At 37.4% G+C, this 72,089-nt stretch overlaps 1 protein-coding gene across 2 annotated transcripts; it reads left to right on the top strand.

Moving 5' to 3' along the window:
- Positions 1 to 12,385: 12,385 nt before the first annotated feature.
- Positions 12,386 to 60,532, top strand: rbm39a (RNA binding motif protein 39a). Of its 2 annotated transcripts, none has more exons than XM_039734592.1 (17): positions 12,386 to 12,683; positions 14,550 to 14,613; positions 16,937 to 16,986; positions 29,088 to 29,285; positions 30,578 to 30,643; positions 30,732 to 30,785; positions 30,869 to 30,986; positions 38,910 to 39,062; positions 46,374 to 46,511; positions 48,033 to 48,098; positions 48,173 to 48,377; positions 49,135 to 49,221; positions 55,363 to 55,395; positions 56,843 to 56,957; positions 57,152 to 57,257; positions 57,336 to 57,414; positions 60,085 to 60,532. In XM_039734592.1, exons 2-17 carry the CDS (start codon positions 14,563 to 14,565, stop codon positions 60,183 to 60,185), a joined length of 1,620 nt encoding a protein of 539 aa, XP_039590526.1. In that variant the 5' UTR covers positions 12,386 to 12,683; positions 14,550 to 14,562; the 3' UTR covers positions 60,186 to 60,532. The 2 variants fall into 2 exon arrangements, with proteins under 2 accessions (XP_039590526.1, XP_039590527.1); XM_039734593.1 differs by having other exon boundaries at positions 12,387 to 12,683; positions 30,735 to 30,785.
- The last annotated feature ends 11,557 nt before the right edge of the window (positions 60,533 to 72,089 follow it).

The raw sequence follows: 72,089 nt of genomic DNA on the forward strand, positions 1-72,089 counted from the left end.
CAGGAAAGGTCTAGTGTGACAATAAAGGTTCCGCTCCATGCTCCCATCCATCTTCTGGGAGCTCTGAACCCAACACTGTCAGTAATGTCACCAATGAGCTGGACAGTCAGGCACAACAATGAAGCAAGGGGATGGTGCAAAAAGTGCAAAGTGCTTTTATTGAAAACAACAAAAATAAAAGTGTCCAAATAAATAGTGCAGTGTCTCAAATCTTGAAATAAATAATCCCATAAAAACAAGTGAAAGGTGGAGATTAAAATCCAATAGAAAAAAAAATCCTTTTAAAACCAAGGTTAAAACAATGGGTAGTAGAATTTCTTTAAAAACAGATCCCGGTACCTTTCTACTGGTGACTCCCCTGCTTCTCTTGTCCAGGCTATGCACCAGGGTAGCCACCCTACCTGGAGCTGACCTTCTCTCTGCTTCCTTCTGCTGGTCTGTTTGCTGACCCCTGGCTCCGTTGGGCATCATCAGACCGTGACTTGGGTTCCCCAGCGACCAGGGCGTTCACGCTGGGGCTTTCACTTCCCAAGTCCCGAATCCTGCTTCCTTCTCGGCCTTATGTGGCGAGCCATCTTCCGTCCGGTCACACTCGCTCCACACTAATGCTCAGCCAGAGCGATCACTACCGACTGCCCCCGGGTGCCGGCCAAAGACCCCACAAGGGCTCACTGTCCAGCTGCCATCCACTCTATACAGTGAGCAAGCATTCACTCAATCACACACCGGCTTTCTCCTCTCTGTCTTCTTCTTCTTCTTCTTCTGTAACCTTCATTCATCTTCTTCTCTTTTCTGTTCCCCCATTAATCTGTCTTGCGCTTCTATTTATTATGCGGTTGTGGGTCAAGTGTGGTAATTAGCAGCTCCCGGCATCAATTACGGATGCGGACGACTCCTCACCTGTGCACTTAAGTGAGGACCACCCGCATCATGAATTCACCTGGGAAACTGCTCCGGCCACACTACCATGCCCCCTCTTTAAGCTGTGAGTGCAGCGACTATTTATTTAAGAAGTGGCCTTTTTGACTTGAGCTGTGACCCGCTATACCACACCTAGGCTTTTAAGATGAAAGATGGGCCAAGGATTACCAATTTTCCAACAAACACATGAGAAAGACATTCAAAAGTTTAAAAACAAGGTTTCTCAAAGACAGATCTGAAGGGATTGGGGTATTTCATCCTCACCAGTGCATCATACAATTAGATGATTCATGGAATCTGGAGAAATTCGAGTGCATAAAAGCACAAGCCCCAGCTGACTGCCTATGATCTCCAATCCCTCAGATGGCACTGCATCAAGAACCATCATTCAACAAGTGATAAAAACCACATGGGCTGAGGAATATTTTGTCAAATGTTTATCAAGTAACACAATATTTAGTTATAGCCACGATCCCGGTTATAACTTCACTTTGCAAAAAGAAAACCGTATGTTAAAAGCATCTAGAAGTGCTGTCAGTTTCTCTGGGCGAAAGGCATCTGAGCGGGACCATCACACAGTGGAAATGTATATTATAGTAAATATTACAGGTCTTTTTTGGAAAAAATGCATGTTGTATCCTCCAGACCAAAGAAGAAAAGGACCATCCAGACTGTTAACAACTACAAGTCCAGAAGCAAGCGTCTGTGATGGTATGAGGTTATGTCATTGCCATGTGCAAGGAAAACTTGCATTTCTGTGAGGGTGCAATTAATGCTAAAACATTCATACAGATTTTGGAGGAACATATGTTGCCTTCAAGAAAACATCTTTTCTATCGACTCCAATGAATATTTCAGAAAGACAATGCAAAACCACATTTTGGGCACATTATAAAGGTATAGCTGCATAGGAAGAGGGTGCAGGTGCTCTGCTGGCCTGCTTGCAGCTCTGATCAGTCTCCAATTCAGAAAACATGTCGTGTTTTGAAACACAAAATGCAATAATGAAGCCCCTTACTGTAGCATGCTTTAAGGCTTGTTTGAAAGAAGAATGAAACAAAATTACACCTGAAACACTCAATAAATGAATTCAGTATCTTAATGGTTCTTAAGTATTGTGAGAAGGAAAGGCAATGTTGCAAAAGTGGTAAAATCTCTACTGTCCAAACTATTTTTTCTGGAATATGTTGAAGGAATCAAAATCAAAATGAGTGTTTATTTTAAAGAAACAATAACATTCATTAGTTGTAACACCATATAATGGACTCATATTGTTTTCAGGTTTGCAGATCATTTAATATCATTTACTAGTCACTGCTTTCTAATTTAATATGCATTTTACATATTGTCCCAATTTTTTCCAAGTTGGGGTTGTGGTATCAGTGTATCATTTCTGACAAACCACAGTCAAAATCTGTCACAAGGGCTTTAATTTTCTAATTTTCTGATGAAATCACCTTGGCAGCTTGTGTCATTAAACATGTAACATCTCTTGTATCTCACTCGCAGAAAAACGTCTCGCCTCTGCCCTGATGCCCTGAGACTAGGAGACTGGATTTATTGACAGTAATACAGCCAGATATGTGGTTCATTTGCGAGACGGGGTATACTATTCAAGAGTGAGACAAAGAGTTACAGGCTAAGCTGGGATTTCATATCATCTACACCAAGTGTTATTGGAGAGGCTATACTGAATTAACTCATCAGTTTTCTTGTACTCCCCTATCTAATTGAGCCAGACATTAACATGGCAGTAATAAGCCCAATGAAGAACTCTATAATACTGTACTAGATATCTGTCCATTACAGAAGAAAAAGTACACAGTCACTTACTGTAAAAATGAGCAATATAAATCAACCTATGAGCATCTATTTGAACTATAGAATAAAGCAAAGATCCCAAATGAAACACAAACAAACAAACAGAAATTAGAGAAAAATGCATCCTATAATTATTACTTTGAGTAAGATTTGTCAAATTATAAACCAAGAATGTAGAATCTTTGAAAAAAACAATAAAACAATTTCATTTATTTTACAAACCAAAGAGAACTATGTCTGAATATATTGCAGCAGTATGGGAAAATGTATTGAACTGCAAGGTAAAAGTCGACCTGGTACAGAATTACATCTTATTGAAAGATTATACTGGAGTTGTTTTTTTTTTTCAAAAGGTTTTAGGGCATAACTAGACAAGTGGTGTGGAAACATGGGGAAGGAGTACATTAGGTAAGCTAAATTGCATTTTCTGTATTAAATATATTGGAGATCTACATTTAAATTCATTCTTGTTCATCGTGGCACCAGAGTTCAAAGAAATGGCTAGGCATGCAAGTAAGAATTTCACTGAACTCTGTATATGTTACTCACACTCATCTTACTGGGTACAGCCATGACTTAACCTAAGAAAGGAACCAATAATATGCGGAAAAACACTTGGTCACAAGAAGAAACTTCCAAAAACATTTCAGGCTGTCACTAGGCCATGAAGTGAGTTCAGTTTTCACCAGCTATGAGACAGCAGTGAAAACTTGTACTCTGCTGGGACGCTCATAATAACAGCATTGGACTCCTTAATTATCCTGAAATAACCCTAAACAGTTTTACAGTTTGTGAAATGTACAAGCAAGCGTAGGTTACACAATATTAGCTACAAATAATCAGGATGCCACATCATGTGCAACTATTTCTTTATATTGTTCACTGCATTTTAAGAAAAAATAGATTTCAAAGAGAAAGAGTGGAGTTAAGCAGCAGTACTAAAGTAACAGAATATAATCCTTAGTAACATATTTTATTTATGCAAGAATCGTTGGATTATTTTCAAACTAAAAATATAACTGTCCTATTATTGAGCATTTTAATTAGACTATGCACCTGGCCTACTTAAATACTTGGTTTTAACTTGCAGCAACAGACACTGAGATAGACACATCTTGTTTAAGTTAGTCCCCAGTTCCCCGAGGAAAATACAATATTATGTGATTCTCATATATACAGAGACCAAGTGATAGTTTACTTTGTCTGGGCAGGCTGCCATAAGCACTTCTAGGATAGATGACAAAATGAGAGCATTTACATCATGAACAGAAATTAGAACATAATCTAAAGTCACTGGGAAGTGAACAGAAGCACAGAGAAAATAAATAAGCATCTATCGATTTACAGACGGCAAAATGACAGTAAACATCAATATAATTGAACAGTACAGCCACAGACCCCAAACCACTAGGCACTGATGCTAAATGAATTGACAGCTCCTAGCTTTCAATGCCTTCATTCTGTCACAGGCAGTAATAAAAAGACATGAAGATCTGCAAATGATGCACAGTGATCAAGACCCTCAGACAGCTTTACAATCCTTAATTCCTCCACTAAATGCTTTTGATTAGTAAAGATCGTCTCTTCCAAAATCCACAAGACAAAAAGATGGAGGGTTCATTTACTTGTTCCTTTTAGAGAACTTAAAACACTGTTTTGTTTTCTGATTTTGCTTTTTCCACTTAAAAGGGTCAAATGGAGTTGGAGCTTATCATAACAACATCTGGGATCAAGTGGGACACAGCCCTTTGATGGGCTCACAATTTCACAATTAACTGATTTAGGGTCAGCAAGCTACCTACTCTGCACTAATCTGGGATGATTTAAGAAAACTGAAGTACAGTTTAAAAAAGCAAGGCAGTCATGGAGAGAATTTTCAATGCCCACTCTGACTGAGATTCAAACTGGGTCTCAGGAGCTGTGAGGACAAGCAGTTAGCTACAGACCCATTTAAATGGATTTTTTAAAATTTTATTCAAGAAAGAATTAAAGACCATGTCATCCTGCAAATGAAAGACAGAGGCTGTTTTCTGTTTTGCAAGTAAAGGAAAACATAACTTTATACTAAAGGAAAGTGGGTAAAATGGTGTACAGTAGCATGCAGTCACGGTAACCTGAAAAACAAAACTATCTAGTGTTTTAAAATGTTCACTCCATGAAAAACAAAAACATGTAAAAATAAAAATTAAAACAAGCCAGCCACCAAAAAACTAGTGTGGTGCTGAGGTATCACCCATTGCATGGCTGCACTCGGGTCCTAATCTGGATCCTGAGTTGGTTTGTGGTGGGTGCGGCAATGCACTGTATCAGTGCGTGCTCCTAACTTCCTCCTCCTCAAACAATTACTCCATATGATTAAAATGGGTTTGGATAAATAAAACATACCAGGAATAGATTAATCCTAGCTATGTTATATGGGTTGGAGACAATGGCACTGACCAGAAAGCAGGAGACAGAGTTGGAGGTGGCAGAGTTAAAGATGCTTAGATTTGCATTGGGTGTGACGAGGATGGATAGGATTAGAAATGAGGACATTACAGGGTGAGCTCAAGTTGGACGGTTGGGAGACAAAGTCAGTGAGGCAAGATTGTGTTGGTTTGGACATGTGCAGAGGAGAGATGGTGGGTATATTGGGAAAAAGATTATAAGGATAGAGCTGCCAGGTAAGAGGAGAAGATGAAGGCCTAAGAGAAGGTTTATGGATGTGGTGAGAGAGGACATGCAGGTGGTGGGTGTAACAGAACAAGATGCAGAGGACAGAAAGATATGGAAGAAGATGATCCGCTGTGGCAACCCCTTACGAGAGCAGCTGAAAGAAGAAGAAGGAATAGATTAATCCAGTAGGCTAGTGTGCCTGAAACTGAGTAGTCCATTATTGTGCATGGATATTGTCCTTTCTGACTATAAAACATAAAAATAATTAAATTGTGAATTTAGGTACTTTATGTAAAGCTTTTTCCAAGTAATAGAATACATTAACATATTTGGTATAGACTTTGTTTCTCCTAGGTTATGATGAATGAATCCTGCGATTTTTCAAGTAAGGAAGACAAAATTTTTAAAGTATAGCACATGCAAGTAAGAATTTCACTATACTCTGTACAGTAACAACAATGACCCTATAAACCTATAATATTTAGAAATAAAAAAATACCAAAAATAAAAAATTAATTACAACAAATATACAAAAAATCTCCAAATGACATAATCCAATTCGAGGATGTAATGGTCAGAGTATAATCCAGCAGCACCTGCTCAAGGAGGGAAAATGGCCTTGAATAGGGCAGGCAATCCCTGGGCCCACTCTCACACACACTCACACTCACTGAACGTGGGGCCAATTTAGAATGTCCAATAAACCTAAACTGTAGCTGTTCTGAGATATACGATGAAGACTGGTATACCCTTGAGGGAAACCCATCAAAACATACAAAGAAATTTAAATTTGTTTTCTGGTTGAATTACATCATGATACATCCCTAAGCTCACATTTTGCACTGTGGTAACTGCTGGTTGTCACCCACAAACCCATGATGCCTGGATTACAAAGCTTCTCAGAAGCAGTTTCTCTACAGTAAAAGCAATAGAAGAACTGCCAGTGGTCAGCCATAAACCTGCGACATCTGAATTACAAAGCCCCTCAGAATCAGTTTCTCTGCAGTGAGAGCAGTAGGAGAACTCCCATTCTCAGGCACACAAAGACTGGATGGAAGCACTGTGCCCACCACACCTTTAAGGACAACACTGCCACTACAAAACTTGCAGACAACAGGCAGGTGTGAAATTTTAACCCAGGATGTTCAATCCATGAGCCCATACTCTCAAAAATTATTTAAATTTAAGGTAAAATGTATTAAACACACTTATGTACACATTCACAAAAAGCCAATTTTTAGTCACCATTCAACACCAATGAACATTTTCAGAAGAGGCAAGAAGCTGCAGCCCACTGAGAAAAACCCATAAACTATTGGGAGAACATACAATCTCCATATAGACAGTGACTGGGCTGGGGATGTATATTCTTTTTACTGTAGCTATGACTTCTTCAGCCACATGCTTATAACATGACAACAAAATATGCAAAACAAGAATTTTTGCTTGCTTATTGTCTTAAATTAAAATAATTCATTTTGCACATTACTATTATAAAAGATGAATGTAAAACCTTACTTCTAACTACCTTAACAGTGTACCTGCAAGAAAGAAAGACAAACAGCTTACTGCATTTTCATGAACATGTTTCCCAGTTTTCTTTGTAGAGTTGAATTATACTGAAGCAGCATCCCTCTGGTGGAAATTCTTGGATAATGCATCAGTGAACAGACACAACCAGACAACATTTCTTTCAAAATACTACTACAGAGCCATTGTTCTGTGTTTGTGATAATAAAAAACACAGACATTCACCACTAAAATCATGTGTGTATATTTTTACATCAACATGAAACTGACCTCAATGTTCTAGATTCCTGAATGTCATAATCTGAGTTGCAATATTCATTAACAGGTGTACCAGGAGTTGACTACCATGTAAATTGTGACTGTTAGGTGGCTTGAATACATCATTAAAAAATGATCCAATTTAATGTAATGACATCCATAAAACAAGAATAATACAATAAAATAAGCAGGGCTTAAAAAATACCTTGTTTTTAACAGTAAATTCAAATGATCCACACCCAACAACCACCCCCCCAATTGTTTGCATTTAAAATATTCTAAGTGGCTCCTATAAATATTGGAACAGTCCCAGAACCAGAACAAAAACTTCAAGATCCAGGAGTAGAACAGTGCTGACAGATTAGAGAGATGAGGAGGTGGGTATTATTACATGTATAGATTACTTCTTGGATCTTGCTAAGAGGAATTTTAATAATTATATTGAAATATCATTGGTTAAACTGTATTCTTTGTAGCAACACTGTATACAGTGCTATACCTTGTTTTACTTCAAAAGTATTTAATGAACCTCTTTCTAAGTAGCATAACATTTTCCTGCCTGCTTAGTACAATTCACTGCATGCCGGTCCTGGCAAGATCAGGCACAAAGCCAGGGCTTTACATAGACGGGGCATCTGTCCACCACAAGGCCAATGTAGAATTGCCAATTAGCCTAACTGGCACATCTTTTGGTCGAGTTCCACAGAGGCAGTATGTGCAAGATCAAAGTCAAAATCACTAGATCGTTGAGGCTAATCTCTGTTCCAATGTGTCATCACAGAATAAGATTTTATTTTCAGTTACTTACATGCTTGGTGTTAAATCCATTAAAAAGTTTTCACTGCAGGGAAAGACTTGACTGAACTTATTTCTGCCTAAACAGGTTCATACTACATGCTTAAATTAAATGTAATGGTATCAGAGTAGTTCTTCAGAGCATTGCCACAGGGGAACATTTTTTTTTACTTAAAGGCTGATCCACATGAAGGTTCCAGAAAAAATCTTTATTTATTTACTGTATATACATAAACGGCTCCATACTGAAAATAACCATGATAATTAATCATAATAGATGGTAACAGATTTGTGAAATACCAATGGCACATGATTTTAAAAGTTATTTTGCTGTATACAATAACATAGGATAAGTCTGTTTTCTTAATATGTTAATGTCATGCTAGGTAGCCTAACATAAAATAAAAGTGTTCAGTTTCTTTCCACATATTATGACATTTTTCAAAGCACAAAGTGCCAACTTTATTTGTAAAGAATCCTTCCCAGAATGAAATGGTGCTTGGTCAAGTAATAGTTCTATGATTAACCATACGACCCAGTAGAGAACGATAAGTGGTGATTTGGGTGGAGTGGTGGCTCTGAGGCTAAGGATCTGTGCTGGTATCCCAAAGGTTTGAATCCCTGTCACTGCCAAAAGAAATCCTACTCTGCTGGACCCTTGAGCAAGGCCCTTAACCTGCAATTGCTACAGGGGTGCTGTACAATGGCTGACCCTGTGCTCTGGGTATGTTAAAACTAACAAATTCCTAATACAAGAAATTGTATAATGTGAAATAAAGAACAAAAAAAAAAAGTGACATTAAAAACCATTATTTCAAGAGTGTATATGTTTTAAACAAAACGTCAACGCCACCTCGTGTCACTTCTTACCAGGTGCATGACAGTTACATGCTAAGTGCACATGGAAAAGTATAGAAAGCCCCCTCTAAAATGTGCTTTTCTAAATTTCCCAACAAGGCTAATTTAGCTCTGCCTGATTTAGTACTCCCAAACTGTTCCACATTTTACTCAGTTGAAATGTCCCTCTTGTAAGCTTTTGCTAACATAATTCATAGGTCTTGCAAAACTGTGCTGAAGCTTTCTTCACATTTGCTCTACAGGTGTGGCATAGCTTGAAGAGATCAGACCGTACATAGAAAATTCCACTCTTGGGCAATCATCTTTAACAAACCTGAAACTTTTTATTGGCAACCAACCTTACAAATATTCACTTTGGACTAGCAGGGCCATTATTTTGAAAAACATACCTCTGTGTTCTAAATATCTCAACTAACTGTTTACCCAGTTTCTGTGGGTAGTTAAATTATATTCAGCCCCCTGTAAATGCTTTGCCATGAAGCTCTCTCTCACACTCTCCTGATCCATGATCCATTGTACCACCTACATTGTGCTCCCTACGTCAGATTGTTACTAAAAATATGTATTTCAGTTGCCAACTTGTTTAGATAGATAGATAGATAGATAGATAGATAGATAGATAGATAGATAGATAGATAGATAGATAGATAGATAGATACTTTATTAATCCCAAGGGTTTATTACTTCTGGGTTAGCGTTTGTCGTGTTTCATCACACCTTTACAATATATTCCTGGACACTGATTATTATTGCACAGTTATACAAGGAAACTGATCTGTAGACTCCAGAAAAATGTAAGAACATTCTTATATTTGCTAAAAAAAAACATGTTTTAGGATAGCTATTTTATATATAACTTTTTAAATACTGCATATTGTTCACAAAAACAACCTTGATGACAATTATGTTTAGCCTCAGGCCAGGCAGTTTGCAATTTCACTGTTTCTTGGCATAGGAAATGTATTCTATTCAAGCAATTACACAAAAATGCAATATGAGCGGTTACTGCCATGGTATTGAGTAGTCTGTGCTGCCATATCACAGAGAAACCAGTTTTTTTTTTGGTCAGATAGCCTCTCTGTATCAAACTCTATTTCATATCTACAGTAGTTAAACCATGAAAGGTGTATAATGATAACTTGTGCTTTATTTTGAAAATGATGGTTTGTTTTAGACTACAGTGCTCCATAGATTAGTTTTAGCTCCCTAACAGGAAAGAAAAAACTCATAACATGTAAATAATTTTTACCACTAGCATTGTTCTTTGTTTAAAATATTCATATTTCATCAAATTGCCTCATCCCACTCAAACACTTGAAACTTTTTTCATTTTCCCTAAATCTTTGTAGACTTGAATCTTTTCCTTGTTTTGTTTTTCGGCTTTTGCTTCAAATATTAATTTATGATCATTTGCCCATATTTACAGTAATTAAAGTTTTTGAGAACCTAAACAAGGTTGTTATCTTTACAACAGTGCATTTTATGTAGATTTTCTGTTTTTTTGCATGGTGTTTTTATCTAATGTATTATCATATGTGTAATTCGGTACCATGTTCAGCCATTGTGAATGGCAAATGTACTATATGAAGTACATTGAAATAAGTATATAATCCATCCTGGAAGACTCCAGGGAAGCAAACTAGCCATCAACCTTTAACAATACCATCCAGAATGGACACATAATGGCTATAAAGTGTCTATTTTTAATAACATCTGAGTGTTTTATATAGTAGAGTTTTTAAGATTAAACTGTTGGTACCAGATGTTTCTGCTATTTTGTGCATGCTAACTGATCACTGCAGATTTTTCAAGATGTACTTTTTCATCATCATCTTTATTCATTTGCATTCTATCTATAATTGTTTTTGGACTTTTGTACATTTTTTTCATTTTTTATAGCAACTGATATTAATTTTGTCATGCATTTTAATTTATTATTGATAAACTAAAATGTAGAAAATAAATGTATTTTTACTTCTATTAGCCATGTATTAGAATTACCAATTTGCTAAAATCATGGCAAATAAATGAATACAGTGGGTAGTCGAAATTGATCAAGAACTTTGAAGAGGAATCATTTTACAGCAGAGAACTTTTATATGTTAAAATGTACATTTACACCCTTAATTGAAGTTTAATCTCTAGCAAAACATAAATGTTCAGCAAAACCAGTGGTTACATATCTATAAACTTTTGGTCATTTATTATCAGTGAAATTGCACCTTTTTAAAAGATATTAATATGTTTTTGTTTATAAGAATTACTTAGAAACTCTTTGAATTGTTTGTTTTTAATAGTCCCTTCCTGACTCACCAGTTTGATAAAACCATCGCTTATGATATGCCATTCAACTTGTCTTGGTGTCTAGTTACACAAGATGCCAAGCTTTTTGGGTTAACCCAGACCCCAATTCTTGGCCCACTAGACCCCAAAAACGTCCTCACAGGTGGCGCAGTGGTAGTGCTGCTGCTTTGCAGTAAGGAGACTGTGGAAAACTGTGGGTTTGCTTCCTGGTTCCTCCCTGTGTGGATAGTGCTTTGAGTACTAAGAAAAGCACTACATAATTGTAATGAATTATTATATAAATGTAATGAATTATTACTAATTTTTAGGACATTTTTGGACCCTATTTTGCTTAGGAAATTACACTCTTATGCTAAAGAGTAAACCAACAAGTGTCGTCAGCAAAAAAAATCAGAATGACTTGAAGCAGGGAATGTCACATCACCCGACCCCAGGGATTTGTTTCCTTTATGGGATATGATAGGCCAAATTTACTTTTACACAAATCCTAGACAAAAATGGGGATTGGTAATTCAGATGTGTGGAGTGGGTATTTTATGCGATTTTGAAGTTACTGACCATAAATATTTTGATACTTTTGAATTTTTACTGGTGGTCCCAGAAAATAAAAAAATGATAAATTTCAAACATATGCACGTGGGGTATCTAAAAGTCAGTGACTATAATTATGATATTACAATCGAGATTATTTAGACTTAACATTTAAATTGAAGCACACAATGTAATATTTCGAGTATTTGACGCAAATATTGTTTTCTTGTTATGTACTTTAAACGTTTTTACTAAATCATCACATTTCTTGTAAACATCCTAAATTAGAGCGGTTTAGGTTAATTCAGGCATTTTACTCTTAATAATATGTTTGTATTTTGTGGGAGTTCAGATAAAACGATGCTACTCACTTTCAAAAGACACTTTAGTTTAAACTAATTTTACTAGTACGGTCTTAATCGGGGATTAAATCGGTATACTATACAGTATATCACGAGTAACGTTTTACACGATAGATTAAATTAACAAAATATCTGGACAGCTTGTCAGATTTTTAAAAAAAGTTGGTTTCTCGGCAGTTTCCCTTCTCCACTCCTTGACACATGCGAATGGCACTTGCTAGAATTTTCGGGGAACTAGAGCAGTTTCCGGAGCGGCGCGTACAGTTTGATCTCGCGTTGTTTGATTTATCCGCCCAGAAATACCCCTGCGTGAGAAGCACGGAGACCCCGTTTATCGTTTGTTTGCGTCCGCCATTTTAGAATCGGGTAGATTCAGGAAAGAGGGTGAGGAGAGTGAGAGAGCGACCGAGTACATGCGAGTTACAGTCAAGTGGAGTTTTTTTTTTTACCCCCACAATTTATTGAGTAGTTTACATGTTCAATGAAAACAGCCTTGCTGTTTATATGAAGAGTTTATAAGCGGGTTGGATAAAGCTAACCTGAATTTAGAAATTACATAACAGGGGCCTTGTGGATATCCAGTACGCTCGAAACAGGCCGGCTGAAAGAAAGGTCTAGAACGAACTGCACTTCGAGAGGCTTGTCAAGGTATGTTTTTGTTCTTGTTCGAAAAGTAAAATTAGATGAAGGCAATTGAGCTATTAGGCTATTAAAATATTGATTTCGTGTTTGTAGCGCCATTGCTGTATGTTACGTAATCGTAGCAACGAACAACTCTGGAGTTGAATTAATATTTCATAATTGGCGGAAAGAAAATCTCGCATTGTGTTAACACGTTGTAATCCCTCCACTAGAACGTAAACGCAGGGCGTCAAATGGTGTGTTAATATTTTTCTGTATCCATCAGACCGCTTAGAATTGAATTTAAGGGCGTATTTAAGTATCCGCACGTTTTGTGTTCCTCTAATGTAGGAAGTCTGTAGACCTTCGTCGACTTTAAGCTGCTTAAGGTTTTATGTTACTTTGTTGTAAAGCCTTCTGGTTATAGTAGGTGCGTTTGGATGTTTCGTGTTATTTTAGTATTTTTTTTTGTTTTTGTCAAATAACACAAGGCAATGTTTTGTCCTCGTGAATCTAGACTTTATCAACGTGTAGCCTTACCTATTGCGTAAAGCCCTCCATGGTAATGAAGAAAAGGCCTGCTTGAGGCCTATGTTTTTCCAACTTTGCGGGATATTCACGTTAACGTCTTTATACTATATACAACAATTTAAAGGTCCACAGATAATGTAACGATCAACTGATGGTGTCTGTTAACAAAATCTTGAGTTTGTATGAGTGTTAGCGAAGTGATCGACAAATTATACATTCAAACACTTGTGATTCTACGTTTTTATCACGCCAAACCCAAATATCGGCCGCTTATAGTAGCAGCTTTGTTTAGTAGCGCCGCGAAGTGAATTTTGCTTATTTTTAAGTTAAATAAAATACTGAATTAAGATATGCTGTTTTTAACCTGTGTTTTGTGGTGAGCACCAGGTAATCCTCAAATAATTTAGTGATGTTGGTTTTCCCAAGTTTTAAATATACAGTATATAAAGTTTTTTTTTTTTTTTTTACCTGTTGGATAGTCGCGGGTGATTTTACAACTAATTCCGTCACAGAAAGGAAATTTGAATAGCTAGGCATAAGAAAGCAACGGGCCTGTGGTTGTAATTATAACAAGTAGTAATTTATTGCCTAGAACTAATTAAAAGCAGCATTTAGATGGTTTATACTACCTTTTTGTTTTCAAATTGTAAAATTGTTTGTTTCTTGAATTCGTTTCTTAGAAAATTCCTCAATTTCACGACGGGTGAGAAGAATCTGTCAGGACGATTACATCTGTTCTCCACGCGTCATTTATTAGTATGTTTTTGATGAGAAATTTTGTTGGCGCGTCTTTACTGAAAAGTACAAATTGAAAGTTATTTTGGTAAATTTACAGAAAATTGAAATCAAATCTGATGGAATCGTCTGAGAACTCCCACAGCATTCATCCAGCTACCTCATTTAATGATGTAATTTTTTAGTGTCGTTTTTCATGTGCACCGTACACCCACCTGTTTCGTCTTGTGTTTTTTGGGCTGCAGGAGAAAAGTGCGCTACCTTGCTAAAAAGGGGCTGTGCAGAATGGACACTCACAAATCCTGATTTTTTTGATGGGAGACCTCCTCGGTGAAAGGACACGTTTAAAACATGGTTTACCAAGGCCAAGAATGCAGTGATGCCAAACTAAGATTGCGGCAGCAACTTCACGTTTTTATTTCCTGTTTTCCTCCCCCAAACCCTTATAGTCTGTGGTTGCACAACGTTTTGCATTGCATGTTTAATTTTGTGTGTATTCTGAAGAAACGGTGTTTTTATTAAGTAGATTAAGTTCATGTGATTGATCATCACCTTTTTGTCCCATATACTGCAATGTTATATTATTATATATATGCTAAATGTGATAACTTGTTTTTTTATTTCTAGGGTGGCTGACAAAATGGCAGATGATTTTGATATTGAAGCCATGCTTGAGGCACCCTATAAAAAGGTGTGTAAACAAATTTTTATGTGCCTTAATTTGCCAATGTTCTTGTTTACGAAAATTAGCTCTTTTGAGCAGAAACTTAAATTTAATACACTACACAAGAAACTACTGCTGTTTTATCAGATAAGTGCAATCCCAGTCCCTCTTGTGTGTCATAGTTTTGCACATTGATTTTTTTGTTGATTTTTATTTGATGTTGTGATTTGTTGCAGTAGTTTCAATTCAGAATTATGAATAAATGCCCATCTATCTCTCTTTGTAGACTTGCCTAACGATATCTCACCTCTACTCCCATGAATTCACCTTTGATTCCAGTGTGAACTGTCAAACAGTAAGGTAGTAATTGTGCAACGAATCGCTGTACTGTGGTCCCCTAGGTAAAAAAGAACCTCGGCAAAGAACATCCAAGCACCTGTTTGATAGCAACAAGGTGAATGCAATGGATGAGGAAACACTTCCATTTAAGATGAAAGAAGAGACAGTATTCATACTGAAATTATACAGGTTTGATAGGTAGATAGGATAGAATTAACACTCCCTGATAGTATGTGAAGCAATGATTATTACATTGTTGGATTTGAGAAATGCTGAAAACTATTTATATGGATTTCATGGCTTCAAAATGTAAAGTATTTCAACCGACTAAATATAACCTTTTGTATTTTTGGACAGATTATAATGAAACTAATTGCAGTTTATTCGTGTGCATAACTTGAAAAACTGAAACAACGTTTAGAAGAGATTGTTATTAAATTTCAATGTCTGAGTGTGTGTTAGGTTTTTGTTTTCATTTGTTTGTAAGAGGGTAATCTTAAACTGTGGATACTGTCTCTTTTAACCCTTTCATTTGTATATTCTTAATAAATGTTAAAGATTATACCAGTAAAAGGGTTGGTGAACATTTTCAGTTAAAACTTTGCATGTCTAACACCAGTTAAAAGACCTATAACAAGTCGATTGTCACAATAGGCTATTCCCAATGTTAAAAGTTTAATATTATACTTCCTAAAACATCTACCAGCTTATGCTAGTCCAGTACTTAGTAATTTTTAATGTTATTTTCTATCATGTTTTTAATTTTGTATGTGAAACAAAACCATTTATATTCAGCCCTATTTACTATTTGGTTTTGTTTGTTTATTCCTTTCTCATGCTTTTCTAATTCAAGCATATTTTTTCAAAAGAAAATAGCTATGTTAATTAAATAGAAGCTAACCACTCAATTTAAAATATGCAGTGATTTGTAATGTTTTTTATTCATTTCACAAACATTTAACTTGTCAATACAAGCCATTTACTACAGAGTTTAGCTTGTGTCAAGCACATGCTGTTTTGTTTGAGAGGCATGCTTGAAATATTTTCTTGGCATTCCACTGCATGCTATTCTTTTTGAGGCTGAAAAACCTTAAAGCATACAGTTTTCAATTTCTTCACATGAAAATGCATTATTTTCAGTAGGCCAACATAACTTGGCATTTACTAAGTAAGGGTGAATGATTTTAGTTGGTGACCCCTGTCCCACATAGAGTTGTGGTTTAATTAGTAAAACAACCAATGTCACCAATTAATTTAGTTTTAAGGGGCATACAATGTTTTGTAATATATGTGCTGAAAATAATACAAGACCATGTAAATAAGGCTGAGTTTAAAAGGTTATTAAGTGGATGTTATCCATGAAACGGGCTTGAAGTAAGGGAGATGTTAATAGGTTGAACTAGTGGATATTGATAAATTTCTTGGGAGTCGACGTTACTAAGCAGTGTGAATCCCTGTTTGCTTCAGGGCGAGATGTGTGACAGAGGTGGCATCGAGCTCTTACAGTCCTCGAACGAAAATGGGTGAAGATCTCTGGAATGGCAACCATCACAGGAACTCGATTAGTGGCTTGCTGCTAGCTTGGCCACTTTGGTCTTAGGCAAATATAGCCTTGGTACTGAACAGGAGGGGTTGTTCAACCAATACTAAGCATTCAAGCACTTTTCTTGTTTTTTTTTTTGTTTGTTTTTTTTTTTTTTTTTTTTTTTTTTGTATGTTTATTTTACCAGATGTTACAATTGGCCACTTTATATAAGCTGCTGTTAGCCAAATATATTAAGTAAAGTAAAATATAGTAATGAAATGTAATATTGATTTTTATATAAAAGAAACTTTATACCAGTCTGATTAATCGAGCAGTCTTAATTTTCCATTAAATCCAATGTATAATTACTTTTATGTGCTTTTAAAGATCATATTGTTTTTTTTTGTTCCCATTCCCCCTTTCCTTTTGACGACTTGAAATGTTACCTCTTCGTCCTCATGATGTTCTTCTATCAACCCTGCTTAGGACGAGAACAAGCCAAGTAATGCCAATGGACACGAGGAGCGCAGTAAGAAGTATGTTGATTTTCCTATTAGAAATTTGAACTGTTTTAAATAGTATCATAAAAAACTTTGTGGCAAAGCTATTCCATTAGATCTTCTGGTTGGCATGTGAAAATGTGTTCAGAGGAGTATTTTACTGTTGAAACAAGGACATTTGTTATAAACTTGTAAGTAATTCACAGATCTACATAACCTTTTTAAGTTTGACTGTTCTAAAAATTATATTTCGCATTTTAGCTGTTAACATGGAAAAAGCAATTTCCCAATTTCAAAATTATTGCAATCATTTGTTAATGTACCAGAATATTTAGCTGCAAGGTAACCAGTTGAACTTGCCAATTTTATGAAAATTGGTGATCTCTCTTAAGGACGTATCTGTCAGGAAAAAGTTGTTAAGAAGGCAGGCTCTATTGTAGGAGTAAAGTTGGACAGTTTAACATCTGTGGCAGAGCGATGGGCATTAAGCAAACTCCTGTCAATCATGAATAATCCACTGCATCCACTTAACAGTGTCATCTCCAGACAGAGGAGTAGCTTCAGTGACAGACTTTTGTCACTGTCCTGCTCCACTGACAGACTGAGGAGATCGTTCCTCCCCCACACTATGCGACTCCAATTCCACCCCGGGAGTAAATGCTAACATTACTCAGTTATTGTCTATTTTTTTCTTTCTTTCATTTTTATTACTATTTTAATATAGTTTCTTTGTATCAGTATACTGCTGCTGTATTATGTGAATTTCCCCTTGGGATTAATAAAGTATCTATCTATCTAAAAAGTACACTTGGTGAAAAGAGCCTCTGCTGTAGATTTCAGGCAGTTGCAATACTGCTCTCCAAAAATCCTCAAATTGTTGGTTGTGGATATAACGTGTTAAGACATTTTGTTTTAATGTTCAGCTGTTACCAAACAGTCATGGTCCAGCTTCTAGGGGTTTTGTAGCCCTCTCCTTGTGTACTTGACATCTTTTGTGTAATTATTCTGTCTGTCTCACATTATGAACAGAGAGAATGTAGACGTTTTTTTGACCTACAGCATGATTTGGTTGAAGTTGCTGGCTGGCTGGCTCTCCTGTTGTAAGGATTGCCTCATTTGGATTTGTAATGTTTTGTGAGCAAATTGCTTCATTCACACAATAAATTCAGTCCTGACAAAGTTTTGGAGAAAGGACAAAAAAAACACAGACTTCGCCAAACTAGCAAGAACGTTCATCTGATAATGATCTAATCATGATTCCAGTGCAGTAGTGTATTGTGAATAATACTTGAATGGATCAGGGGTTCTGTTATCAGAGGAGATTAATGTATCTGGTTGTCAGATTGGAATCCTTTAGCAATGAAGAAATAAATTTATGTAAGTAAAAGCTTTGCAATTGTTTGACTGTTTTGATTAATGTGGGGTTTTTAAAAATGAAAACTGTACCAATTGAAGGTTTAATGAAAGTGGTAGTATTGCTTTCTAGCATTCTTCTTAACCGTACTACGCATGCTGTAAAATTACATTTGCCGAAACTGTTCATAGCAACAAGTAGTTTTACTAACTGAAGTCTAGCTTTAACACTTAAGGTGCAATGGGCTGAAACTTGTCAAGTCCCGCAAGTTGCTTTGGCATAATAAAGAGTTGATGGTAGAATCATCGCTAAACTCCTTTGTGTCACATTGTGTTTTGACAAAATTGGGAATTCATGAAGTGAACACCACCATAATTGCTTCGACATTTGCACATTTAACAATATAAAGAGGGAAATAATGCATAGTGTGGCACACCAGGGAGACTGGAGTAAAAAGGTGGTGTTTTGGAGTTATCCTTTAGTTGTTTAGTAACCATTTTGGTGTGATGTAAATAATGCCGTGACCAGGAATAAGGAACATGTCTGAACTTGCTGTACTGTTAACCATTCGAACAGTACCAGCTCTGTCACACAGCATGTTCTCCACGGTCGCAGAAGTCTCTCAATTTGACATGCCCAGCAGTTTATTGACACAGCCTGGTGACAAATTCAGCATTTGTCACCAGCAAGTCGTACATGCCCATTGACTAGAAGCAATGTAATGCAACATGGGCCTTCGTTGCTGTTGCCCTCTTCTTATAGTACTCTATAAGGGGAGTTCTGCATGTTGTTGATTGCTTGATTTCTGTACTATCAGAGTAGGCTTTTGAATTGCAATAAGAAGCTGAAGTGGTATAGAGAGTGTTTATGATGTGCCCTCAAGTATGTGTCAGCGAGCAATGCTGATTTGCTTTCTTTTCAAGTGTTCCTGGTTTTGTTTGAGTGGGTTAATTTTTGTAGGTTTTAAGTTGTTTTTTTTTTTTTTATTATTAGATGTGAAGCTAAAATGAAGACATGCTTTTAATTTTAAGTAGGGATGTCACACGCATTGTTTGGGGTATGAAGTCAGTACTAAAATCGCAGAAATGGGTAATTGATGAAGGCATTAGTAAAAACTACACATGAAAATGGCTCACAGCACTACATCATAAATTAACACATTTTGAAAATGTCATGTCCTGTATGTGAAGCTTTCAGTGCATAATTGCTGGAATCATGATTATTAAGAAAAGGTGATCAAGAAGCAAGGTAGTGTACTTTTAATCTGTAACATTTAACATAGTGAGATAAATCGGGTATTTCCTGATAACATTTGTTATAAGCCCTATGTTGAAATCCACCTACGCCAAATAACACCCTACACTGGGAGAATCACCATGATGGTCAGATATCAAATTCAAGTCTTGTGTTGTAATGTGATGCCAATATTAGTTTAGTAAAATGATCGCACAATAACACTACCTATATTTTAATTTGCTGTTAATATTTATTTACATGTAATTTTTGGTTGGTTACCTAAATTTAGACTTAAAGCTTTTGGACTTCAATACTGGTATTAAAACTGTTCTGAAGGAACAAGTAAATCCAACAACCTCCCCCCCCATGTTACTTCTCCCTCCTTGATGTGCCATGCTATTGTGCTACTCTACATACCACTTCCCTTTTGATAGCTGTGAAGAGACGCTGCCATTTTTGTATGATGAGATAAACCCACATGTCAATTTAAAAACAATAATGGTATTTTTATATAACCAAAGGTGTCCTCTTCCATATAATTTTAAAAGTTTACGTGTTATCTGTTCTTTCATTATTTACATGTGTTTTGCAGACATATATCCTGAGGCGAGCCGTGCATCACAGCTGAGCTAGTCTGATTTTTATCAAATACCCTTCCTACATCGAGCCATATACAGTGAAAGGCTCTTTAGGTGAGGTTTAGAGCATTCTAATGATGTATAGGTGTCTGATTTGTCATTTGTACATGTCATAGCTATGTGTAAACAGCAACAAATATAATGCCTATGCAGCATCTCATCTTTTCACAATTTATATTGTTATGCACAAAGCTTGAGTCGTATTCTAAAGAAAGTTTTAATACTGCGAATATGGATAATACTGTTAGCAAGTCTCATATACTCATGAGCCCAATGATGGTCTCCTGTGACTCAAAGGTGGCTGAGAAACACTGATTTAGGTGTTTGTGTGTGTCTTGTCTAGCTCTGTGCCCAGGGCTACCAACAAATGTATTTTTCCCCAACCCCATAGTTGAGCATTGGAAGAAGCTGGTATAAAAATATAAAATCCCAATCTAGTGTACAAAATGCAAGTTTCCTTTCTGTCTAGTGGTAAAAGGAATTGTCCCAAGGACTGGCATGAACAAGTAATTTGAAAGTAAAGGTTTGGATGGGTATGTAGTTACAGTGGGGGAAATAATTATTCGTATCCCCTGCTGAATTTGTAAGTTGGCTGACTTAAAGAAATGGAACAATTTTTTTTATGGTAGTTTCATTTTAACAGAGAGAAACAGAATATCAACCTGAAATCCAGAAAAAAAAACCATTACATTAATTCATTTGGATGTCATTGAGAGAAATAAGTATTTGATACCCAAGCAGAACAAGACTTAGTACTTGGTGGAGAAACCCTTGTTTGCAAGCAGAGAGCGGTAAGACATTTCTTGTACTTTGTCACCAGGTTTGCACATATCTCGAAAGGGATTTTGACCCACTCCTCTTTGAACAAATTCTCTAAATCCTTTAGGTTTCTTGGCTACCGCTTGGCAACTCGAAGCATCCGCTCCCTTCACAGGTCTTCTATCTGGAGACTGGCTGACCACTCCATGACCTTAATGTGCCTCTTTAGCCACTCCTTTGTTGCCTTGGTGGGATGTTTTGGGTCATTGTCAATGCTGGAAGACCCATCCACGACCCATCTTCAGTGTTCTGGCTGAGGAGGTTCTCGTCCAAGATTTTACAGTACATGGCCCCATCAGTTGGCCCCTTAATGCAGTGAAGCTGTCCTGTACCCTTAAGAGAAAAACAGTCCCAAAGTTTAATGTGCTTGACTGTGGGGATGGTGGTATTTAGGTCATACTCAGCATTTTTCTTCCTGCAAACATTTCTCGGTGGATCGAGTGGATGCCAAAGAGCTCGGATTTTTTGGTTTAATCTGACCACAGCACTATCTCCCAAGCCTTCTCTGAATCATTTAGGTCAGCGTTGATCAACCTTTTTTTCTCTTGTGGATCTCTTGAAATAATCATGTTCTATTGAACCTCTACATAATGTATCGTTATTAATAGTTTTTTTTATTTATACATGTAAAGATCATAAGGAAAAACTATAAAATATAATCAACAAGTGCTATACTTGCTCGTCTATTTGCGATTTTCAAAAGAATTAAGATAAATCAAAGTAAAACGTCATAAGCAAATGTAAGTGTCAAAGAAATGTTATTCTTGTAACATATATGATTAATAAAAATGTATTTTCTAGGGTAAAACTTGTGCCACATTTTCACGGTCAGAGGTTTCTATAAAAAATTAAAAAAACTAAAGCAGGCCATGTTTTTAAACTGTATTAGTTATTCAAACAAAATGTATTCAAACAGAAGTTCAATATACTCAAAACATTTGTTCGAACAATGAAATTTAAAAATGGTGTGTGTATGATGTGACTGCATCTGACTTGGTCAACATAACCTCAAAGTAACAAGTTAATAACTTTGCGATAATTGTTAAAAGTTTAATCATTTTCATACATCAACATAAAAATTACTACTGATTGCTATAGAATAGCTAGAACAATCTAGAAAAATTGCGAAGAACCATGGTCGGATAATACACTTTTGGGGTTATTTTCAGAGAGTAAAGAATTTATAATTTTAAGTTTCATATGTGCTCTAGCTGCATGAAAATCGTGTTCGAACGCCTGCTCAAGCACTTTTAAAACGCATACTTATTGCCTCAAACAGTATTTAAAAACGCCAGTTTTTAAGTTCAGATACTCAAACTGTTGTTCGAGTAACTTTAAAAACACAGCCTAAATAAAAGCAAAAAAAAAAAAAGAAATACATTGTAAAACAGGGAGGGAGGGAAAACATACAAACTTTTCATATTAAGGAGTGAATACATACCTGCACTCTAGAGAACAAATTGGATTGACAAGAGAGTGACTGAACTTCTCATGTTTCTTGCTTGCACTAACCAGCACCAGTTAACTCATAAGCATCACTAGCACTAGGCTGTATGACAGGTGTGACGCACGGACAGCATTGTTGCACATCTTGATGGCTGTTAATATAACTTAATGCAAGCTTGAATTTATTCCTTTTAGAGAAGCTTTTATTATTCCACTGTTCAGCTTTATTTATTTGCCACTGCTATTCGTTAACATTTCTTATGGAACCCTTAGCAATGTCTCATGGAACCCCGGTTGAAAAAAAGCTGATTTAGATGTTTACTGGCAAACTGGTGACTCTGCTCCTGACTGCCTTCAGATCTTTAACAAGCTCCTTCCATGTAGTTTTGGGCTGATTTTTCATCCTCACACTATGAGGCAAGATCTTGTATGGAGACAGAGGGATGATGGCCATTTTATATTCCATTTCTGAATAATCGCACCAACAGTTGTCACCCTCTCAACAAGCGTCTTGGTGTTCTTGGCACACAGCCAATCTGTTGGAGCCAGAATTATGGCTGTATTGTAGGGGGATCAAATACTTAATTCGCTCAAGGACTTGCGAATCAATTTAGAACTTTTATACAGTGTTTTTCCTGGATTTTTGGTTGATCTGTCTCTCCATTAAAATGAAACTACCATAAAAATTAGAGACTGTTCATTTCTTTGTAAGTGAGCAAACTTACAAATTTAGCAGGGGATCAAATTATAACTACATATACAATGGGGGAAATAAATTGTTTACTTGTTTCAGAGTAATAACGTTGAGTGTATGTGTGTATTTAAAAACATGAAGGAAAAAAGTTAAATGCTGTGCTTGTTTTGAGAGGTTTTGTAGGTGCAAGAGACTAGAGTGTTTCCAAAAAGGGACAATGTTTCCAAATGGAGCGACACATTACTCCGAACACAATTTGCAGTGCTACGGGATGCATTTAAAGTTGGCACAATGGTAGCTGACAAATTGGGGCACAAAAGAAATTTGATTCCAGGATTGGGCATCATGAAATGTCTTATGTAACATAAGCACAGTATTGCCAAAAACACTTGGTAACTCGGGTTAATAAGGTTACATATAAAGTAGACAAAATTGTCTTAAGTTAACAAGCCTTTTAGGTCAGATCCTTTTTTGAGTTTTTTTTTTTATTTTTTATGTAAGCTGTTGTGCTAAACACTTGCACTTACTGTCCACACTCTGAAAAGAATTAGAGGAAAGGTTAGGAGCATGCACTGATAGTGTGTTGCCGCACCCCAACACACGATGAACCATTATTATAAATTAACCAGTAAACCCCTGATTCTCTAAAGAATCGCAAATCCAAGAATGGCAATCACTTTGTTTCCTCCGATCTTTGGAGGGATGAAAAATAATGGAAGTTGGGAGCGCCCTGGGAAAGTTTTCATTTAATTAAATAAATAAATTTGTATTAAAATTAACCAATTTATTAAAACTAAAATTGAAGTGTAATTGTTACATCATTTAAGTCCAAAATGTCTTTGAGCTGCTACACTTAAGTTAAAAAAAAAAAATATCTGAGTGCATAGGTTTAAATGAATTGGAAACAAAAAATTCATAAAATGCTAAATACAAAATAGTTAATCAAAAATTTCCTTATAAACAACATTTTTGGTAAAGATCGTTTCCTGTCCTTGAATTAGCTCTCCCTGGTATGGAGTAGTTTAAACCTTCACTTTAATGTCACACGAACGCAGGACTCTTGAAAAGGCAACATAAAGCTGTCTATGTTCAAATACAGGCTCCGATAGGTAAAACCCTACTTTGTCCATGGTTCATCGTTGGGATTTGTTGATCGTCATGGCAAATGCAGCCTTAATGAGAAATTGGCATTGTTAAAGTTTAAATGGTAATTCCAGGTCAGAACTTGTAAGGTCAATTGTGGGAATCAAAACAGTATTGCCAGTATGGGATCCTGTAAGCACTTGTGCCTCAATAACATTTTCTCTCATGCTGTTCACGACCAACTGTGTACCATTGCATAAACCTTGTTTATTAAGGTTTCTTAATAGCATGATTATTGTCCCTACTTTTAAGGTTAAGATTGTGTTGTGGTAATCCAGCCGGGTTAATAGTACTTAAACATTCTAATGTGAAATTAAGGTGCTCAGTTTCGTCTTCTGGGAAGCCGCTGGGTTTGACTCTGGGGTGCTGAGGCGCTGTGCACGTGCGCTTTTGGTGCTTCTGGCATCTCTGCACATATACAACCTTCGTTTAGTAATCTAGATGCCCAAGTGTAGCCGTGCAATGGGTGATACCTTAGCGCCACACTAGTTCAGATGGAATGGAACCGTGTGAGGGAGGGTGTGTTTATATTATATCTATCTATATATATATATATCTATATATATATATATCTATATATCTATATATCTATATATATATATCTATATATATATCATTCACAAGACAGTTAAAGGACAAAAGAAACTTTATGATGTCATTAAAAGCAGCTCCTCTTAATTTTAAAGATGTGTGCCACTTGAGGTTCATTTGGGCAACCTGCATCTGCTATTCTTTGTGTGAATGACAACTCCTCAAATTTCCTTTTTTAGTTTTACTCCACTAACTGTAATATAAAATTTAAGTATTTTTGTCCCTCTAACATTTTCCAAGCTGCTGTCTATTGGAAGTTTCACCTGCACTTTGTAAGGTACTGTAGTATTCCCAGTAAAGTTGCGGTACAGCTAAATTTCCATAAAGCTAGTAAAAGCAGATGCTTAAAAAAAATTTTGAAGTTAACCAATTTACTGATCACTGATTAAGTAGTTGTACTTTTGTAAAACATTGTCCTTTTACTGCCAGATTTGTCATCTCTACATTCACATCAATAGCACCTTGAGTTTTTACCAAGTTATTGCAATATTATATCAAAAACAATTTGAAAATATTGCCCAAGATGTCTCAAGAAATTTAGGGGGATAAATTCAGTAGTCTTTGTTCATGAGGAGAACATAATTTAAATGTTTAATTTAAATCTACAGTATAATTTTGTTGTTTGTATGAAAATGTAGGTTTTTTATTTTATTGATTATATTGTAATCATTCCATACAAATAGATCAATTTTTACATATAATAGGATTGAAAACAAATCGACCCCCACTCCTGAGAAGAGAACGTGACCAACAGAGTAATACTTAAAGCTAGTAAAAATAAGTAAATTTGAGTTTAATAAGTGGATAAATATAAATGGAGAAGAAAAAGAAATGGGAAGAGAATCTGCTTCCTCAGAGCTTTAAGAGCTTAATCTAAAATGTTATTGATTAGATCCTTAGAATGTAGATTTTGATCCCTGTAGATAAGTTGTCCCTCCTTTATGCCCCACCAAAGCACAGGTTGGACTTTACAAACTATTTCATTATTTAATGTATAGTGGTAGTTGGAAAAGGTAAACTTCAGTACTTTTAATGTCTGTTTTGACTAACCCGTTTTATTTATACTTGTTTGTTTTAACAATTTAAGGTTTAAATGTAGCTTTTGGGTGCATGTTTTTTGTGTTTGCACTTCTCTCCTTATTTTTTGAGTGTTGGAGAATATTAAACAGTGATATTACAACATAAAATTAATATTTGTTTGCAGAATTCGTGAAAACTTTTAAATGGTGGATACAAGTTATCAGTTGTTGTTTTTAACCAGGTTTACATTTTGTAACACTTAATGGATAATGAACACTAAAACACTGAGAGGATGACACTCAATTTACATTCTCACTATTTTGTACATCTCTAGTCTTGGCATTGTTTTGAAATGTTTTTTCCCCGCTTGTGTTCCAATTCCATTTTTAATATCCTAATACCTAGTGTTGGTCATATGTGTGAAAGTTCATGTTTCATAACAAACACTGACAAACCAGTGAAATACCATATACTGTTACTTACTCTTCAGTGATAATTTAAATGATTGTTATAAATGGCTCAGTGCTCTGCTTATTTAGAAATTATTGTTGTGTGCTGTTTACTTAGAATTGCTTCTCAGTATAATATAGTTCTCGGTGCAAGACAAGTATGGAATTCATGTAAAAAAAAAAAAAATCAAATAGCAGTCCCACTTTTTTTTTTTTTTTTAAGTAGTGTCTAAATATTGCTTGGAAAATGTAATCTTGAGCTGCCTCATTTATTGTGATATCCAGATTTTTTTGTGATGCACAGTATTGGTAAAAAAATATTGCTTCCAAAACTTTTTAACAGGTTTCAGTTTCTTGTTTTAGTTGGTGTTGCAGTCATATCCTCCTAATCAATAAAAAGTGAATTCCATTTGTGTCATTCTTTGATCACAATTGTTTAGCCTGTAACATTCACAAAAACCCATTGCTAGCACCTGTAGTATACAGTTAAAATCGTCATTCATCATGTTACATTTTGTTTTTTGTATTGATTGTCACTGTAAAAGGCTCTCCCCTGTTACTGCACTAGATAACTGGTTGCTGTCTCACCCACAGCCCTGTTCTGTTTGTCATATAGAATATTATTCTTGTCATGGAATATTATCAAATGTTGGTTCTTTTGTCTTTTGCCCAAAGTTTTCTGCCTCTCCCCAAGCACGTGTTTAATTTTGATGTTAATGTGCATAATCTGGTATTTTAAGACCGGAAAGTTATTGAACTGGAGTATTTTGAATTCTGCAAACAATTTGCTAGAAATATTACACAAAAGAAGAGACCTCGTCAAACTAAGTGTTGGTGTATTGGCTTTCATAGTTTGGTTCAGTGTCACGGGATGTAGCCTATCCTGACTGCAGTAGGCTCAATTAATTTAATAGCCTTGGCTATCTAGGTATAATGAGAGAAACTGCATTTCCTGAGAAAACAAAGCCAGAGTCTAAAAACTGAGGCCAACCTTGCTATTGGATATATAGAAGGAGAATTTTTTTAAATTATGTTCGGAACAAAATGATCATCCTAGTATAGCATCCTTAATAATGGTGTCTAAAGTTGTAACAAGAAGCAGCCTATTGCATCTGTTACATATCATTTAGATTAGATTAAATATTAATCCATGGTGAAATTTTAAATTTACCAGTAAAAAATATACATTTTATTTTTCTATGTCCTAGGGGGCTTCGCTTGCCAACCCCCTATCTTGCGCTACACGCCAGCCACTTTGTGTCTCTGCAACTCACGTATGTGGATTTTACTTTCACCAATCAACAAATCTTTTAATTCTCAAGGATACGCCTCTTCATTGGGATGAAACCGTACTTTTCCCTGATGGCAACATGAATTAGACAATGTACAAGTCTCAGACTTACCGGTAGTTTTAAGTCTGAACAATATATTCAATCTCTTTTCGCTGTTCCATTATTTCACCGAGTAATTTCCATTAGTAAAGATCGCATTAGCGCAAACGATCATTTTTTTGAGGCTTTCAAATTTTAGTACTTTCATTATCTCTAACCTGCTCTGCATGTGTATTGTGCCAGCGTTTTTGAATTCTTTACGACATTCTGCTTTGTCATCTACTCTTTGTCTTTTATTTCCGGCCCCAGGCGTGGTTAAATCTCCTGGCACAAAGTCGCGGGACGTGAAAGTATCTCTCTGAAAAAGTCATGTCTCGTCCCAGGATTTTTTTTATTATAGGGAGAAATGTTGCTTTTCTCAGTACAGTAGTTAAATTGGCTAAATGTACTTTGTGTCCTATTACCTGCTTGAGTGACAAGAATTAAAGTTTAATTTGCTCTGTATAGGAACTTCACAGTGAAGATGGTTAAATGAGACATTACTACCTTCATTTCCCTGGCCATAACGGCCTTCCTGCCAGTAAGCTATAAATCTGTAGCAACAATTTAGCAAGGAACCGCTACTAATAAAGTTAGAAGCATCTGTTGTGGTGTACTCCTCTATTGATGTGTGCATAGTAGATTTTAACTTATGAATAAAGCCACTGGCATTTGTTGTACCTGTTGAAATTACCATTTAACATATGATTTCATGTGATCCCAGCAAACATTTTGTTTTGGGAGTTGACAGCTTGTCTCCTGGAATATTTTTAACAGTTTGGAGTTTTGCTATGTAAACCTTTTTTTTTTTTTTTTTTTATCCTGAAAGTGATGACTGTCTAACCCCTTTTTTTAAATATGGTAGTTTGGCAGGTTATTAACCTCAAAAAGTACTCAAGTTAACAATTCTGCATTGCTCAACTTGGTGTTCTTTCCACTGTCTTCATGCCTGCTTTACACAATATTGAAAATAGATAAATTTGCAAAAGTTTCATTTTAAATTTATATTGGAATTTTGGCAAAAGTGTTTTTGTGTGTGTGTGTGTATATATATATATATATATATATATATATATATATATATATATATATATATATATATATATATATATATATATATATATATATTATTAACATCGCTTCCTCTCCATGTGCACCTGTAATTTTCAGTACACAGGAACTCATAAGCAGTGTTAGAACTACAGAATCGGGGATGTGTGTGTGTGTAGTGTGTTTTTTTTTTTTCCCTTTTATCTTGTCTGTGTGTCAATATGGGCACTTGTGTGTACGAAAGACCTGTTATTTTCCGTTAAATCCATCAAAAACCAAATGGCATTCATTATTTAAAAAAAAAAAACTTTCTCTCTCTTTCTCGAGGAAAAAGAGGAGCAGGAGCAAGAGCCGCAGCAAAAGTAGAGACAGGAGGAAGAGTAGAAGCCGAGAACGCAAGAGGAGCCGGGAACGGAAGCGGAGCCGTAGCCGTGAGAGGAAGCGGAGCCGGAGCAGAGAACGCCGTCGTAGCCGTTCTCGGAGCAGAGAGAGACTTGGTCGATACAGATCACGAAGGAGTCCATTGTGAGTTTTTGGAGTAAATGCTTGGCATGGGTTCAGATGATGGCTAAGGTGTAGCGGTCATGAAAACACTAGGATTCACGTGTTTGGGTTTTTTTTTTTTGTTTTTTTGTGGGGACCCCAGGAACACACCCACTCTTGACCTGACACTTGCATACAGACAGTTTATGCCACCATGAATGGATATTAAGCAATGGAGTAAATTAATGAAAAAACACACAATATATGCAAAAGCCATTCTCAGTTACTAGACAGTGATAAATTATAACACTGATAAACATTAATTGTCCAAAACAGTCCAGTGTAGTGTGGTTGAAACACCCTGTGAATAGCATTCTGAAAACAATGTAAAGTTTTATCCTACCAGGCTGTGGTGTGGAGTTTGAAGTGATTGGGAGCAGATGAAGACGTATTTATTCAGTACAAACTCGCACAGACAGGCAGGCAGGCATAGGACAGCTCATACATCCAGATAAAAAAAAAAATCCTGTGTGGTCAAGTCATAATTCATTTGTGTGTATGAGGTATATTAACATACAGACAGGTGATCATCCCTACTTGGCATCTTTTAGGTTTGTTTTTTAAGGTGGGAAATGTAGGTAATTAAGTAGCACTGCTACATATGGATCTAGATGAAAGTGGATATTTCTTTTTTTTTTCCATTTTCAAATATACAACATATTGTATACAATTGTTTGTTGTCAAAAGTTACAATTTGGATAGAGGATATTAAAGCCAAGAAAATAGAGCAAGTTTTGTTTTTTAAACAAGTGTAGTATTACAACACTAGGAAGTCATTTCTGACTGACTTACTCCTGATAGTATCCTCCAGGTTATGTTTTTAGTTTATTAATCACATTTTGCTGCTCTTTGTATGTGGTGGTTTGCATATTCTGTTTAATCTGACATTACTTTGTCAAACAAGTTTAATGGCTTACCAGGGAGTAATATGAAGATGGACAGATTTCAGAATGCATTTCTTTTAATAAGATCTTTTGGTAGTGCTAACTTTTAATTGGAAGTTCAAGTAAAATATTGCCTTCCATATAATGGACCAGTTAGTCTTCCTAGTAAAAAATGGATCAAGATTTGTGTTGAGTAACATTGAAAACTTTAAATCAAAGTGTGATCTGTGAATATTTTCATGCTTTAAAAATTCTTATGTTATGCATACTACTATATTTTTAACCACTTATGGTTAATACACAGTGCCTCTTGGAACCTGACCCCATGATTTTTAAAGGGATGATAGGTGTTTATAGTTCACAAAGCTGAGACAAACCTTTTTATTGCAGCTCCGGGCCAAAAATTAATGGTGGACCCAGAGGGAAGATTGGCCCACCTCCTGCCATCAAAATAAGGTGGTTTTTCAATTTTCTATGTAGTTTGTGTGGGCTGATAGTCAGTTTAGCAAATTATTTACAATTTACTTATTTCTGGTTATTTCAGCAGAAGGCGCTCCAGAAGCAGAAGTCCATTTAGAAAAGACAAAAGCCCAATAAGGTAAAGAAAGTTCAGTAGTTCTTATGTTTAAATATTTCAGTGTTCTGTTAATCAGTTGTACTCTGTAATTTACTTCCCTTCAGAGAGTCGATTGACAATTTGACGCCTGAAGAAAGAGATGCTCGTACTGTGTTTTGTATGCAGCTAGCAGCAAGAATTAGGCCAAGGGATCTTGAAGAGTTCTTTTCTGCAGTTGGAAAGGTATTAATTTCCGTTTTTAATTTTGATGGTTCATAAAGCTCCATTAGAAAGGAATAATTCATATTGGTGTTATGGAAATAGTCTCCTCTTATTGCAAGATGGTTTTTTTCTTGCAAAGGTTTGGAAAACATTCTGTTTCAGAGGTAGTCCCCAGCCGTCTGGGCTAAGAATATTAGTTGAAACTAATGTATTCTCTGCACTGATTCATGAGATGAAATCATATAGTGTTGACTTGAAGTATTATATGTAAACCGCTTAAAAAGCAGTGTCAATGTTTCCTTTCTACTGGGGCATTCCGTTAAAAAGGGGATTCACTTTGCTTTAGGTCAAAGGTTTAAGTTACCAGTGAGGAGTAACTGATTTATGTTTTTGTTCCAGCAGCTGTTAAACAGTTTAATAACCACTGCATATGTACATTGTGGTCCTTATCTGTATTGACCGACCCTGGTCATTGGTTAAGTATTTTTGGATTAGCTTCTATATATATTTAGGGCTACATTGCAGGGTGAACACAAACACGCACACACTGGGGCCAGACACTGAATCACCTAACCAATGTGATATACTTGTTTAAGGCTTTGGAATTCAAACGCTGAGGGTGTGGGTTCAATTCACATGAGACAGTGTGTGACCATGAGCAACTCTCTTCACCTCCTTGTGCTCCAACTGGAAAACCAAAAGAAATGTAACCATTTCTGTTTCTTAAATTGTTGTAAATGAATACAAATGTAAATAGTGTCTACTAAGTAACAAACAGTCTTTGGACTGTGAGAGGAAATGGTTGTAAACCCATACAGAAATGGGAAGATATGTAAACTGTACAAAAGGAATACTTGAAATACGAATCTCAATCCTTGCTGCATTTCAGCACCACTGCCTCTGTACCATATAAAATGAGTATGGCGAGAGTCTATAATGTCAAAGCCTAAAGTAGTATCTCTAGTAATTGATATCCATCAGATAATAGTATACATGTCTCACCTATCATCTGTCTAATTTGAGACAGAGGGGAAAAGAGTAAATTTAAAAAAAAAAAAAAAATTCTGCCGCCTAATTTTCATAAGAGCTGATAGTGCTGATTTGCACTCTCGGGATAGAGAACAGCATTTGAAAGATGCCCCTAGCATTAGAAGAGATGTCAAAAGGTTCCCATTTGAGCAGAGTCCTCATCTTCGTATACTTTGCTGTCACTGTATAATGCAGTACCTGGCCATTTCTGAACTGTCATTAACATGACAAATCACTCTGTGTTCTGGCAACCCCTATTCTGTCTGACTTGTTTCCACAAACACCATGTCAACATCTGCTGTTCTTTGGAGGCAAGTAAGATGGGGAAGACGCTGTGCATGCAACTTGCGGTGAGCGAGTCATATTGGTGGTAAAGGTAACGATGATAAATGGAACACAAATTACCAGTGTAGAGGCCTGAGTTCTGTAGCATATCGACAGGGGTTGCAAACCTTTGGGACAAATTGCATCTGGTACAAATCTATTTAAATGTGTGGCCAAATTACCCAACTTAATTTATGCATCTAGGTGTTTCATTTTTTTAAACAGTTAATGGCTGAAATCTAACATAATCGCTAGTGTTAATGAGCAGTAGGCCTTGGTTAAAAATTATTCTTCTGATTAATCATTTTTCATTTCAAAGATTCAGTATCAATTCTTAGGCGAGGTTTATACACACAACGTATGCTCCAGCAGACCCTACTGCTACGCAACTGTTTTACTGTTTATGCTTGAACACGTACTTTGCGTAAATCTGGAAGATTCCACCATGTTGCAGTGTGAGATATCATCACAGTGAGAAAACATTCGGCTTCACTGTGTTGTTAATTGCCTGAACTATTCATTAAATTCTGAGGACACTGTGCCACAATATTTTTGAAAAGGATGTTTAATGATTACAGGCATCAATCCAGGGGATGCACCCATTCCAGCAAGCATTGGGTGCGAGAAAGAAACAAAATGCCTGAAAGGGGTATTGGCTCATCTAAAGGTGAACACAAGCATACACATACTCTAGCGTCACCAAATCCCCAAAACTTTCTTTGGAAGGAAATCGGAGCACACTGTGGAAACCCATCAGGAAAACATAAAAAATGTTACCACTGTGCCGCCACAACATGAGTAATTATTGTCAGTATTCGTTATTTAAATGAAGCTGACTTATCTGTAAAACATACATATTTTAAGGCATTTCGTCATGAAAAGAAGTATAAATCTAAGGATTCTAAATGTGCAGAGAGCTGGAATATCATAAATGTAATGTGTTTTGCGTGTGGCGATTTGCTGCTGTCAGTTCCAGAGGAAGCCCAAGGAGCAAGTAACGATTAACAATTGTCAGTCTTAAGATGGCGTTTACAACGGTCTACTGTAATGATAAAGTAAACTATGAAGTTAAAGTAGACATTTCGAGATTAAAGCTGGATTTTCCTCTTTAATCACAAAATGGACCTTTTCACCATCCCCTTAATTTTTTTTCTCTTTGGCTCAAATATGCTGCCATACATTCTGATGATGTGAAGGTGCAAAAAAAAAAAGATGGAACAGAAAATGGTATGTTAAACCTTTAAAATGGTATCATGTCATTACGTTGGGGAACGCTTGAATATAGAGGCACCACAAATGCATTTGGATGTTTGCATTTTACTTCACCATATCGAACCATTCATCAAACATGGAAGCACGCACATCGGTCCACGAGAATCTGCACAACAGCTTTCTGTCACATGTAGATAGTAAACCGAATCCAACGTCACCCCCCCGACTAAGGGCTCATTGATACTTCACGCTCAAAATATCGAACGCACGTGCATCATGGCTGCCACATGTTCTCCACGTTCCACGCATCCTCTGAGCAGGTCCTCGGAAATTAACGTTACACATGTGCGAGTTGCAGTACCAACAACTGGTTATGTTTCAGTGTGATAAAGTTGGAACGTGACATCAGAGTCTGTTTGCTATCTACTTGTGACAGCCTCTATGCAGATCCTAGTAGGTTCAACATTTATTTATTTATATAGCACATTTTAATACAAAAAGTACCTCAAAGTGCTTTACATAATTAATGAAATAAAAGACAAAATAAGAAATTAAAATAAGACCACATTAGTTAACATAGAAAAGGAGTAAGGTCCGATGGCCAGGGTGGACAGAAGAAACAAACAAAAAAAAAAAAAAGCTCCAGACGGCTGGGAAAAAAAAAAAATCTGCAGGGGTTCCAGGCCACGGGACAGCCCAGTCCCCTCTGGGCATAAATCGATGTGGTGAAGCAAAATGCCAACATACACAAGGAAAAAAGTATTGAACATGCCAATTTAATTCTTGGTGGAGATGCCTTTGTATGTAGTGACCACTTCAAGACATTTCCTGTACGAAGAAACCAATTGCATACAGTAATCCATACCCTACCGCTTATGCAGTTATTTCATATCGACTGCCTTCCACATATGCTCATTTTAGTGTTAAAGGCTGGCCAGGTGTGGCATGTTGGAAACCTTTTTCACCGTAGCACTACTGTTAACTTAAAGAGAAGCAAGTTATTGGACTTGCCAACACACAAACTTGTGATTTTGAAACGGCCAGCCATCTCCGCAGCTCTGCATACTGTATATGCTCCCAGAGTGACTGACATGAGGCGTGCTTGTCTGCAAGACATCTGTTGAAATCTACTCTAGATGTTCAACTGTTGTAAGCAAAGGCTGCTGGAGCTCATGGTGGAGGTGGTGCAGCAGTCAGGAAGGTGTGCACATACACAAGCTTTCAGACTTGCCCGTGTAACTGTTTGTTTTTGCAGTTAGACGTGTGCGGCCCCTCCCATCCTGCAATGAGGGCTACTCCTAGAAAAGTGCTTTTTTTCCCCATAGAAAGCCTTAACAGGTGCATTAATGATATTTTGCAAATTGGACACGACAAACGAAGATAAAAATGTCTATATAGTGATTGACCACCAGGATAGAAATTCTCAAGATCGATCTTAAGAGTTTAAGAATCGAAATTGAATTGTTCAAATGAAAAATAATAATTAATAGGAAAGGTTTTTTTTTTTTTAAATAAAAAAACCCCTACCTAAAAGTTCAACTTCTGTCTAGGCCAGACTACATTCTCCAAGTGTTTTATAGGTGTGTTCAAATATTGTGTAGCACACTTGAAGCTAGCTTCAGCATGCCTTTTCTTCATTAATGGTGTGTTGTGGGTTGAGTGCAAACACAGGCAATGCAGGTGGAGTACATTGCTTATTTGTTTTTCCTAACAGTTGTACCTGTTGCCTCACAATCTTTCTGGAGCTCTTTCCAAGTGCTCTGTGGCTCTTGGTCTACACTTCCGACTCATCCTTAGGACTCCCTGGTCAAAAATCTTGTGAGGAGCTCCAATGCATGGTTAGTGGAGTAATGTTCCTTGCACTTGCGGATAATGGCCCCACTGGTGATTGCTGGAAGGTACAGAAGTTTGAAGTATGTCTATAACGTATAAATCGGGTTGCTAAAGTCTAGGGAGAGCTCTTTGCTTTATCCATCACAAGATTTTTCTTGTGGAACACCTTGGTAGCAAAACACCTTTTTGTAGCCAATTAATATGTACTAACCCAGCTGATATCAATTTGCACTGATGGGGGGAGGTCAAATTACTTTACACCTACTTACAGATTTCAGCTGGTTCCTTGCCTTTCCTTGAGTTTGGTGTACTGCTCCTTCTTAAGGTGTTTAAAATACTTTTTCCCTGTGTCATTTTACTATTACACATAAGAAATTCACAACATTAAATAAAATGTTATTTGTTGGTTTCTTGAGTTAATACCAGTGTCTGGTGAAAAAAATCACATGAATAGCATTGTTGGAAATATTTGCTGAAAAAAACACTTGACGGGTTTAATACTTTTTCCCCACTATATGTAAGCTGTGTAATTTGGATGTTAACAATCTGAGAAAACATTAATCCCGATGACACCCATTAATGTAATGCCAGTCAACATCCAAACAATTAGAGCCTAAACAGTCTACGCTGGAGATGGCGGTTATCTCCCAGCTTCCGTTTAATTCACCTTGTGTCCATAAAACAACTATCTATACCAGTTTATATCTAAAGATGAGAGATTCTACACAGTTGAAAACGGCATTCAACAAATGATACAGGTTTTTGAGCTGCAGTATGCTATACCAACTAGAAAGCAATCGAATAAAGTTATTGTACCTAGGCTTTATGAAGTTCTTAAGCAAAGTATTGCTTTGTCTCTCAGGCCAGTGAAGAGAGTAGCCCTAACTTGCAACAGCTGAACATCCAGGGCAGCAGATTTGTACATAACAATCGCACATTAAAAACTACTGGTCACCTGTGGCAGATGTGTCTCAAACAAACACGCTGCATGTCAGTCATAGTGGGAACAACTTTGTTGCCTATATGCAGAGCTGCTGAGATGACTTGCTGTTCCAAAAATCTTTCTAGTATTTCCAACATGCTCTTCCATTGTGTGACCGCGTCGGTCACAATTGTGCGTTTTGCCAAGTCCAATAAATGTTGCTTCTCTTTAAACCAACTTAAAGTAGCTCCATAATAGAAGTGTTATCAGTCATGATGTCTGACTCTTTTTTTTATTATTTTCCATTCATTCAGTGTCGCTGTCCAGCATCAGCTCTAGATCCTTGTTTAAAAAAACACTTCCTTTTTGTCTGAGGACTGATTAATTCAACTGCTACAAGTGATCAACTCAAGATCTATGTAACTTGTAAAATTATAGAAAGACTTGAGTCTTCCCGCTGTATCTTTTAATTTCAACTAATTGAAATGTCCAATAGAGGGATTCATTTGGCCAACTTTTTACTTGGTTTCAACATGGAGTTTCATAACATAGAAATAGGTAATTGAATAACATTTATAAAGCAATATTTGAGCATTATTCACAATCTAAAGTGGTGGTTTATGTTGAATTTTGAGTGAGTGCAGTGCTGTGAAAGGTGTTTGTTTTTTTTTGTTTTTTTTAAATTAAGAGCAATGATATTTTGTTCCATGTCTTCCAAGTACTAATGATAACTGTTCTGATCAAGTATTTCTTCTTAAATGTCCATCCATGCCATGAAGTCACGGCGTAGAGACCCTTCAAATGAAGTGTTACTGAAATTTGTCTCATTATGTTAATGTTCTCTGTGCATGGTTAAGTAATTCTGAAATAGCCAACACTTCAAGTATATTGGTGCATGCTAATTCAGCCAAGATAAAATCAATATCAAATCTGGGTATTGTGAATCTGAATTGAATCTGGATATCTGTTTACTGTGTTGTAACTTTTAATCTGTTACCACTTAAAGATGATTTAAAGAAAGTAGAAATGAATGTTTAATAATAACACTATACATGGATTAGAGGTCTTTGCATTACCTGTTGATGTAACGGGCATGGCTGTAACTGTTTTGTCTTATAACTTGCTTATTCAGTTGAAGGTCATTGTAAATTGTTCTATATTCCTGGTAATGAGTGGACACCATCCCTGAATTAGGAAAGTCTGATGCACACAAAATGAGTTGATCATATGACACTGTTTCAGAGGTGTCATAGTCTAAGCTCCATATCAGAAAACCCACAGTGACGCAAAGAGAATAAGGAAAATGTAAAACAGTAGTGTCTGTTACAGCTGTAGCAAATGAGAATTAAGCTGCAGTGCACAATAGTAGATACAAGGTAATGGGGAGCCTATTTAATATATAAAAAGCAGACATTTATGAAAATTAAAGAATCATTAATTTTGGCATTCCAGGTTTTTGACCCCTTTTTTTTTTTTTTTTGAGGACAAAGTGGTGGTCCTTTAATTTAATGGCCAAAATGTAATTAATGTAGTAAAACTAAATTCAGCATATTTTAAGAGAATAATTGGAGTGGCAACTTTATATGAACTCACAGGTATGAGTGATTTAAAAAAAAAAAAACCATTCAAAGCAAGCCGACAAATCTTCATAAGAAAAATTTGATTAGATTTAAAGATATGAGAACTTTACAGTTCAGAGAAATGATAAATCATTAAGACTTGGACATAGTAAGATTTAATTTGACTGGTCCATTATGTGATCATTATTTTAATCAACTGATGGATATGTCTTGTTCATCTGGCATCTTTTAGATTGTTTTATAAATGCTATTTTTTTCCCCCACTTGCTAAACAAATTTTGTGAATAAATTTGTCACTGGCCTCTAAAGTCACGCACATTTGTTACCGGGAAGATTTTTCTCAAAACTACACCACATCCTGCAGTCAGGATCCATTTGTTGTAAAAGAAATTGCAACCTTGTTTTAACTTAACTATTTTAGTGTGTCTTATTTTCAGAAGCATTTTTGCAAAGTCTTAATATTACTAATACTCATTACTGAAATAGTATTGGAAAGGGAATCTGCTGTCTTAATGCTTTCAGATTAATACTCTGCTTTTGTTTTAGATTTTTGATAAAATGAAATTTACAAAAAATGCAAACAGTATTGCTACCAATAAAATAGTTTAGAAAGATGTTTATACAAATTAAATTTACAGTTAACTAGTTGTAATTTAAGTATCTGACATGCTTCATTATGAAACAATTTGTTCAACAGTATGAAAAATGGGTGCCTGGAGACTTGATAAGCCAGTAAGTCAAGAAAGCTAGACTGTAGTGACAGGTACTCTTTGAATGTATTTGTGGAGATGCTAGATTTAATTGACATTTTCAATACAGCTCCCTTTTTTGCCTTGGGCAAATGTATTCAATACTTGGTAGACTCTGTGTAGTTCTGTACAGTTTTAAATTTTGCAAGTGTTGATAATGTTGCTGAATGATTAAAGGGTATTGAGTGATTTTTTTCGTGTTATACTTTTTGGGGTAAGTTATTAAAGCTACATATATTTGGTTACATGCTTCTCAGACTATTTTTTTTATGTGGTGTTTGTTTTTTGTTTTTAGGTGCGTGATGTTAGAATGATTTCAGACCGGAACTCGAGAAGATCAAAGGGCATTGCATACATTGAGTTTGTGGAAGCAAGCTCTGTACCCTTGGCAATTGGTCTTACTGGTCAGAGGTTGCTAGGAGTACCAATTATTGTGCAGGCATCACAGGTTAGTTGGGTGTGTTTTTTTCTCCGCCTTTCTTTCAGGGTTGTTTTAAACATTGAAGACCCTATTTATTACATTAAATTTTAAATCCAGTAGTAAAGTAATCATTTATGTTAATAAAATTTATTGGATCAAAATCCATGAAGTTAAAATCGTGAAAAGAACTAGAATCTGGTTAGTGTGAATTTCCTAGCTTTTGTGTAGAGCCTTGTTCTTTGTTTTTAATACAGCCTTAATTTTCTGGATATGTTTTGGAAATCTGCATTTTCTAAAAGTTTCCGTATTTGATTCTGTAAAATCTATTTTTGTACAATTGCTTCCCATTCTATGGCTTTAGTAAAATTTACTTGTGAAACCTGTACTTAACTAAGCTTGGACCTTAGATTCCCAAAAGACTTCTGTATAGCCAGGAAGTGCTTGTAACTACTTTTAGCAAAATTTAGTCATGCTCTCTTATAGTTAAGTAGAACTAATAGCATTTTGCTGTACTGTAGAACCCAAAACATGATGCCAAGTTAGGGGTACAGCTTTTCCAAATCCCAGTCTTAAAGTACTTTTTTAGTATGTTAAAGAATTGATAAAACAATTAAGAGTTGATGTGAGAATGTTAAGTAATTGACTTAACATGACGTTGTTAAATGTTAAACTGGAATGCTTAAAGGTTCCTTTTTACTTAAAATGTTTCCAGACAGAAGTTAAACATGAAATGTACTGTAGAACATTATACAACTGGTATTTCAAATAAGTAAAATAGGTATATATAGTAAACTGAAACCTTACTTCTGACTAATCAAAAGGAAAACGTGCACAAAAAAATATACATCTAAATGTATCTGGTAAATTCCAAATAAATAAAACTGGTAATAGAAAATAAAGTCTCAACTCTGACCAGTCAAAAGAAGTTTTACAGGTGAACACACTAAATTTGTTGGTCAGTTTCGAATAACTAAAATCTTAAAATGCTTTTGTGATTTACAAAACAAAATAAATTGTTTTGCTCAGTTCCAAATAAAGTAGGTATTAATACAAAATAATCTCAAAAACTACCTCTATGCTGTATCCTTTTCCTTTTTATAGATTCAAAACTTTTTTAGATGGTTTGGAAAAAAAACCCAATAATAGAAATCATTCTGTATTTATCGTTGGTACAAATTCAAGCAGCTTTCAAATGTAAGCAAAGGAGAAGATAAAATTTGACATTTCACTCAGTTATGGTCAGGTTATGTTCCAAAGTAGAAGTCTGTACTGTGGGACTTGCAGGACCCCAAAGCAGTTGCTTGTGATATTGGACTGATTTTCAGTATTACGGGCACGAGTGGATGATCAACACCTATGTGCAGGCCGGAACTAGACTCTGGGAAGTTAAATGTAAAACAGATAATGTGTTTTTTCTCTCTCTCATATATATCATATGTATATCTCTTGAGTCTGTGGTATGGTTTGCATATTTGGGATCAAGGTAGTGCACAAACTGGCAGACACTTCACGAACTGTCCTTTTCTATGCCAAAAGCAAAAAATCATCGACAGATGAGAAACGCAGTTTACAGAATTCCATGCAGTGCTTGCCCAGTGGTATGCATGGGACACAAATTTAAAACACGTGCAACACACACACACAGCAACATCACAATGCTGTCGGAAGGAAAGACCTATTACCTCTGATTTACACATACAAAGCTTCCTCCAGACACACATTTAACTGGGACACTGACACTGGCTGAATCTTGGTTCTCTAATGAAAACTCCATTAACAGACCTTTGGACTTGAACCCTGCATATGCAGACTTAGAACATCCAAATAGACTTTATGACCAATACTTTTTAATCCCCACCATATTAATTCCACCCCTTACGACCCACCCAACCCTTCACTTGCTATACTTTGCCTTTGATTACTCTGTCTAATTTTCCTCTGTAGATGTCAAAAGGTTAGTGTTTATTTTTTAATAATTCCTATTTTAAGATGCGTTACTCATTTTCTCCTTTTGTGGATCTCTAGCTACATATATGTGTGCGTGTGTGTGTGTGTTCAGTGGGAGAAATTATTTGAACCCCTGCTGAATCTAAGTTTGCTCACTTACAAAGAAATGAACAGTCTCTAATTGTTATGGTAGTTTCATTTTAATGGAGAGAGACAATATCAACCAGAAATCCAGAAAAACACATTATGTAAAAATTTAAGTTGATTTGCATGTCATTAAGAGAAACAAGTATTTGATACCTAAGCAAAACATGACTTAGTACTTGGTGGAGAACAACATTTCAGCAAGCACAGCTGTAAGAGGTTTCATGTAGTTGGTCACCAGGTTTGCCCACTTCTCTTTACAGAAACTCTCTAAATACTTTAGGTTTCTTGGCTACCGCTTGGCATCTCATAGCTACAGCTCCCTCCAGATTTTCTGTAGGATCCAATCCTTGAACTTAGTGTGCCTCCTCTTTAGCCACTCCTTTGTCACCTTGGTGGTATGTTTTGGGTCATTAACATGCTGGAAGACCCATCTTAAGTGTTCTGGCTGAGGGAAGGAGGTTCTCGTCCAAGATTTTACAGTACATGGTCTCGTCCATTGGCCCCTTGATGCGGTGAAGTCGTCCTGTACATTTAGCTGAAAACCGTCCCAAAAGCATGTTTCCACCTCCATGCTTGACTGTGGGAATGGTGTTCTTTCAGTCATACTCGACATTTTTTCATCCAAACACAGCGGGTTGAGTTGATGCCAAAGAGCACGATTTTTGGTTTCATCGGACCACAGCAATTTCTCCCAAGTCTTCTCTGAATCATTTTAGATGTTCACTTGCAAACTTAAGAGACAGGCCTGTACATGTATGTGCCTGTACAGCATGGTGGTCTTGGTGACTGTGGTCCCAGCTGCCTTTAGAGTGTTAACAAGCTCCTCCCTTCTAGTTTTGGGCTGATCCTCGCCTTTCTCATGATCATCTTCGCCCCATGAGGCAAGATCTTGCATAGATCTCCAGACCGTGGGCAATTGATGGTCATTTTATATTTCTTACATTTCCAAATAATCGCACCAACAGTTGTCACCTTCTTACCAAGCTTCTTACGGATGGGACTTGTAGCCCATTCCAGCCTTGTGCAGGTCTACAATCTTGTCCCTGACATCCTTTCACAGCTCTTTGGTCTTGTCCATGGTGGTGGAGAGGTTAGAATGGAAGACATTGATTTTTTGGGCATGACACAGAGTTGATCAGGATCACATGGGCACACCGCCAATCTGGGGGAGCCAGAATTTAGGCTGGGGTTTAGGGGATCAAATACTTATTTTACTCAGTGACATGCAAATCAATTTATAACTTTTGTGTAATGTGTTTTCTGCATTTTTGGTTGATATTTTGTCTCCATTAATTTTTGTGGCAGTTTCATTTTAGAGACTATTCATGTAGTAAGTGATCAGCAGGGGTATGCGTGTGTATATATGTAGTCTGACATTTGGCAGTCATTTTTAATTATCTATGGCAGCCAAGTGCCATTTGCTTGGTGTGATAAATTTGCTGATATACAGTGGAAGCAAGTCATTTGCCTCAGGTTTAAAGTGCCACGTGTGTAGTAGCGAAGGGTCAAACTAAACTGACATTCTTGCCAAACCTGTCAAAGCAACAACTAATGCTAAAAATGAACCACAGGTTTTGTTTGCAAGAGTATAAGGCTTCACAACAGTGTCTGGTGAGGGCTATGTTCAACTTGAGCAGTACTTGGTTGACACAGCAGCCAAAATTAGAACTTCTGAAGTTTAAAGAGATGCTGCTTCATATGATGACACTATCACAGCACATGGTGGAAAAAGACAAACTTGGAAAGGATATTGTATATGACATGCTAGGGACTGGAACTTTGATAAAATCTCTTCATACCTGCTACCATCCATGAAATTAATGAAAGCTACAGTCTCGTGTCAAGTGTGTTTTTTGCGACCTTGTTTAAAGCAAGAATGATTAAAATGGGTGAAAACACTAATTTTTTTTTTTTTTTAAATACGTTTTTAGAGTTTACCGTTGCTGACCAAGGAGCAAACACAATCGCTGCTTTTTTCGGGTACACCAGATTAAACTGTAGTGCCCACATTCTTAACATGATTCGTGCTTTTATACCAGCAGTGAAAGCACCTAAAGTTGCACAGATTGTGGCAAGTTAGAAAAAAAAAAAAACAAAAACATACAAGACGGGAAGGTAAGCTTACAAGGTCACTCAAGTAGGTCTGTGGGGACTAGGTATAGTGCTGAATTCAGTGGTGCAGCGATTTGACAATTCGCCGCAACATGAAAAAGATACAACTGTGGTCTCTCTTCTGAAGCCATTCTAAGATTCAATGACTGATAATACTGAAAGAACTTGTCAACAAACTGTTCAGCACCAACTCTTCTCTCTCAGCCCAAGGCTTCTGTTTAAATTTCTTAAATATAAGAGGATTGCAAAGGCCCAGGAACAAATAGACATTTATAGACATTTGTGATAACTTGAGATTTAATGCAATTGTACTTCATCAAAGAATGCAGTTAAGTTCACTGGTCAGCTGTTATTGGTGCATGCACTGTTTCATCTCCGGGCTTGCGGGCAAATGCATGTTCACAGTACTTTGCTTGGTTACCGTGTGCTTGTATTGAGAAACGAAACAAAATACTGTGAGAAAATGGGGGTAAGCGTTTTCAGCTACCAGTAACAGGCCGACTAGAAAAGAGTGGTTTACGCTTAAACTTGTTTGTACGTGTATAGGACCTACCTTCTGTGTCCATTCCACATTGTTTTGGAATAAATAGCAATTATTAACATAAGTCCCATTGGAAGATCTGTAATAAATACTAATGAAGCAGAATTGTGAAAAGGACAACTGGGCTAAAGAGGAGAAAGCTTTAGGCTTCTCTTATAACAAGATCATGTGAAACAGGCTTGTCATCCATCCATACGTGAGCAGTTTTTTTCTGTGGGCAGGAGCGGGATGTATGAGACCAAGTGTAGGCAAGAGCAGACAGGCACAGGGTGGTGTACTATTGGAGTGGACAGTCATGGATTTTAAACCAAAAAAAAACTGCTCAGAGCTCTTGCTGTGCGCCAAAAATATAGGCACAAGAAATCTCCACTAGTGCAGCATTTAACAGTCTGGGACTATAGAGGCTTGCATTGTGCATGCTCTATTGATCGGCACTGTTTCAGTTCGTTTGTCAAAACATGGATGGAATGAGTTCTGTCAGTTATTGAGGAAACATTATTTTGCAATATTTATCATTTTATCTCCTAGGCTGGGGGTATGGGGGAATTCAGGATTTACTGGTAATGGTCCGCCAACCCTGTTTTAGGCTGTGTTGCTGACAGCCACACCTGTAATAAGCAGGCTAGAATATTAATCATCCCAGAATTTAACATTTTCAGATTCTTTTAAGGGTACTCTGGGCCTTCGTATCCCAAAAGTATGCATTTTAGTGACTCTAAAATTGCAATGTCTGTGTGCCCTGCCAAGGACTTGTGCTGTTTGGCTTTAATTTCTGCCTGGCATCCAAAAGTACCAGAATAGGCCCTGGTCCTTAAACCCTGAAATAATCACTGCAGGTATACAGTGGAGGAAATAATTATTTGACCCCTCACTGATTTTGTAAGTTTGTCCAATGACAAAGAAATGAAAAGTCTCAGAACAGTATCATTTCAATGGTAGGTTTATTTCAACAGTGGCAGATTGCACATCAAAAGGAAAATCGAAAAAATAACTTTAAATAAAAGATAGAAATTGATTTGCATTTCATTGAGGGAAATAAGTTTTTGAACCCTCTAACAAAAAAAGACTTAATACTTAGTGGAAAAACCCTTGTTTGCAAGCACAGATGTCAAACGTTTCTTGTAATTGATGACCAAGTTTGCGCACATTTTAGGAGGAATGTTGGTCCACTCCTCTTTGCAGATCATCTCTAAATCCCTAAGGTTTCGAGGCTGTCTCTGTGCTACTCTGTGCTTGAGCTCCCTCCATAGGTTTTCTATTGGATTAAGGTCCGGAGACTGACTAGGCCACTCCATGACCTTAATGTGCTTCTTCTTGAGCCACTCCTTTGTTGCCTTTGCTGTATGTTTTGGGTCATTGTCGTGCTGGAACACCCATCCACGACCCATTTTCAGTTTCCTGGCAGAGGGAAGGAGATTGTCGCTCAGGATTTCACGATACATGGCTCCGTCCATTTTCCGTTAATGCGATTAAGTTGTCCTGTGCCCTTAGCAGAAAAACACCCCCAAAGCAAAATGTTTCCACCGCCATGCTTGACGGTGGGGACGGTGTTTTGGGGGTCATAGGCAGCATTTTTCTTCCTCCAAACACAGCGAGTTGAGTTAATGCCAAAGAGCTCTATTTTGGTCTCATCAGACCACAGCACCTTCTCCCAGTCACACTCTGAATCATTCAGGTGTTCATTGGCAAACTTCAGACGGGCCTGCACATGTGCCTTCTTGAGCAGGGGGACCTTGCGAGCCCTGCAGGATTTTAATCCATTGCGTGTAATGTGTTTCCAATGGTTTTCTTGGTGACTGTGGTCCCTGCTAATTTGAGGTCATTAACTAACTCCTCCCGTGTAGTTCTAGGATTCTTTTTCACCTTTCTCAGAACCACTGACACCCCACGAGGTGAGATCTTGCGTGGAGCCCCAGAGCGAGGTCGATTGATGGTCATTTTGTGCTCCTTCCATTTTCGAACAATCGCACCAACAGTTGTCACCTTCTCTCCCAGCTTCTTGCTAATGGTTTTGTAGCCCATTCCAGCCTTGTGCAGGTCTACAATTTTGTCTCTGACATCCTTGGACAGCTCTTTGGTCTTTCCCATGTTGTAGAGTGTGGAGTCTGCTTGATTGATTGATTCTGTGGACTGGTGTCTTTTATACAGGTGACTAGTTAAGACAGGTGTCCTTAATGAGGGTGACTAATTGAGTAGAAGTGTCTAACCACTCTGTGGGAGCCAGAACTCTTAATGGTTGGTAGGGGTTCAAAAACTTATTTCCCTCAATGAAATGCAAATCAATTTCTATCTTTTATTTAAAGTTATTTTTTCGATTTTCCTTTTGATGTGCAATCTGCCACTGTTGAAATAAACCTACCATTGAAATGATACTGTTCTGAGACTTTTCATTTCTTTGTCATTGGACAAACTTACAAAATCAGTGAGGGGTCAAATAATTATTTCCTCCACTGTAGAATAGAAATGGTTTTCGAGAAAAGTTGCAAGTTTATATGGAGAAAATGGGGTTTTTAGAGAGATGATTAAAAGTTTGAATATACAGATTGTCAATGTATTTTGAAAAATCAGGTGGTAAATTTTACATTTTTCAGGCTGAGAAAAACCGAGCAGCTGCTATGGCTAATAACCTACAAAAAGGCAATGCCGGACCAATGAGGCTCTATGTCGGCTCTCTGCATTTTAATATCACAGAGGATATGCTTCGTGGAATATTTGAACCTTTTGGAAGGGTGAGAAATTTTTATAGACTTTTTATTCATGTACAGCCCCAATTCCAAAAAAAGTTGACACTGTTAATGTAAATAAAAAAGGAATGCAAAGATTTGCAAATCTCATAAGTCCATATTTTATTCACAGAACGATATTTTACTATTTCATAAACAATTAGCTCATTTTGAATTTGACAGCGACAGTGCCTGAAGTTGTGAATGGGGCAACAAAAGGCTGTAAAAGTAAGTGGTACTAAAGAAAGAGCTGGAGGAACATTTTACAACTGGTCAGTAGCATGATTGGGTGTAAAAAGAGCATCTTCAAGAGGCAGAGTCTCTCAGAAGTAAAGATGGGCAAAGGTTTCACCAGTCTGCAAAAAACTACAAATTGTGGAACACTTTCAGAATAGTCTTCGACGTAAATATGCAGAGATGTGGTTTCTTGTCATCTACAGTACTTAATATCAAAAAGATTCTGTAAATATGGAGAAATCTGTGTACAAGGGTCAAAGCCGAAAATCAGTGTTGGATGCCTTTGCTCTTTATGCCCTCAGGTGGCACTGCATTAAAAGCAGGCATGATTGACGTGTAAATCACTGAAAAGGTTCAGGAACACTTACGGAAATCATTGTCTGAACACAGTGCAGGTTTAAGTTTTATCATGCAAAGAAGACGACACACTTGGATGTCATCCAGAAATGCTGCCGCCTCCTCTGAGCCAAAGCTCATTTGAAATAGACTGAGGCAAAGTGGAAAACTGTTCTCTGGTCAGACGATCAAAATTTGAAATTCTTTTTGGGACACCTGGACGCCACATCCTCCGGACTAAAGAGGAGAGGGACCATCTGGCTTGTGATCAGCACTTAGTTCAGAATCCTACATCTCTCATGGTATGGGGATGCATTAGTGCCTATTGAATTGGCAGTGTACATATATGGAAAGGCACCATCAATGCTGAAAGGTGCATAAACAGGTTTTAGAGCAATATTTGCTCCCATCCAGACATACTTTATTTTTAGGGAGGGCCTTGCATATTTCAGCAAGACAATGCTAAACTGCATACTGCCTCTGTTACAACAGAATGGCTTCATAGTAAGAGTCCCGGTGCTGAACTGGCCTTCCTGCAGTCCTGATCTTTCACCAATTAAAAACATTTTTCGTGTCATGAAGTGAAAAATAAGACAAAGATGATCCAGGACTACTGTTCAGCTAGAATCCTATATCAGATAAGAATGAGAGATTCCACTCCCAGAAGTCCAGTATCTGGTCTCCTCAGTTCCCACATGTCTACAGACTGTTGCTAAAAGAGGGCATGCTACACGGTGGTAAATATTGCCCCAACTTTTCTGAGACTTGTTGCTACCATCAAATTCAAAATGAGCATTATTCTTAAAATTGTATCTATTCTCAGTTTAAACATTTGATGATGTAAAATATAGGTTTATGAGATTTGCAAATCATTTCATTATTATATTTTACATAGCGTCCCAACTTATATTGCTATAAGAATCTTTTTTAATATCATACCTTATTTGATTTCAGATTGAAAGTATTCAGCTTATGATGGACAGTGAAACGGGGAGGTCCAAAGGATATGGTTTTATTACAGTAAGTTTAATTTCTGTTAAATATTTTTATAAGTGTTGCATAATTTTACAATAGGGCTGTTTATATATTTCTAGTTCTCTGATGCTGAATGTGCTAAAAAGGCTTTGGAGCAGCTTAATGGATTTGAGTTGGCTGGCAGACCTATGAAAGTTGGACACGTAACAGAACGCACTGATGCCTCCACTGCCAGTTCATTTTTGGACAGTGATGAGCTAGAGAGGACTGGGATTGACCTTGGAACTACCGGTCGTCTCCAGTTAATGGCCAGACTGGCTGAAGGTAATACGCCACAAAAAATTATATTTTGAATAGTGATACTATGTAAAGGATTTTTTTTTTTTCTTCATTTAATCTATTAGTGTTTAGTATTTTGCTTTAAATCAGGGGTGTCGAACTCCAGTCCTGGAGCGCCGCAGTGGGTGCAGCTTTTCCTTCTAACCATCTACTTTAATTAGTGATCAGTTTTTGCTGCTAATTAACTACTTTTGCCTTTGTTTTAACTGACGTGACTCCGACCTCTTTGTTTCTTTTTCCTTAATTAGCAGCCAAACAATAATGAAACACACAACAAGCCGCCACATGACCAGATAACCAGTGCCCATCACACAATAGCTGAAAATAAAGAAAGGTGAAAGTCTCGGTAAAACAGAAAATCAACAGTTTTGGAAATGTCTGCTGTGGCAGAATGAAAGCAACAACAAGCCATGGAATTAAATGGCGGGCTTAATTAACAGCAAGAATCAGCATCTCATTAAGCAACTGGTTGGAGTTTGAATCCCCAGTTTAATTGGTAATCAGTGGGCTTGTTTTGCTGTCATTTAATGAAAACAAGAATCAATTCAGGGGACTGAATCCTTAAAAACAGGGCTAAAGAAAAGAAGTTAATTAGCTGTTTAAACTGCTCACTTATTACGAAAGGGTTAGAATAAAAACCTGCGGCCCTCCAGGCCTGGAGTTTGACATGGCTGCTTTAAATTATACTTGCCTGTTTAAGGGGATTCCAGTTATTTGAGGAAAATTTTATTTTTGCCGTCAGGTACTGGCTTACAGATTCCTCCAGCAGCCCAGCAAGCATTACAGATGAGTGGATCCATTCCATTTGGTGCTATGGCAGCTGTAACAGGTAAGGCCTTGATTGTTGCAATTTTGGATGAACAGGTTAATTCTGAAAATCTGTTAAATACTACTTTTTTGCCCAGACAAAAATACTATTATACATTGATTATTCTTGTTTGCCATCTTGTGAAGGTCACATTGGCACAAGGATGTGCAGAAACAGTGATATTTATATATAAAAAAAAGCATTTTTTTTCCAGTCTTCGTCCAAGGCAGTCCCCTGTGGGTGTAGGGTTTGGTTTCAACCACTTTAATTATCAGTGAGTTATTTACCTCTGTTGTTCGATTAGGTAACTTGTTTCTAATCCATCAGATATGAGTGAGAGAGTTGTGTTCATAAGAAATTGCAGTTTTTTTTCCTTCCCCCAACTCTTGTCTTATTTCTATTCCTTTTGTCTGTGGTTTAGCTATATAGCACCTGTAGCTGGTTTGCTTTCAGGTAAACCATGAGAGCATAAGAAAGTGCACCATTCTTCAAGAGGAAACTAAAAGCAAGCTAAAATAAATCTGTTTATGATTGATGTGTCAGTTTTAAAGGTTGTACCTTTTTCTTTGCTTGTTGTTACTTTCTGATGCATTTGATCAAGGTAGATTAAAATTGCGTCGCGATATGGGATGCAGAATTGGTAGGGGAAGAGTAAGCCAGAATTTCCGAAGTATGGCTTTCTTGTAATCCCGGGAGTGTGGCTGATTTATAAGGATACTTTTGAATAACGCCTTTTTTTTTTTTTTTTTTTTTTTTTTGTTTAAGTACAGTACACAAAGCTTTAAAACTGTGAGCAGAGTAATGCACTGTTTTTTTAAAATAAGGGCTGTGCATCTACAATAAAGTCTTTCACTTAATGTGCAGGAGTGGTTGAAAAAGTGTATTGTTGCATAGTGGTTTTTCATGATTTAATTAAAAAAAAAAAAAAAATTGTTTCCTGGAACTAGTATGTTAAACAGTCTACTTCCAGATACTAGAAAATTTTTTGGGGGGGCTGGGTGAGTAAAAAATAGTATAGACCTGAACAGTGTAGTCAGTTTTTTTTACTTACCAAATACGTTTCTCAAATTTGGGAAGCTTAATCTGTGAGATGGTATTTCTGTACAGACTAAAATTTCTCCTTGTCCAAAAAATGTAGTCACTGCCACATGCTTGTGAAGAAGTCTTTCAGGTATTTTAGTATATTTGTTCTTGTGTGCTACATGCACTGTTTAAAGGGCTGGGGAGTGACATGGGGAGATGATGGCATTAACATTCTGGTTGCAAGAAATGGAACATTTGACTAAATGGTATGTCATTTAGATTCTCGAGGGTAGATCAAGTGTCAGTTACTTGGTGCTGTTGACTCTTTCTCCTTCAAAACCATTTCTTGCAGGTGATTATACTGCAGCTATTTTGGGTACGAATTGGTAAAATTATGAGGTTATGTATGTGCCATTTGAAAATGCATTGGAAAGAATGCCTGCGGCAGATGTTAACAGGGTCCGGATGGTGGTTGTATGCACTGCCTATATAGCAAGGATATAGTCTCAAAATGCAAAGCTGCAAGCAAAAGATCCCTGTTCTGAAATTCATTCTAGTGGGTACAGAAGGCAATTTTGCATACCTGTTTCTCTGAGCTTAGTTGAACCTTACAGTGTGCTACCACTATTCCTAACCAATTATTGGACATTTTCTTGGATTTGAGAAACAAAGGGTTTATGTAGAGTAAGCTAAAATAGTAAAATGCTGTACCAGCAGTTAGACTGGAAATATTTAGGAGTCTACAGTTAAGTGTGTAGTTTTTCACTTAAATGTAAAAAAATAAAAATAAACTGGTAATCTGTCTCACTTTTAAATTTCTAGTTAAGCTTTTCCAAAGGGAATGACCTTCAGATATTCACACAAATGATTAAGGTCAACAGAAAATTGTTTAATAAACTATTATAATTCACTTGTAAAGTCTTAATGGAAACTGCAAAGATGCACTCTTGCACTAGCTTGGTTTTTGTTTTCTCCCTCCATTGCATTATTCTCCTGATTTGTGAGATGTTCGTTTCCTTGAACACACAACCTTGTATCGAAAAAGGATTTCGGGCAGTGCGTTTTAAGATACAGTAGATTCAGAAAGTGTTCCCACCTCTTTGTGCACACTTCATTGTGCTGTAGGTTTAATTTTAAATGGATACAATTAGTTTCCCCTCTACACTTAATAACCCTTAATGGCAAAATGAAAACCTTTTCAGAAAGGTTTGCAAATTAAACATCCAAAACTGAAAATTCTCATTCATATTAACTATTCAGACCTTCTGCTGTGACCCTCGAAATTGAGATACGGTGCATCTTGTTTTGCTTTAATTATCCTTGATTGGAGTCTTCCTGTGGGAAATTGAATTGATTGGACATAGTTTAGAAAGGTGCACACTAGTGTACATGAGTTTCACACTGCATGTCAAGACAATGTCCTCAATTGTAAAATGGAAGTAGTTTGTGATTACCAATACTACACCTAGATTTGGCTGTCTGGCCAAACTGAGTAATCAGGCAAGAAGGGCCTAGGTCAGGGAGGTGACCAGAAAACCAGTGGCTATACTGGCAGGGCATCAGAAGTCCTCTGCTGATCTTGTCAGAAGAGTTACCTTCTCAACATCACTCCATCAATCAGGTATTTAAGATAAATTGGCAAACTCCCGCTTAGTGTTGCTAAACTTAATTTAAAAGACAAATGGGGGAGAACTGGTGGGATTTTGTGGTCTGATGAGATAAAAATTGAACACTTTGAGCATCACTCCAAGTACTGTTAGGTGAAGACCAAGGTACTTCTGGTCTCCTGCTGTGAGGCATGGTAATGACAGTGTCATGCTGTGGGGGTGGTTCCCAGCAGCAGGGACAAGGAGACTTGTTATGATTGAAGGAACGATGAAAGCAGTCATACAGAGACCTGCTCCAGAGTCTAGACCCCCTCCTCCTGGGTTGATGGGTCACAACAGTGACCAAAAGCATATAGCCATAATGGCAATGGAAGGACTTTGGGACAAGTCTGACTGTCCTGGAGTGGCTCAGACTTAAATCCCATCAAGCATGTGCATAGACATCTGAAGAAGGCAGTTTCTAGACCAGTCCCCTCAGGCTCTGTCAGTCTGGATAGGAAGCATCAGAAAAAATGGGATAAACTACCTATATTGAGATGTGCAGAAGTTGAGATTTTTTGCTTTAATTTTCAGTCATCTCTAAAAGCATGTCACTTTGTAATTGTTGGCTGTTAAGTGTAGATTGAGAGACAGAAATTGCAAATTGATCCATTTAAAATCTAGAAAACATAACTTGTGCAGAAGAAAGTAAACAGGTCTGAATTCATTGCATGAGTTTTTTGCCATTTTAAATTCTTGACAAATATATCCTTATCATAACATCCTTTTATACCAGTAGTGGTGCAAGTACATAAAGGAATATCACACCCAAAAATTACAATGCATCTGTTGCTTTCCCTTTGTTTTGAGGTGATGGCAGAGAATTTTTTCTTTGTTTTCATGGAAAATGGAGACGTCTCGTACAATGTGCGCTAGCGAGAAAGGAGTGCTGAAGAACAGCAAACATTGATTAAAGTGGCCATGAAAAAAGTAAATTTCCTTATGTCGCATAGTTCACGTGTCAATTACCAAATGCTAAAGTGTTTTTACAATGAAAATTGGAGAAGTGCACAAAAATTAATAGTCAATAGACCAGATCATGGTTTTAAATTGTTAACCCTCATCCCCCCTTTTTTCTACGTCTTTCTACTGTAAATGCATGTTATGGACGTTTCAGCGTATGTCTTGGTAACCAATATAAAGAATTATGTAACATTAGTATAAACACTTTTTTTCATAAGTTTTAATAAAGTTTGCTGTTTAGCTTTCACCTCCTTTAATTTTAACCAGTTGTATGAGAAATGTTTCCTCCTTTTTCCATATGTTGACCATCATTATTAGCAACAGTGGGTAAGTTAACAGAGCATTTTTTTAAGGATAATGTCTGAGTTTATGCAAGGAGGATAGGTTAGAAATAAGAACTAATTTGCATGCATGAAAGCCTATTTTTAGTTTTTTAAACTATTAACAATCTGACAAATTTAAGCTTTTAAAGAGTGCAGTCAAAATTTAAACCATTAGATTTATAGTTTACCATTATTCTTGGTAAGCCAACATTTTTTTAATGAAATATTAACTAGTATTTTCCTGATAGTCTCGTCAGTGTAATGTCACTTTCTGTTTTGTACAGCATCCATAGCCAAAGACTTACCAATTTCACAAACGTGGACACCTCCAAACGTAATCATAGAAAATTGCCACCTTTAAAATTGAATTGGTGGAGTTGGGGCTAAGTGGATTATATAATGAGGGATTTGCTGTAGAAATTTTTGCTTAACTTCATTTTACTGTGCCACGATGTAATGCAAGGCTGCAAAAATGCTTTGCAGTTAAAAGGGTGTGGGTGTAGTGTGTTTTTAATGATCATCAGGCACAATAGTTTCATTAACATCCTATCCCCTCCACACCCAAGCCAGAATGATACCGTTTTGCTTTTTTGTTTCCAGCAGGTATATCAGTGATAGGACTGCATCTTCCTGTGCAAAAACCACTCTAGCCATGAAGTGCTGAATATTTGCAAGCAGTCCTCCACCAATTGGATACTTCTGGTCTTAGCTGCCGTCTAAGATGTAAACTCGTATTGATTATTTTATTCTATCAAATCACCTGTCAAACTGAAACTTCAGTGAAGGGAATTTTTCATCATTTAAAAGCTAATTTTGAACTGTAACGCAAAAAACATTTGCATCAGCATTAGTATTTCGACTCTTCTCTGAATAGGGTTCATTTAGTCTATGTTCTTGAATTTTAGGCTGAGTTGCTCCCTAATGCGGAAATAGTTTCTGATAACCATCGTTTTTTTTTTGTTTTTTTTTTTTTTAATATTAAGTCTTATACTAAATGGTTGCAGCAGTAAAAGTCCTTTTATGTCCTGGTGACGTTTTTCATTGTATATTTATGCATGTTATAATAGTTTATTTCCTTTTACTTCTAAATATTTGTGTGCTCTTGATGTTTTTTGAAGATGATTGTGATAAATTTAACATTATATAGTGATTTATATTGTATTTTACATAAATGCTCTTTCCTTTATTTAACTGTATGTTAGCACAGCAATTTATATGGATCAGTCATTAAGTTGGTGAAGTAACTGTTTGGGACCTCTTTATTCTGGTGCTGTATATTGATCATTTAACCAGTAGTTGAATTCAGTTTTTTGCCTGTGTGTTTTTGAGTGTTTTTTTTTTTTTTTAAGTCGGTTAATTGTTTGCATATTTTATAACTAAGTTTATATAAAGCTAAGCAAATAGTTTTTCTCCTACTGTTGAAATTTTCTTGTTTGCACCTTTTGAAACTGGAGCATTTTCCAGCCCACCTAAGTAGTAACAGTTGATTGTGGTGTAGCACCTTTAAACTAATTTTATAGAAGTTTGAAGTGACCACTTGCATTTTCATGTTAAGATAGTGAAATAGAAACTTTTAATGGAGTTTAAATAAAACAGATTACTCACATTTTTCCCCATAATGTAAATGAAAGTTGCTTCCATGTTAACAGGAGCACAAGTGAAGCAGTCCGCTTGTTAAAGGGAGTTTTATTTTATTTCAAATTTTATAAGTGTGTGTGTGTATATGCTGTGTAGTTCAATAACAGATTTGTCAACAAGTGATGTGCTTCATATTTTCCTGGTTTCTGATGATTTTTGTATTTTGTAAGGGGGTTAACATTTGCCAGCCTTTCAAAAAGTTGTTTGTATGAATTGGCCAAACCCAATTTGACCCTTGCCCCTCAATTTTTTGCTGAACATGTGAAGTTGGTGCACTTTGAGATCAAAGGTTTATCCCCAAGTTCAATGTGCCAAATTGGATAGTTTCTATTCTACTTATGAACCTAGCTTATCACTTAATAGTAGGATTTATGTTAAGATTGTATTTGAAATATCTACTTGCTTATTTTTAGTTCTGTAGTCATTGGCTGGGTTGGAATTGAGTAGTGATGAAGCACACACCATGTACCTTTTTGTAGATGAGATAAAGGAATGTCTGCATTGGTCTTTGTTCCTTTCTGTGATCGGTTCTGCTGCTGTTCTATAACTCCTTTCTCTCCTTTCTTTAGATTTGCAAGCAAGACTAACACAGCCAGTTGAAGGTGAGAATTAATAATATTGTAGCCTATATTTGAGAGGATGACGAGGAATGTTAAAATTTTTAAAGCAAAGACATGAATTGCATACCATGGCTTTGGAGTTTCGTGCTGACAATGTTTTGTGTGACACATTTCATCATGCCATTGCCTTATTAACATTATCAGACTTCATAGATGGACAGGCTACAGTAACATATTACTACATCTATTGATGAATGATTCCACATTAGTTGGTGGGGATATGCCAACCAGGTTTTTTAAGGCTGATGCCAATTACAGATACCCTGTTACTGGATTGGCTGAGTAAGTGTGGGGCTTTTTATCTTCTTTAACCCTTTAAAAAAAAAAATCCCACTAAGATCCTACATATCCAGATGCATAGAAGTCTTGTATCCTATATTAAGTGTTTGGTATTTTATAAACCACAGGTGGTGACTATTCGATCTTTAATTAAAAAAAAAAAGAAATTCTGTAGGCCTGTTCAGTGACCATAAAATACTACTATAAAATGTCCTTAAAATACATACTTCACCAATTTACAGAACTATTTATCCATAATACATAAAAAATGCTTTTCATCATTTATTTTTTTATTTGTAATAGGTTTATTTGAAATAAAGTGTAATTAAAATAGCAAACACTGCTTAATCCTTAAAGCCACAAATCTGTCAGATGTTCATTAGATGTTTATCAAGATACAAGGTTAATAAGTCTGTTTACTAAGCAGCAATTTCAAGTTATTTTTTCAATTAAAGCTGTAAACTGCTGTACTTAACACAAGCTTGCAGTCCAAATTAACACATCTGTCTATTTTAATTAACGAACAAAAAGGTCTGAAATGCATTAAAATAGTCCTTCCTACTGTTTGTGTAATTGACTTGTCCGAATCATTTATCTTATTTTGTTAGCCCACTTTAACATAAAGGCTAAAATTGCAATTTTCTCTTGCTCTCTGTTGTAAAACAGGCTGTGACTTAGTAGCTCTTTGTTTATACTACAAGAAGTTTGCTGTATTGCCTCCTGTAAAGGAGTATTTCAACTAGTTTACGTTAAAGGTTAGAAAAACAGAGAATGAAAACGGTTTTTGTGTTTGACCAGTTTACATGCTACCTTGTAGTGAAAATCAACTGGCTTAGATCCGTGGATAATCAACCAGAGAATCCCTGTTAGGTGGCTCTCTTTAGTTCATATTTCCATATTAGTTTTAAAAACAGTTTAACTATAGTTATTAAATTTATGGGATCTGAATACCATGATACAATAGGGTAGCATTACTCTACTATAGCCATCTCTGGAAAGGGAAGTTTTGAATGCTTAAAGTATTAATGAAATAGAAATCAATTTCCATTTAACATTCAACACATTTTCTTTAAAGCTTGGTGTCAGAACCTTAATTCTCAAGGACCTGAAAGAACAGTGGCATATGTAACCATTATTATTCTTGTTGCAGCTGCAGTGAATCCTGCCTTGAGTCTTGGCCTGAACTTGAACCCATCTGTCACCTTGCCAACACAGCCAATTGCAACACAGTGCTTTCAGTTATCCAATATGTTCAACCCCCAAGCGTAAGTATTCAAAAAATTTCAAAAGTTACACACACGATTCACTGATATTTAGCACCAGTGTGTCTCAAAACAAAAATCCTGTATCTTCAAACATACAAGGCTTTGTTTTGGGACTCCCTCACTAGTGGTATGTGAATGTCAAGATGGACTGCTTTGTTTAGACATGCATGAATGATAAAACATCTCTTCTTCAGAGAGGATGACCCAGGCTGGGATGTTGAGATTCAAGATGATGTTATTGAAGAATGCAATAAACATGGTGGTGTTGTCCATATTTATGTTGACAAAAATTCAACACAGGTAAGGAAACGTTTGCCTACTGCATAACTGTAGCATGTTTGTGTTTATAGCTACCACATTAAACTATTTATCTTCTAGGGCAATGTGTACGTGAAGTGTCCTACGATAGCTGCAGCAATGGCTGCTGTGAATGGATTACATGGAAGGTGGTTTGCAGGTAAGCCGTTGGTTTTGCTGCTGTTACTATAGTGTATGAGATATCAGATGGTTTCTGTCTAGCAAATTTATGTCAAATCTGTAAAATTGTTGGAGCTCCCAATTCATCACTTTTTCCATATATGATTTTGCTTTTTAATTTTGCCAGGAAGCTTCCCACCTTTTTCCTTATAATTAATCAAGGTGGATACTGTGTTCACGTTACCCTTTTCAAAAGCTTGTTATTAAGCCAATTTTACCAAGTAATCGCACCGAAACAATGTTCTTCCCAATATTGATTAGTTTTGGTAAAGGTGCATGTGCTGTCTTGCAGTTGTAGATGCATTGAAGTGATTGGCATTAGACTCAAATATTGCATTTTGTTTACAAGTGCAACTATAAAAATCAGAACACTTCCAGTAATGTTTCTGATTAATCATTTTTCATTTAAGTGATTCAATATTGATCTTGTGAATCTCTATCCTATTCAGTTACTATATGTAGATTTTTGCTTATCTGTTCTGGTAGATGTTGCTAAAGTGCCTTTTAAGGCTTTCTACGGGGGGAAAAAAGCTGTTTACTATGAGTAGCCATCATTGCGGGATGGGGTAGAGATGGAGCTCAGGGTGGTGGGGTGCAGACATACAGTACAGGCCAAATGTTTGGACACACCTCCTCATTCAATGTGTTTTCTTTATTTTCATGACCATTTACATTGGTAGATTCTCACTGAAAGCATCAAAACTATGAATGAACACGTGGAGTTATGTACTTAACAAAAAAAGGTGAAATAACTGAAAACCATGTTTTAAATTCTAGTTTCTTCAAAATAGCCACCCTCTGCTCTGATTACTGCTTTGCACACTCTTGGCATTCTCCACCTGAAATGGTTTTATTCACCTTTTTTTGTTAAGTACATAACTCCACATGTGTTCATTCATAGTTTTGATGCCTTCAGTGAGAATCTACCAATGTAAATGGTCATGAAAATAAAGAAAACACATTGAATGAGGAGGTGTGTCCAAACTTTTGGCCTGTACTGTACAGTATAACTATGCAAACACAGATAACGTCTCATGGGCGAGTGTGAAAGCCCATGTATGTGTGTTCTCCCTTGAACTTCAGCAGCCCTAACTTGTGACAACTGAACATCCACAACAGCAGATTCCGATGGACGTATTGCTGACAAGCTCACTGCATGCCAGTCACACCCGGACCAACCTCGCTACATATACAGTGTACAGAGCTGCTGAGGTCATTGGCAGGTGGCTGTTCCAAAAACCTTTCTTGCATTTCCAATGCGCTGTGCCATCAGGTGTCTGCTCAGTCACAAGTTTGTGTGTCGGCAAGTTCAATAACATTGCTTCTCTTTAAGCATGTGGCTAACTGTACAGTTGAGGTGAAAAAAGTTTCCAGTTAGCCTCGCAGCCTGCAACACCAAAATGAGCATGGGCAGAAAGCAGCCAACATGAATCAGCTACATAAGCTGTACTGTATAGATCATATTACTGGTATTCAGTCACAATGGTTTGTTCTTTCTTTTATTTTAAATTGATCTGCCGCTGTCAACAAGCATCTGCTGTAGAGGTTCTTGTTTTATTCTGAGGACTAACAGTGAGAGGATATATTTTTGAGACTGATTAATGTGATTGCTACTCGTGAGCAACTGAAGATATGTGCAACTTATAGAATTTTACAAAGACTCAATTACCACTGTATCTTTTTAATTTCAGCTAAATCAAGATTATTTTAAATGTCCAGTAGGGCAATACATTTGGCTAACAGTAACAGAGACCATTGGGTCACTGTCACTCCAGTATGTTACACTGAAATACTAGAGAACTTTTTATGGTCCCAACTGGAAGCAATGGATATGGTGGATGCCTGGTTTCAAAGGATGGAACCACCACTCGTAGGGTGTGGCGATCCATGCAGGTTTTGCTGGAGATGTTTCTGGGGAAGCTGATCTCCTTGCATGGTGATGTCAGGTGACCTTAACATGTGCCCGATCTCGCTCCATGCATTTTCTTCTTGTGGGGCTACCATAAATCGAAGGTATACACACACCAACCTCAAAACTTAATTCTCCTTGAAATGGCTAAATGAGTCATGCAAGTGTTCAGAGTGTATCGCTAATGATGGCCACCACCTTAAAGACATCATTTTTAAAACAGTAAAGAAAAATCTCTTTTGTTTACTGTTTCTTGCATCTTAATGAAATTATTTTATCTTGTAGCATTTTTGTAAAATAAATTTTGAAATGTGGTGGCACTTTCTGGCTCACCCTGTATCGATGATCTTTATGCAAAGTTAACTAATCTCAAAAAAAAAAAAGCAACCACTTCAGATATGTCAATGCATGCAAAATCAGTTAAGGTAAAATCTATATGGAATCGGGGCATTCTGAATCAGAATTGAATTGAATCTGGACATCAGTACCAGTTTCCAGTCTGTGTTATCATACTTGGCTATTGTTTGTTTTCAGTTGATTTTCTGGCTTTGATGTATACAGCTCTGTGTACCTGTTTTTGAGATAGATGAATCCCTAGTAGCACATTGTCTAGGTGTTGGTCAAGTGGAAATCGTGATTTTAAAATGACTAATCTGTTATTATTTTATACTGCAGGATCAAAGTCTCTGACACATGCTCTAATTTTTTTTTCTTTTTTTTCCCTCCCCTCTTCCCCTGTAGGCAAAATGATCACAGCTGCATATGTTCCCTTGACCACATACCACAATCTGTTCCCTGATTCAGTAATGGCCACTACGCTGTTAATGCCAGCACGCCGATGATGAGGCACTTCATGTTCATGGTTGTTGCTGTTCCTTTTGGATTGTAAATAATAGAGCACATTGTGCAGGACTGGATTTTTTTTGGCAGTGCTCTAATCTGAAGTAGTTTTTTTTTTTTTTTTCTTCTCTCCCCTTTTCTCCCACGTCTTTTTTACACTTCAAAGAGAATAAGGAGAGCTGTGCCCCTATGGAAGTCCACAATGCCTGTTTGCTTATGGAGTTTTATTTTCAAACGTGATTTGTAAGAGTGAAAGGGGCAAAACCTAAACCATTAAACTGATTTCAGTACTGTACAGCAATGACTTTGTAGAAATTGTATGGAATAAAAGGATTGCCAGTATATTGGACAGCTTGCCTAATGTCACTCTTTCTCTGATCACCATTTTATCATATCTTGTAAATTGCTTTTGTTGTACATAAACTGTCTTGTGCTTTTTTGATCTTTCTTTTAAATGACAAACAATGTTGCAGTACTTCACTTTTCAGGAGGAAAGCCAATGAAGCTGTTTGTCAAGCAGCTTTGCATTTGGTTTGGGTTGAATGCTGTTGGTGAAAGTGCAATATTAGTTGTCTGTCTGCATATTGTGGTGTTCAATGTTTTAAGCTCTATGAGCTCTGGAAGCTATATAACGGCTAATTTGTGTAATTCAGAGACCACCTGGTATTTCTATAAAGTAACTGGTTTTGTAATCAAGATTGATTTTGTAAAGAATCCTTGATTAAAATCCTTTAAAAAAAAAAAAAAAGTGGTGCTTTTATTTCATGTATATTAAACAACATGATTGAATGCAGAGAAAAGGTGCAAGGATCAATGAATGCTCTGTGTTTGCAGGAAGATAGATGGGCTCAATGAAATGGTTTAGTTGACAAGTTAAATGACACCTGCTTATATTATATCCTCATTTTATCTATTCAGGGCAGTGGAGTAAGCCCATAGTAAAGATTTCATGTTCATTTCCCACTGCTGGTTATTGCAGGTCATGTTAGTTAAATTGATAGTTGAATGTGTATGTTTAAAGAATTCCACTAGAGTTGACTTGACGACATCTGAATGGTGTAATATTACTGACTAAACATGCAAGACGTGGCATATACATACCAGACCAATCATAAGAGACTAGTAGATAAAGTGATTTATAGATTTTTAAATGTCAGCATTCCAAAAAACTTCAATCTGGACAGATTTTTGAAATTGTGGAACTGCTTTAAATTTAATCCAGTAAATGATGTGGAGCAACAGCCACAGCAAAGGCACCAATTCCTTTGTGTCCAGTTTTTGTTCCAGAGATGGTGTCATTCACTGCACTGGTTGGTGGCTTTAGTAGTGACCACTAAGGGGGGGGGGCTTCAGCATTGGTTCAAAGTTGTAACTGTGGCTGGGTTTATACTTCATGTGCTAAGCAAGCGGTGTATTTATACTTGAGCACATACTTTATATAAAGCTGGAAAATTCCACATGGTGTCAGTGCAAGATATCACGGAGAGTAAAAATACCTGAAGCGTCCATTAAATTCCAAGGACACTTTGCCACAATATCTCTGAAAAGGATGGATGTGTAATGATTTACATCCATAATGATTACAACCGTCAATCCAGGGATGTGCCTATTGCATTATGTATTGGGCACACGGCAGTAGCAATCCCTGAAGGGGGCATTGGCTCATTGCAAGGTGGACACAGGCGCACACACGTACACTAGCAGTATTTTAGCATTACTAAATCCACAAACCTGCATGTCTTTGGAAGGAAACCGTAGCACACCGGAAACCCACAAGGAAAACGGGCAAACTCCAGGAAGGAGACACAAGTCACGTAACTCCTACCACTCTGTCACCATGCTGCCCCCACACGTAATTGTTAGCAGTAATTTATGAAACCTGTAAAATGTAATATACAATACTTCAGTGCATTTCATCATGAAAATTGTATGACGAGTACATGTAAGGGTTCTAAAAGTGCAGAGAGCTGGAATGTCGTTAACTTTAATGTGTGTGGCCACTGCTGTCAGATCAGAAGCCCCAGAAGTAGGTTGCGATTAACAACTTGGTCATTTTTAAGATGTTTGTGATGGTCTACTTTAATTAACAAACTGAGATTCGCGCCAAAATTTCCACTTTAATCAAAAATCGGCCTTTTCACTGTGTCCCTAATTTATTTATTTTTTCTGTGGCTTAAATACAGAATATGTCACACTTGAATATAAAATCGCCATGAATGCATTTGTACATATGTCAGCATTTTGCTTCACCACATCGAACCATTCGTCAAACATTGAAGCACACACACCGATCCTGTGGAATCTGGAAAGCAGCTTCTTCCACATGGTGATAGCTAACAGATCCGTGACGTTGTGTTCCAACATGGACGCTCTGTAAACCCGATTATTTATTTGGGCAGTACTATTTATTTGGGCTAGTACTGCAACTCATGCGCACATTGCGTTAATTTCTGAGGACGCGTCCAATGAGTGAATGGCAGCCTTGATGCATACGCGTTCTGAGCCCTAATGAGGGACTCCACTGTTGCATCAGCATTTTTGGGGAGGGTTTGGTCTTTAAAGAGATGGCAGTTGGTTAACCAGAGTCTCCTTAGTGTTGGCCATGTCTTCATCTAGGGTGGCAGGCATTCTGCCTCTCCAACGCTGTTTCTACTGGCGGCATGACGTTTGAGCTATGCCTGGATTTTCCATTTACAAGGACCAGATCTGTTAATAGTCAACTGAGATGTTAAATTCTAATACTGTAACAGGATTTAAAACAAAGCTATCATGCCCATTTGATGTTGCTGCAGTGCACGTACTGGCCACTGTTGCCGTTGGCTTCTCCTTGGTGTCTGGTGCCACAAAACCGGTTCCGTTTTAATCATTTACTAGAAATGGCAGCTACAGGAAAAAAAAATCAGTATTTTTCTTTGTGTGTATAATGGTCTTGATGGTGGTCTCTGGAGAAACTGCAAGGGGTCGTTTCAAAGTGGACACAGGGCTGAAAAGTGAAAATTACAGATCAAGACTGAAGTTCTCCTACTTGTGCCACCCACCAACATCTAAAGGCCAGGGCTAGGCTACCCACTTTTTCTCTATTTTAACCCTGCTGTATCAGAGGCGGTACATTTTTTCCATGGCAAGAAGCCCCTAAATACCTGCCTTTAGAAGTCACCGAGGTCCTGTCTTGAGCTGGTGTCCCCATAACACAGCTACTAGTCGAACATGACAGATGCTGATGCCTTCGGATTACGTCTACAAAGTGTATGGAATGCAACTCTTGACTGTCCAGCACAATTCTCTTACCTTTCCAGAATATCGGGAGTTCACAGCCTGCCTGTCACATACACTCACCTAAAGGATTATTAGGAACACCTGTTCAATTTCTCATTAATGCAATTATCTAATCAACCAATCACATGGCAGTTGCTTCAATGCATTTAGGGGTGTGGTCCTGGTCAAGACAATCTCTTGAACTCCAAACTGAATGTTAGAATGGGAAAGAAATGTGATTTAAGCAGTTTTGAGCGTGGCATGGTTGTTGGTGCCAGACGGGCCGGTCTGAGTATTTCACAATCTGCTCAGTTACTGGGATTTTCACGCACAACCATTTCTAGGGTTTACAAAGAATGGTGTGAAAAGGGAAAAACATCCAGTATGTGGCAGTCCTGTGGACGAAAATGCCTTGTTGATGCTAGAGGTCAGAGGAGAATGGTCCGACTGATTCAAGCTGATAGAAGAGCAACTTTGACTGAAATAACCACTCGTTACAACCGAGATATGCAGCAAAGCATTCGTGAAGCCACAACACGCATAACCTTAAGGCTGATGGGCCACAACAGCAGAAGACCCCACCGGGTACCACTCATCTCCACTACAAATAGAAAAAAGAGGTTACAATTTGCACGAGCTCACCAAAATTGGACAGTTGAAGACTGGAAAAATGTTGCCTGGTCTGATGAGTCTCGATTTCTGTTGAGACATTCAAATGGTAGAGTCAGAATTTGGCGTAAACAGAATGAGAACATAGATCCATCATGCCTTGTTAACACTGTGCAGGCTGGTGGTGGTGGTGTAATGGTGTGGGGATGTTTTCTTGGCACACTTTAGGCCCCTTAGAACCAATTGGGCATCGTTTAAATGCCACGGGCTACCTGAGCATTGTTTCTGACCATGTCCATCCCTTCATGACCACCATGTACCCATCCTCTGATGGCTACTTCCAGCAGGATAATGCACCATGTCACAAAGCTCGAATCATTTCAAACTGGTTTCTTGAACATGACAATGCGTTCACTGTACTAAAATGGCCCCCACAGTCACCAGATCTCAACCCAATAGAGCATCTTTGGGATGTGGTGGAACGGGAGCTTCATGCCCTGAATGTGCATCCCACAAATCTCCATCAACTGCAAGATGCTATCCTATCAATATGGGCCAACATTTCTAAAGAATGCTTTCAGCACCTTGTTGAATCAATGCCACGTAGAATTAAGGCAGTTCTGAAGACGAAAGAGGGTCAAACACCATATTAGTATGGTGTTCCTAATAATCCTTTAGGTGAGTGCATGTGCTCCAGGCCAGAGCCTGTGACAACTCGCCAAGACCAAGTGGATGGAGTTACTGGAAAAGTGTAATGTGACAGTGTGACGATGCGGGTCCGCTCCACACTCCCATCCGTCTTTACAGGAGCCCTGAACCCAACACCGTCAGTAATGTCACCGAGATCAGCGGACAAGTGAGGACAATTCTCAAACATGAAGCCAATCAAAACAAAAAGTGCAGTATCCAAAGTTCCAATAAATATTCCATAAAATCAGGTGACCAGTGGGAATAAAAACCATCAAATAAATCCTGTAAAACTCGGTTAAAATAAAAATACAGAAGTTAATACAGTCTCTCTCATTACTCTCTGGCACACCTCCATCACTCTCTCTTTCTCCCCAGCTCACCCATTGCTCTCGCAGCCGGCGGAGACCCAACAGCCATGAGCTCCTTAAGCCATCCACGCACGCATCTTACGGATGTCACTGCCAGACCGATGAGGTCGGCTCTCCTCCCTTCATCCTTCACGCACTCGTAGTCGCTCCTCGGAAGGACATCTGCTCTGCTCACCCCACTCATTCAAAACTTTCAGAGGGGCGCACTAGCAGCCCCCAGAGTGCAACAGCCTGCTGCTCCTTCGTGGGGCCCCCAATTTCCAGATGGCCAGATCAGCCTGCTCTTTCCCGTCCTTAACCGCCTTTCACTTTTCCTCGATCCATCTATACATCTTTCCATACATCTCTCCCCCTTTCCTGGTGTCGACCCGTATATATACACCCACATATCTCCGTGGGCACAGCGCCCTAATCGCACACCGCAGGAAGCCAATGAGGCGATCAAGAACGCCCTTTTTCATTTCCCCAGGATAGTTTTTATTGAGCGTCCACGCGACATGCCACAGTGTGTAATGCCGAGCAGTGAGTTGCATTCTGAACTTCGATTTTTGATAAGCCATATTCATCTGCTTTGATTTGGTGTAATCTGTTCAGATTTATTGCCACGTATACAAAGTAAAGTGCCACTCTTGTCTGGCAGGCAACACGCTGCCTCCTGGTGGGAGTCTCGCTCTGTAGGCTGTGGGAAACGTAGCGGCACAGAATGGCGGCAGTGCAAGCATGGCCCCCACGGGTGGGGGGGGTGCTGACAGGGCTCTAGTCAGGGGGTCCGGGATCACAGGACAAGTAGATATTATGCACAAACAAAACGTATGAACAGAAAGAAAGAATTGATCCTACAGCGTCGAGTGTCAACTTCAGTATAAAATATTTTAAACTAAAAAACAATATCAAAAAAAGTTTCAGATAAAAAAAACATTTTTCTACAACTGTCTCGCTTTGACATTTTACAAATCCAAATAAAACGTAGACCTCTCCACTGGTGGAAAATTTTGATATTAATTGCTGATTTGGTGTCATATAGTTTTATATATTCTTTATTTAGAAATATTATAAACAATAAACTTGAACAAATTATACATGGTTTTCAACACAATTAAATAAGAAAAAAATTAAACATTTACGTCACTTATTTCTGCAGATATAAAGAGTTAACGTTAAAATTTCGATTTTTTTCCAAAATTGCTGCCATTTTCAAAAAGACAAGAAAATTGAGGCCTGCGACAACCGCCATTATTTTAATCGGAAAATTTCCTCTAGGAAACCCTACATTAGAAAAGTATATCAAAAATGCTGGAGTACATGAAAAACTCGTGGGAAAGTATTATTCAGGAGGCGAAAGCAGGCGCTGAGGTAGTAGCAGTGCTAACTCGATTTCCAAAATAACCGAAAACCTTCTACAGAACCAGAATACGATTTCAAAATTTCGGTAGTTTTCCCCAGTATTGGATTTTATCATCAGGGACTTAAAGACAAGATTTGAAGCAGCAGATGCCATATGTGAATTCTTCTCACCCATTTTGAATTTTCAGAACTTGGACAATGGTCAACGGACCACAAGATCTGCAAAACGTGTACCTGCAGATGCAGAAGATCTGTCAGATGACTCACTGGATGAAGTCTTTCACTTTTAAAAGTATTTACAAGGCAGTTTTTGGTGTTGGAAAAAAACCCAATTAGAATTTTGAACGCAATTTACGACAAAATATTTGCCAATATCTGTTTCACTATTAAATTGTTTTGTACAGTCCCAGTTACTGTTTCTTCAGCAGAAAGATCGTTTAGCAGATTGGCAAATTCATTAAAAACCTGGCAAAGAAGTACAACTAGTCAAAAATGACTTAATCTAGCAATTCTGTGTATCGAAAATGATTTAGCTGAACATGTTGATTTTAGTGAGGTCATTGAAAGTTTTGCGTCAAAGAAAGCTAGAAAACAGATTTTGCAATAATTTTTGATACTATTGTAAGTTTTTCATTAGGATCTTTATAAATATATTCAATACATGTGCGTAATACTTCTTATCTGTGGTGGATTGGCACCCTGCCCGGGGTTGGTTCCTGCCTTGTGCCCTGTGTTGGCTGGGATTGGCTCCAGCAGACCCCCGTGACCCTATGTTCGGATTCAGCGGGTTGGAAAATGGATGGATGGATACTTCTTATGTTTTCGCATCATTAACCTCGCTTATTTTATTGTAAATCCTACTGGGTATCACGTTTTCCTTAACCCTAGGTGAAGGGCCCGCCAGAGATCCTGGCCTAGGGGCCCGCGTTAGAGTTTGGGGCCATGAGTGCAAGCAGACCCTGGCACCCCTCAGATATCGCAGCCATATGGGGAATCAATGCATCAGTATTCATGTAGAGGAAAGAGAAGATGGCAGAGAATGAAAGGAGCAAGCTGTGGGCAAAGAGCACAATGCTGGAAGACGGGATGCTCAAAACAGACCCCACCGTGCATGAAGGTGCAACATCAATTAGATGGATTGTGCCAAGGCTGTTACTGCAAAGTGGAACTTGACTCTACATGAGGTGCCATTTGGGGAAAAAAGAATCCTATGATTTGAAAGTAAACCCAGGGGGTAAACGTTAAAAGTTAACATAATGCAAAGTTAGTGTCTGTTTTACCTGCATTTTTATCACTTTTTAATTTAATATAGTTTTTTATCAGTATGCTGTGGCTGAAGTATGTGAATTTCCCCTTGGGATTAATAAAGTATCTATCTGTCTAAACCACGGTGCCAGTATGCCAGCATGGCATATAATAAAAAATGATTGAAGTAGACGGGGTGCAAGAAAAAACAAAAAGTGATTTGAGTACGCTTGACCTGCACGCTGAAGCTACGAATGGTTTGTATTTTCTAAAGTCAGCCTCTAATAAGCTTGTTGGTGTCATTTTTCACAAGCTGATGTACCTGTGACATTTGTAAAACCTAAAGAACTTCATCCAGTGGCACCGATCAAATGCATATTACCAGAAAAAGGCCTCTGTGATTGTGTGATGGTCAGGCACCCAACTCATCTCAAGAGATTCTCTCCTGATGGCCCTCATTAATTCTCTGCACTGCCAACTCTTCCAAGAAACGTAAACTGATGCAAATCGTTTGTTCCGCGCTCAGACTTCTGCTGTGGTCGGTTCACTTGGCTGTGTTGGCTTTAATTAATCAGATTTGAAGATTTGGCGATTATGTCGCAAGCCAATATTTTAATTCTGAGCATACCTTTAGCTATAGCAGCGGTTTTTAAACTGCGGGGCGCATCATCGAATAAATGAACAAGACATCAAAATTAATTTTTTACATTTTTATTTCAAATTTAAATTTGCAAGCATATAATCACAACGAACGCATTATAACTAAACTTAAAATATTTCTAAGGCATAGATCTAATGACTAATATGTGCCTGCTGTAAAGTGCACAGCCTGTCCAGGTTTGGTTTGATACTCGAGAGACACTCTGAGCTCCTTTTCTATTTGAAGTTTGTTTCTACGACGAGCGGCGCCGCTGCTGCTGCTGCTTTTATAGTCGCGTATTTTCAATCCAGAAAGTTCGAGACGTATCGGGATCTGTCGCGAACATTCGGGTAACAGTAGATCAGGTGATAACGCGGCGCGACTACACCACATTGGCAGCGTAGCCAATATTGCCGAATTTAGTTAATTTACTGCGCATTGGGTTATTTTCATGATACAATTAACAGCGGTATAATAATTGTCAGACGAAAATACGTTCGTCTTGTGCAGATTGACTTCATCGGTGCCCTTGTTTACGAGATTATTAAAAATTAAAACATTTAATCGTTTCTTTACATAAAAAATAATTAAATAAGAATAAATAATTCTTTTTTTTTGGGGATTAAAATTACTACCAAAAAACACAAGGCATTTTAACAGTTATTAAAGCACTTTAAAAACGTAAATTGCAAATATTTCATCGAAGTTAGCCGAACACATGCAAATCTTATGGAAGTAAAAATGATTGGATACCGCGACACCGCGACACCGCACGAGTATCATACCTTTGTTAGTGGTATCATGGGTTGTTCTCATCTATCTTATATTATGCAGGGGGTGCAGAATTATTCCAGGTAGAAGGGGGGGGTTTTGGGGGGCGTGAAATATGAAAGTTTGCGAACCGCTGTACTACAGTTCGGGGTCGGCGTGGTGGTGCAGTGGGTAGCGTTGCTGCCTCGGAGTTTGGAGTCCTGGGTTCGCTTCCCGGGTCCTCCCTGCGTGGAGTTTGCATGTTCTTCCCGTGTTCAAAGACATTGGCGATCCTAAATTGTCCCTAGTGTGTGCCCTCTGGCTGGGATTGGCTCCAGCAGACCCCCGTGACCCTGTGTTAGGATATAGCAGGTTGGATAATGCCTGACTGACTATAGTTCGAACAACAGTTCTACCTGGTGACTCAGAGCCAGACTAGCAGACAAATATGGTAAAGTGGAGATCAGAACACAGGGTCAGCCATTGTACAGACCCCCTGGAGCAATTTTAAGGTTAAGAGCCTTGATCAAAGGCCCAACATGTAATTTGAACTGGTAACCTTCCAGATTGGACCAGACCTTAAAATTACTTTATCTGTGCAACTCAAGAGGCCTCATGCATAACGCCGTGCGTAGAATTCGCACTATAATATGACGTAAGCACAAAAGCCGAAATGTGCTTACCCACAGAAAAATCCAGATGCACGTTCTTCCGATCCATAAATCCCAGTCAACGTGAAAAGTAACGCTTGTGCACGCGCCTTCTGTCCCGCCCAAACTCCGTCCAGAATTACGCTCTTTGAATATGCAAATCCTTAAGCTCAGCATTCTGTGAAAAGACAATGGGAAAAGCACGGGGGAAAATATAAGAATTTCAGCGAATACCAAGTGGAGGCAAAGGATAAACATACTATTTGTTCAAATAAACCGCGGTATAATCAACAAAAGGAAGTTGATCGAGTGACATAGCGTGTTGGAGAAACTCGAAAGCTGACGTTCACAAAGTCACACAGTGCCGGAAATAAAAAAGAAGTCACATATCAAAGTCGCCGTGGAAAGCCGAGTTGTAGCCCACCGTCTGAGCTTATTAGGGTACAGACAAAAAAAATAGACACACAGTGGGGAAAAAAGCACGAAATGTCAATTTTATTCTCGAAATTTCCACTTTAATCACATAGTTTATTTTGTCATTAAAGTAGAACATCATACACTTCATGTTAAAATCATTTAATTTACTAGTTTTGCAAATCCCATCATAACTAAAGTAGTAGTTAGTTAAATGCTTTGTTTTGTATTTGATCTTCAATGTGCTGTATATGTGTGAATCACTATGTGCTTCCGTTCTTTCTCTTTCTCCGACAGGACACAGAATCCATTACATTCGTGATATTACAGCTCTCTGAATAATAAAAATACTGAGATGTATATGTGATATCATTTTCATGATGATTGGAATGAAAACATGTTATTAAACATGAACACGGTGGCGCAGTGATTGTTCATGTCTCACACAAGATGCTGCTGTGCCATGCGCGACCTTCGATGAAGTACTTTATTGTAGCAGTACTGTCTCTTTCAAACATACTAACCTTCAATTCCTGTCCTTACTTTTCTTTCCCCAAATACTCAATCGCCACACAATCAGCTCTGTATTAGATGTTAAGCCATCTGTAAGCTTACAACGACGATTCTTCAAAACTTTTAAGGAACATTGAAATATCTTCATAGTACGTGTTTAATTATTCTATCCGTCTATCCTTCCAGTGTCGCGCCAGCCTCAGCAAATATACAGCGCGAGGCAAGAACAATACGTGAACTTGCTAGCACTGCAGCACCGTGTCCTCACATGTTTAATTATTAACAATACAGATTATTTAAATGAAGTTAAAGTTTTATCTGTATAATATAATCAATATATTTTGCTGCATTTCATCTTAAAAATTATATCGCCATCATATGTAAATACGCGCTTTACAAAGTGGCTCAGGATGTGTAATATTATAACTGTAGTGCAAGTTTACAGTGGGGTGATTGTACTTATAAGTACAAACAGTTCTAAAAGGAGAAATTGATTGAGTGCGTTTAAAGTTCTTGGGATGAAACTGTTTCTGAAACGCGAGGTCCGTACAGGTGAAGGTAAAGGTAAAGCCGGCAGCTGACCAGTAGAAATAACCGGCAGTGAGAAATTAAAGTCGATCGCTCAGCGGGTGGTGGAAACTTAAAGCCACGGGTGATTCAGCTGAACACGGAAAGCGCGAAGCACCTATAAAACGGCAAAGATGACTTCAACACTTAACGTAAGTTCTATCTGCTCTCTGCCCATCGAGGGCACGTTTATATGTTGTGTGTCCTGCAGTATGTACAGCTCAGGTTTTCCGGCCGACAGTGTAGATAGCTTCACCTGCCAAAATGTTTAGTTAATTTAGAGTTGGTCGGGAAAATATGCGAATTGGAGGACCGTGTTAGGAATCTGATAGCGATTAGGCAAACCGAAAATTGGATCGACTCGGTTTGTTTAGACAATTTGGCTACTTCTGATTCGGCTTCAGTCTCTCCAGGTCCCACTGTAGTCAGTGCGGCGAAATCAGCAGCACCAATTCAGCCACAGGGCAGTGGGTAACAGTAAGACGGGGTCTAAGAATCCAAAATTTAGTCCCCAGCACCCAGGTCACCAATTGGACCCAGAACAGATTCTCAGCTCTCTGTAGCGCCTGTGGAAACTGAGAATAATAAAGTGCTCATAATTTGGCGATTCCATAGTGCGGAATGTTAGAATTCCAAACTATGTTAAACCAGCAGTTAATGTTAAGTGCCTCGCAGGGGCCAAGATTTCTGGCATAGAGGCCGCATTGGACCGTGTCACCGATGATGAAGTATCTACCTTATTGCTGCATGTCGGCACTAATGATATTTATTTACAGCAATCTGAGGTATTAAAGCGGAACTTCATCTCTCTATGCACCAAAGCTAAAACAAAATGTCGGAATTTAATTGTATCTGGTCCCT

The sequence above is a fragment of the Polypterus senegalus genome, chromosome 14, assembly GCF_016835505.1.
Source record: "Polypterus senegalus isolate Bchr_013 chromosome 14, ASM1683550v1, whole genome shotgun sequence".
Lineage (NCBI taxonomy): Eukaryota > Metazoa > Chordata > Cladistia > Polypteriformes > Polypteridae > Polypterus > Polypterus senegalus.

Bases quoted from the DNA above. Each gene is read 5' to 3' on its own strand.
- rbm39a (XM_039734592.1), top strand. From the start codon at position 14,563: ATGGCAGATGATTTTGATATTGAAGCCATGCTTGAGGCACCCTATAAA. The intron at 39,063-46,373 runs GTTAGTTGGGTG...TACATTTTTCAG, and splicing joins TTATTGTGCAGGCATCACAG to GCTGAGAAAAACCGAGCAGC. The intron at 57,415-60,084 runs GTAAGCCGTTGG...CTTCCCCTGTAG, and splicing joins ACATGGAAGGTGGTTTGCAG to GCAAAATGATCACAGCTGCA.